The sequence below is a fragment of the Zea mays genome, chromosome 2 (genome assembly GCF_902167145.1).
Source record: "Zea mays cultivar B73 chromosome 2, Zm-B73-REFERENCE-NAM-5.0, whole genome shotgun sequence".
Classification (NCBI taxonomy): domain Eukaryota; kingdom Viridiplantae; phylum Streptophyta; class Magnoliopsida; order Poales; family Poaceae; genus Zea; species Zea mays.
The window spans coordinates 72,283,076-72,355,164 of record NC_050097.1 but is presented as its reverse complement, the minus strand read 5'-3'; the positions used below and the strand labels follow the sequence as shown (position 1 = coordinate 72,355,164).

The 72,089-nt window shown below is 50.2% G+C and overlaps 2 long non-coding RNA genes across 2 annotated transcripts; both read left to right on the top strand.

Moving 5' to 3' along the window:
- Positions 1 to 33,583: 33,583 nt before the first annotated feature.
- Positions 33,584 to 34,594, top strand: LOC109944511 (uncharacterized). Its single transcript, XR_002267575.1, has 2 exons — positions 33,584 to 33,933; positions 34,282 to 34,594. It is a non-coding gene; the product is annotated as an uncharacterized lncRNA (long non-coding RNA).
- Positions 34,595 to 34,596: 2 nt separating this feature from the next.
- On the top strand, positions 34,597 to 34,968 carry LOC103646571 (uncharacterized). The gene is made up of 3 exons (XR_562277.2): positions 34,597 to 34,617; positions 34,710 to 34,755; positions 34,892 to 34,968. It is a non-coding gene; the product is annotated as an uncharacterized lncRNA (long non-coding RNA).
- The last annotated feature ends 37,121 nt before the right edge of the window (positions 34,969 to 72,089 follow it).

Here is a 72,089-nt window from a genome sequence, read left to right as displayed (position 1 = left end):
GCGGTGGAGCCTCGGGTCGATGGCGGCGGGGGTGCGGTGGAGCCTCGCCAGAGAGCGCAGACCGCGGTGAAAAAGGTTGCGCGGCGGCGCAGCTAACTCCGGCGAGCAATTGCGAGGGCTCTGGTGTGGTACTTGGCGAATTAAGGGCATGGGAAGGTTGCTCACCTCGAGTGCGAACTCTGGGACGCTTGGAGAACAGCGGGGGTGCGGTAGAGCCTCGGGTCGACGGCGGCGGGGCTCCGACTGCGCAAGAACTGCTCCGATGAGCATGGTCCGGGCACAGCAGGGAGGGAGAGGGCACACCGAAGGGTGTCCCGAGTAGCTAACGGCAAGGCGAAGCTCACCGTGGCACTGGACGAAGCATGAGCGCAACGGCGGCCACAGAACAGGCGGTGGACGTGGGCGGGCGGCGGTGGAGCTCTCGGTTCGCGCGGGCAGAGCGAGAGAGAGGGTGAGGGAGCTGGGCAGAGGGCGCAAATGGGAGAGGGGAGGTGGGTGAGCAGGGCGCGGGGCTCAAAAGGGGCGCGGGGGCTCGGACGTGGCCGGGGAACGCGCGGTCGTGGGCGCGTCCACGACGGGGATATCATGGGCGAGAGGTTAGAGACGGCTGACAGGTGGGGACGGCGGGACAAAGAGAGGGGAGCGGGTGCGCGTGGGAGAACTAGCGCCGACAGGTCTGGCCCATGCGACAGAGAGAGAGAGAGGGAGAGAGGTGCGATCGGGTTGGCACCGACAGGCGGGACCCGCCTGTCAGGTAGAGGGGGCGCGCGCGGGGTTGGGCTAAATGGGCCGGCCTAGGCTGAAATGGCTTTTTATATTTTCCTGGAATTTCTATTGCCTTTTCTATTTATTTTCTCTAGGGTTTTCAATTCAAATTCAATTCAAGTTTCAAATTCAAACCAAATCAAATATGTGCAACAATTCAAAGAATATTTAGGCTCAATATGATGCAACATTCCATGGCTCATATGTTTTGGGCAAAATAAAATAAATAATCCCTCACTAATGCAACTAACTCTAATTAAAAGAGAAAGAGAGAGAGAAAACTAGAGAGAGAGAAACTAGAGTGAGATAGAGAAGAGTAACACATGAATTTGGGTGATCATTAGAAAGAAATTTTATACCCCCAAATTCAGGGTGTTACAGACCTATCCCCCTTAAAAGAATCTCGCCCTCGAGATTCAGGGCTGGCTAGCAAAGAGTTCAGGTTACTTGGCTCTTAGATCATCTTCTCTTTCCAGGTTGCTTCTTCTTCTGAGTGATGGCCCCATTGACTTTGCACATCCTGATGGTGTTCCTCCGAGTGACCCAATCTACTGTCTCTAGAATCTGCGTTGGCTTCTCAATATAAGTCAGATCTTCTTGAACGTCAAGGTCTTCCGTTGGCAACTGCTCTTTTGGCACTCTCAAGCATTTCTTCAACTGAGACACATGAAACACATCATGCACTGCGGACAGGTTCTCTGGTAAGCTGAGTTGATAAGCCACTTCTCCACGTCTTGCTTGAATCTGGTACGGGCCGATATAGCGAGGGGCTAGCTTGCCTTTGACTCCAAACCTTTTGGTTCCTCTAATGGGTGACACTTTCAAGTAGACATAGCCTCCCACTTCGAAATTGAGTTCCCTTCTTCTGGTGTTAGCATAGCTTCGCTGTCTGGACTGCGCTGCCTTCAGATTTTCCCGGACCATCCTAATATTCTCTTCAGCTTCAAGTAAAATCTCTGGACCGAATACCTGTATTTCGCTGGGTTGGTCCCAATGCAATGGAGTTCTGCAATTCCTCCCATAGAGCGCTTCGAATGGTGACATCTTTAGACTGGCTTGATAGCTGTTGTTGTAGGAGAATTATGCATACGGTAGCCTCTTATCCCAACCTAACTGGTCTTGTAGAGCACAAGCTCTCAACATATCCTCAAGAATCTGGTTGGTTCTATCAGTCTGGCCATCTGTCTGCGGGTGGTAGGCTGAGCTGAACTTCAAGTGAGTACCCAAAGCTTCATGTAGCTGCTGCAAAAAATGAGAGGTAAACTGGGTGCCTCTATCTGATATTATTTTCTTTGGAATACCATGCAAGCACACAATCCGAGACATGTATAACTCTTCCAACACTACACTGTTATAGGTGGTCTTGACTGGTATGAAATGGGCCGTCTTTGTCAAACAGTCGACTACTACCCAGATGGAGTCATAACCAGCTTGAGTGCGGGGCAGACCAATTATAAAGTCCATCCCAATCTCATCCCATTTCCACTGCGGAATCTGCAACGACTGCAACAATCCTGCGGGTCTCTGATGTTCTGCCTTGATCCTCTGACAACTGTCGCATCTGGCCACATACTCTGCTATCTCTCTTTTCATCCCGTACCACCAGAATCTCTTCTTCAATTCTTCGTACATTTTCTCGCTACCAGGGTGTATAGAATACGCTGTCTCATGAGCTTCCTTGAGAATCAGTTCCTGAATCGATGTGATGTCGGGAACACACAACCTATCTTTGAACCATACCACTCCTTCTGCATCTTCACAGAAATCTGGACCTTTCCCATCAATGATTAGCTGCCAGATCTCATTGATCTTCTCATCATCCTTCTGACCTTTCCTGATATCTTGCTCCAGAGTGGGCTCTAGCTCAATTGCCACTCCTTGAGTGTTGTTCAGAAATCCGAGACTCAATTTGTCGAATTCCTTCGCAAGCTCGAACGGCATCGAGTGAGCGGCCAACATGTTGACTTGAATCTTCCTGCTAAGAGCATCTGCAACCACATTTGCTTTGCCTGGGTGATAATGAATCTCCAGCTCATAGTCTTTGATCAATTCCAGCCATCTTCGCTGCCTCATGTTTAACTCTGACTGAGTGAATATGATCTTGAGGCTCTTATGGTCCGTGTAGATATCACACTTCTGCCCATAAAGATAATGTCTCCAGGTCTTCAATGCATGAACCACTGCTGCTAGCTCCAAATCATGAGTGGGGTAATTCTGCTCATGAACTTTCAATTGTCGGGACGAGTATGCCACTACTCTCCCTTCCTGCATTAACACACACCCTAGTCTGGTGTACGAAGCATCACAGTATACTGAGAATGGCTTGTGAACATCTGGCAGAACCAACACTGGTGCTGTTGTCAACTTCTGCTTCAACATCTCAAATGATTCTTGGCACGCTGGGGTCCACTTGAAATCAACCTTCTTTGCTAGCAGGACTATCATTGGTCTGGCAATCTTGGAGAAACCCTCAATGAAACGCCGATAATAACCGGCCATTCCAATAAAACTCTTGATTCCTCGGACATCTTTTGGTGCTTTCTAGTCTAGAATCGCTGCTACCTTCTTTGGATCCACAGCTAGTCCATCTCGGTTTATAATATGACCCAAGAATAGAACTTCGCTGATCCAGAACTCGCACTTTGCTAAGCTTGGCATACAACTGGCAATCCAGTAGCCTCTGAAGTACCTTCCTCAAATGTTCCTCATGCTATTGCTCATTCTAGTAATATACGAGAATATCATCAATGAACACCACTACGAATTTGTCGAGGTAGTCCATGAACACACTGTTCATCAGGTACATAAAGTAAGCTGGCACATTCGTCAATCCGAATGACATAACCATGAACTCATATAGTCCATACTTGGTGATGAATGCTGTCTTCGGTATATCTGAGGGTCGGATTCTGAGTTGATGGTAACCTGACCTCAGATCTATCTTGGAGAACAGACTGGCTCCTCTGAACTGATCAAATAAGTCTTCAATTCGAGGCAGGGGGTACTTGTTCTTGACAGTGACTTCATTCAAAGCTCTATAATCAATGCACATCCTCTTTGTTCCATCCTTCTTCTCCACAAATAATACTGGGGCTACCCAAGGTGAAGTACTTGGTCTGATGTAGCCTTTCTCCAACAACTCATCAATCTGCTTCTTGAGTTCCACCAACTCTGGTCCGAACACTCGATAAGCTCTCTTGGAAATAGGGGCGGTGCCTGGGATAAGCTCTATGGCAAATTCAACTTTTCTTTCAGGTGGCATGCCTTGTAACTCCTCAGGGAATACATCGGGGAATTCTGACATAATCCTAATTGCCTCAATCGGATTGGACTCCTTGTCATCTACTGATAAATGGTGACAGGCTCCTTCTTCTAGTTCAGGTAAGTACAGCTTGGTTACTACTTCCTTTCCTGATGGGGACACCAACTTAACTGTTCTCTTATCGCAACTGACAGTGGCTTGATTTCTGTGTAGCCAATTCATCCCTACGATGACATCTAACCCTTGAGTTCCCATGACTACTAGGCTAGCGGGGAAGTCTATCCCCCTTATTTCAATCCTTAGATTCGGACAAATCCTATCAGATTGAACTTTACCCCAACTGAATTAACTCTTAAAGGTGGGATCATTGGTTCTATGGGGATGTTATGTGATTCTACCCAAGATGCAGAAATAAAAGAATGTGTGGCACCAATATCAAATAGTACTTTTGCTGGGTAGGATTCGACTGGAAACATACCTACTGCCACGTCCTGAGCATCCTGGATTGCTTTGGCCTCCAGGTGGTTCACCTTTCCACAGTTGTAAGCCTGACCACGAACTCCTGGTGCTTTCTGTGGCGCTCCTTGTCTTGCTGGGGCATTGACTGCTGGTGGTTGCTGGGCTGCTTTCTTGGGACAGTTCTTCGCCCAGTGATTTTGCTCTCCACAGTAGAAGCATGCATGACCTCCTACTTGTGTTGGGGCTGCATGGCTGTTCTGGTTGCTTACTGGGGCTGGAAGTCGAGCTTCCTGGTTGTTCCGACGTTGATACTGATTTCCTCCCGGCTGAGTGTTCCGACGGTACTGCTGCTGCTGCTGAGGAAACTACCTCTAGTACTGGTGCTGGTGCTGACGCTGATGCTGGTGCTGGTGACCTTGCTTGAATTGCTGGGGTGAGTTGCCTGAGTAGCAGGGACGACTGCTACTCCCGACCTGAGGTCCTCCAATCTTGCGCTTCATATCCTCCATCTCCCGATGCTTCCTTTCAGTCATGATTGCTCTATCAATCAAATGTTGGAAGGTGGGGAAAGTGTGATTCATCAGCTGATAATGAAGGGGATCAACCAATCCTCTCAAAAAGCGGTACTGCCTCTTAGCATCTGTGTTGCATCTTCTGGGGCATAACGTGACAGCTGCAAGAACTTATCCCTGTACTCACTGACGGATAGGGGACCTTGCTTTAGGGCGAGAAACTTCTACTTCCTCACTATCATCAGTCCTTCGGGCACATGGTAGCGACGGAAGTTGTCCCTGAACTCCTCCCAAGTAATGGCTTCAGGGTTGGCATGGGTGGCGAGGTAAGACTCCCACCAAGACTGGGGTGCTCCCCTCAGCTACCGGGGACCATACAACACCTTTTCATGATCGTCGCACTGGGCAGTGTGCAACTCATGCTCCACAGTACGCAGCCAATCTTCCGCGTCCATGGGATCAGCAAAGTGGACAAAAATAGGGGGATGGCCCCTCATGAACTCTGCCCGCTTATCTCTAGGCACTTGAGGCATCTGGACCTGCACTGGAGGCTGTGGTCGGGGTGGCTGCTGCTGCACTTGTTGCATCGCTGCTAATGTCTGACCAATTGCCTGAACTGCTTGAGTTTGCATCAAGAACATCTGCTCAATGGACATCGGGGGTGGCGGTGGCAAATGCTGCTGCAGAGCTGCCTCCTCCTAGGGTGCCTCCTGCTCTGGCTGAGCAAGCCTCGCACCTCTGTGTCTGTTCTCAGACATCTGTAGAAACCATACACATATCAGATCTGAATCTACAATCTTTTAGCATAAGAAAAGATATACGGAAATCTTCAAAGCACTAAACAATTGATCATCTTCACTGACATCTTCTCAGATAAATAGGAAAGTGGAAATAAATGGATTACCCAACTAAATATCTGACTTTATTAATAACTACACCAAGTTGCAGGGGATACCCACACCTTGGTGAAAATCATTACAAAGATCCAACTTCATTACATGACCATCATAACAAGCATCCAACATAAGGTAAGCAAACTAACTCTAACTAGACTGATTGGACTAAGACACTGAACTAAGCATTATTACAGACTCTGACTATGTCAATCTAGGGATCCAAATCTATCCGGGTCCTGTAGTCTGGGATACCATAGTCGAAGCGACCACGGGGCGGTGAACGGTAAGGGTTATGAATCCCGACAGGGGCGGGAGAACCACCATCAAGATAGTGGCGTGCCGCGCATTCAGCACGCAATTCTGCAACCTCCGCCCGAACCTTGCCCAACTCGTCAAGGGCGTGGTCCAACTCTGTGTTGAGCACGGCGGCCAGGTTGACCATGCTACTCAGCCTGGGATTGCCCTCACCAACTTGCGAGACAATCACGCCTCCAGTACTGCCGGTCGAACGACGAGGGTAGTACTTCAGGTCAAGGCCATCAGCTACCCCGCTAAACAACATGCAATACTAAGAAAGTGCCCGTCGTGCTGCATCCTGCATGGCTGCCTCGGCAGTGTCCCTCTCAGTGATAGAATAGTGCTCTGAGAAGGCCTCTGCACCCCAGAGATCATCGTCCGGACGGCGCACCAAGCAAGTAGCTTTCCACTGGTCCAGGTATAACCCACGACGATGCTGGTAGACTACACAATGGTACTCGATAGACCAAGTGTGTCGGTCGAAGGCCCGACGCAACAGGGTATCGAGAGCATCGTGGAAGTGACACCCACGAGCAGCGTCACGAGTGATGGGTCTCGCGATCCACCCCTCCGGCTCCGGCTCCTCCGAGCGCTCTGTGTCGTGGCTCGAACTACCACCGGAGTCGTCGTTGTCCCCGTCTCCGTCGGGGTCTCCTCCAACAGCCGGGATGCCCTGTGGTGGTGCAGGGGGCATCTCTTGCTGAGGTGCAGGGGAAGGAGGCCTCTCAGACTCCACCTCCCGCTGAGGCGAGGGGGAAGAGTCCTGCTGCTCCTGCTCCTGCTCCTGGCGTCGGTGCTCCTACTCCTCGTGTAGGCGACGATGCAGTCTCTCCAGGTGACTGGACTGACCTGACACCGTGCGACGCAGGGGACGCTCCGCTAGACGAGAAGGCAAAAAGGGGATCACAGACTTACGTGCAGTGCATCTGATACGGGCCATCTGCAAAATACATCGTAAGCACAAGAGTAAGAGTGGAACTATGAGACCAAAAAGTAAACAGAAAGAAAAGTGAGACAAAACTTTTGAGATAAGTAAATAATATAGAGTTGGTCAAGATGACCAACTTTTGAGAAGACACTAAGGTCAAGGTAAGAGTAAGGGTCTATAGTCCTTAGGTCGACCATTCTAGTCTAGGTTAGCGGTCCTACAGTCAGCAAGGCTTTGATACCAGTTATGTCACACCCGGTTTTGGAAGGTAAACCGAATGTGAACCATGTACGTGCCAGGATCAGAACTCACGTACACAACAATTACATAATTGGACATCATCACCCAATGCTTGAATTAAATAGCGGAAAGGTACTTAGTTACATCAAGATGTATGAGACATCCACAGAGTCTAATACATATCTATAGTGTTCAACATTAAATTAAAGTGCGGAGTAACGAAACGTAGAATGTAAGCCTACACAGGCAGCTGGCTGGGGGTTTGCCACTAAAGTAAACTAGAACTCGTCGTAGTCCTGGAACTCCTCAAAGTCCTCCATGTTACCAGCTTCACCTCCTGAGCACTAAGAACAGTGGGGACAACCTGGGGTGGGGTGGTTTGTAAAGCAAGGGTGAGTACACATCAACGTACTCATCAAATGTCCTGTTTGGCTAAAGTGGACTAGCTGTATGTGGAGTTAAGGTTAAGCAATTGCTTTTAGTTGGTCAAGTTTTATTACTATAAGTATAGCCAAATTTTAGTAATAACCCAGTTATTACCCAGAGGCACTCCCTCCAAGAGGAAATACCAGATATCAGAATTATAATCATCATGGCTAATTATCATCATAAAAGTAACCAAAGTTCTTCTAATCAAAGAGGATCCCAAGGCTGCTCATAACCGTGAGCACGACTGATATACCAGTTTCTAACACTCTGTAGAGGTTGCACACTTTACCCACAAGCCGTGATTCCCATTTTGCCTGGGGTTCTAGCCTCCCCATTGATCACTGCCAAGGTGACCTAGCAGGGTCTCACTACGTAGCCTTTACAAAGATGTCCCAGAGGTCATAGCCGCCTGTTAGGTTTCTCCAGTTTGATAAACACAGTACATCTCCCCAGAGGAAGGGTGACTAACAAAACCAAATCAAAGAACCTCGGCAACCAGCCTCGGTAGAGCAAAAACTGTGCCCGGACCCCATTGATGGCCCTACGGCGAAGCCAACTACTCCTCTGGTTCCTCTAATTAATCAGCTAATGGCGGCCCATTCCACCCTCATGGTTGCACTGTCATCCCGGGTTGTCACTCCCCAAACAGGTCCTTACGGAGAGGTACTCAGGAAACAGCCTGAGCCCCCTAAAGTAATCACAAGGACCTCATCGGGATAACATCATCGTATCATAAAAGATCACATCATGTTCATTGATTAAGTTGAAGTAGTAGCATAAGCTAACCATGATTAACCCAAAAAGGTAAACAAGGGTAAGGTAAATACAGACTAGTCAATCCTTAAGTTTCAGTAATGTAAATGCGGGACAGTGAATTATAAAGTAAAGTAGGACATGATAGGTCTGAGGAAACTTGCCTTCACCACGTTGTTGCTCAGAGAGATCTTCGGCAACACACTTAGGAACCACGAGCTGCTCGTTGTCTAAGTAAAGCGAGCATACATTCAATACATTTGGAAAGTAAAAATGAACATCACATCACACATGTACAAACATTGGCACACAACTCAAAAAGGTATAGTATTAAGTACAGGGGAATGAGGTCAAGTTATAAAATGGACTAATCCTAAGTGGGGAATTGATTATTCTCTAAGTGTTGAAACATTACCTAAAAGGATAGAGTAATAATTAAACAAAGAAAAGATTACATTATAAGATGAATTACTCTTATTTAGGAATTTGATTATCCTTTAAACATTATCCATAATTACATATCTAATTCTATTTATCACATTAGGGGTCTAAAGGTTAAACCAAAAATGAATGAAATGCATTACACTAATCTCACAAAATTTAAATATATTTTAAATCCTAGGATTCTCCTTTTATTTATTTCATTAAATAAATAAATCAACATATACTTTAATTCTATATTCTAAGTGTAAAATTTAAAGTATACAGATTATAGTTGGTCATATTTTATTTGGACAGAGAATAATCTTGTGAACATTTTGCAATTTGAACCACTAAATTTGGAGTTCATATGAAAAAGATATGAAATAAACAAGTTTTGAAGTTTGAAATATGAAATTAGGGCTAAATCTGTGAGTAAATAAAAGTCCAGGGGGCTATTCTAAAGAAACCAGGGACCTATGCGCTAAAACTGAGGACGGCGGGTTGATTTCTTAAAACCAGGGGGTCTCTTAAGCAAAACAACCACGCGAAGGGGTACGGGGTAACCTCAGCCGTTGGATCAGACATCAACGGCCCAGATTAGATCACGCGGGCGCGCGCGGGCATGCGGGCACGGCTGACAAGCGGGGCCAGGGCACCAGCGAGACAGGGAGGGCTGATCGGCCGGGCTGACCGGCCGTTCCCAGGGGTAGAGACGCAGGTGAGGGGAGAGAGGAGAGATAGTTGGATCTGGATCGGAGGGCTACGATCAGATCCGCTCGGGTTGAGTCTAAACCGCCCGATCTCGGGTGGACGGCCGAGATCTAACGGCAGGGGGCGGACTTGGGTGCGGTGGCGCCTCTCGGTCCCGCGGCGGGAGTTCGCCGGAGACAAGCAGACCGGCCACGGTGGGGCTCTGGTGGCTTAGGGAAAGGGCTAGACACGTTCAGCACGTCACGGCGAACACAACCGTGGGCACAGAACCGACATGGGGGCGCAAGAGATCGTAGACCGCAGTGAAAAAGGTTCCGCGGTGGCGCAGCTAACTCCGGCGAGCAATTGCGCGTTCTCTAGTGTGGTACTTGGAGAATTAAGGGCATGGGAGGGTTGTTCACCTCGAGTGCAAACTCCGGGACGCTTGGGGAAGGGCGGGGGTGCGGTGGAGCCTCGGGTCACTGGCGGCGGGGCTCCGACTGTGCAAGAACTGCTCCAGTGAGCGTGGACCGGGCACAGCAGGGAGGGAGAGGGCACACCGAAGGGTGTCCCGAGTAGCTGACGGCAAGGCGAAGCTCACTGTGGCACTGGACGGGGCATGGGCGCAACGGCGACCACGGAACAGGCGGTGGACGTCGGCGGGCGGTGGCAGAGCTCTCGATTCGCGTGGGCAGAGCGAGAGAGAGAGGGAGCTGGGCAGAGGGCGCAAATGGGAGAGGGGAGGTGGGCGAGCAGGGCACGGGGCTCAAAAGGGGCGCGGGGGCTCGGACGTGGCCGGGGAACGCGCGGTCGTGGGCGCGTCCACGGCGGGGAGATCGTGGGCAAGAGGTTAGAGACGGCTGACAGGTGGGGACGGCGGGACAGAGAGAGGGGAGCGGGTGCGCGCGGGAGAACTAGCGCCGACAGGTCTGGCCCACGCGACAAAGAGAGAGAGAGAGGGAGAGAGGCGAGATCGGGTTGGCGCCGATAGGCGGGACCCGCCTGTCAGGCAGAGGGGGCGCGCGGGCGTGTTCACGCGCGTGCGAGCTGGGCTAAATGGGCCGGCTTGGGCTGAAATGGCTTTTTATATTTACCTAGAATTTATATTGCCTTTTCTATTTATTTTCTCTAGGGTTTTCAATTCAAATTCAATTCAAGTTTCAAATTTAAACCAAATCAAATAAGTGAAACAATTCAAAGAATATTTTGGCTCAATATGATGCAACATTACATGACTCATATGTTTTGGGCAAAATAAAATAAATAATCCCTCACTAATGCAACTAACTCTAATTAAAAGAGAAAGAGAGAGAGAAAACTAGAGAGAGAGAGAAACTAGAGTGAGATATAGAAGAGTAACACATGAATTTGGGTGATCATTAGAAAGAAATTTTATACCCCCAAATTCATGGTGTTACAGGCCTTCATTTGTTTTGCAGTCTGAATTTGTTACAAATAATAAACTAATACTGTGAGGGGCTACTATTGGGGTCTTCATCTCCGAAGGTCCTCAAAAACATGGCTAACTATTTGCTATCAACATGTTACCATGTGTTACAGGAGCTTGGTTACCGGAAAAGCTTTAGCATAGATCAATGGAAGCGCGATGAAGCAAGCTTTGTTACGATGACGCAGGAAGGCGGCATAAGGAGAAGGTGTTGTTCAAGCTGCAAATAATAATATTGTCCTTGTGACATTTTGTAAACCTTGTATATAATCTTTGAGGGTACAAATGTAATATCGTATGAAGTTGTACGATTGCCTATAAATAGATGAACAGTACCCCCATACTATTCACGTTGGCTTGGAATTGCCTTCACGCCTTTACCTTCAAGCAAGTCAAATGTATCAATGTAATATGCATTACGTATCAGATTGTTAATATATGAGATGTATCTTAATATTGTTTGTACATTCAGTATGAAATGAATAAATGACATAATGTTACATTCGTAACTGTGTTTTATATTTGTGAATGATGAAGACCTGTTCTTCATGACCTTCGTCCGAGATTCGTTATACTTGAAGGAAAATATTGTTTCGAAGGACGGAGGTCTTTAACATTTAACAATTGTGTTGCCTTGTTCTTGGTTCATAGCAATAAAAAACAAGTGACCAACAATAACTATCTAATTAGAACTAATTTATAGTTTTAAATAGTGCTTTTATAAATACTCGCTAATGTGATTAACACCAACTCAAATGTTTTGAATTAATACTCACTTAGTATAAATGTGGTATCGATTAGTGATTCCCATGTGTTGTATCTTTTCTAAAATTAATTGTTTAGATGTATAATTTGTCGAGTTTTAAAATGTGGTTTCTATTTAAATTATAATTTGAATTAAAGATAAATAGATATTTCTCTAGAATATCTTCCACAAATGATTTATATTAATTAAATCAACTTAGAAATATAGTTTTGCATGTTAATCATGTAAATCTTTCGAAAATTAAATCTGTTCAACCTTAGTTCTGTTGTCGGTGTTCCTTTTTCTCCCATGGTCGTAGCGTCGAGCCCTACCTTTTGGTGCATGTTTTATAATGTTTTCCTTCTATGGAGCAATGTTCTTATACATGTATATTTGGTTGCACGTGACTATTCGTGTTGGATGCATGTCACGAATAGAATGTGATTCGTTCCCCAGCTTCAGTGGACAAACAATCAAGCTTTGGTGTTCTAGAAATCAAGCTTTTCAAGTTATACAAGGTTGAAGACCTTGAGTATATGTTTGGTGAAGGCAAGTGTCATCTGACCTATTATGTCCTATTTCATCTGATAACTTACTTTTTCACAGAACAAGATTCAACCTAAGGATTGAGTAGCTTTCTATTTTCCCTGTCCTTGTTTACCATTTGGTTTTGGGTCGTGATGATTAGTTTTAATACTAGTGCTTGAACCTAATCAATGAACATGATGAGAAATATTATGATATGATGCTCTATGATTTGGATATGAATTTATGGAGGATTGGGCGGTATCCCAAGGAAACTCGGGCGGTATCCTGAGTACTTCTCCGTAAGGACAAGTTGATTGAGAGACCACCCATGAAAACAGTGCAACCATGAGGGTGGTATGTGTCGGCATTTCAACCCCGGGGGGTCCCTGGTCCGACAAGTAAATTGTCGCTGCGTGTCCCAGCCCAGATGGGTCGGCGCGAGACGGAACACAAGGGGGAAACAATAAGGGGAATCGCGGCCTCGTGTTGTCCTACGCCCAGGGCGGATGCGCTTGCAGTAGGGGGTTACAAGCGTTCGCGAGGGAGGGAGAGAGAGAGCCTTGTTCGTCAGCCCGTCCTCCCGCGCGGCCACCTTCCCGTACGAGGGCCCTGGACCTTGCTTTTATAGATGTAAGGAGAAGGCCCAGGTGTACAATGGGGGGTGTAGCAATGTGCTAACGTGTCTAGCAGAGGGAAGCCAGAGTCCTATGTACATGCCGACGTGGCTGTCGGAGAGGTTTTGGCGCTCTGTTCATGTGATGTCGTGGCCGTTGGAGGAGCGCTTGAGCCCTGTAGGAGCACAACTATCAGAGCTGTCGGGTCCTTGTTGACATCTCCTTGCTTCCGTAGGGGGCTGAGAACTGCTGTCGTCATGGAGCACGCGGGGTGCCATCATTACTTGTTTTACCGAGACGAGCCAGATGGGACGTCGGTCTTGTTCCCCGTAGCCTGAGCTAGCTAGGGGTAGGGTAATGATGTGCCCCCTGCGACATGGTCGGTCCAAGCCCAAGGTCGGGCAAGGCGGAGGCCCTCCGAGGTCGAGGCTGAGCCCGAGCCCTGGGGTCGGGCGAGGAGGAGACTGTCGTCCGAGGTCGAGGTTGAGTCTGAGCCCTGGAGTCGGGCGAGGCGGAGACCGTCCTCCAAGGTCGAGGTTGAGTCCGAGCCCTGGGGTCGGGCGAGGCGGAGACCGTCGTACGAGGTCAAGGTTGAGTCCGAGCCCCGGGGTCGGGCGAGGCGGAGACCGTCGTCCGAGGTCGAGGTTGAGTCCGAGCCTGGGGTCGGGCGAGGCGGAGCTTCCTATGGCGCCTGAGGCCGGACTTGGCGGCTGTTAGCCTCACCTTGACGGGTGGCACGGCAGTCGGAGCAGCACAGTCGGCGCTGTTTTCCTGTCAGGTCAGCCAGTGGAGGGGCGATGTGACTACGGTCACTTCGGCTCTGTCGACTGAAGAGCGTGCGTCAGGATAAGGTGTCAGGCGATCCTTGCATTGAATGCTCCTGCGATCCGGTCGGCTGGCGAGGCGATCTTGGCCAAGGTTGCTTCTCCGTGAAGCCTGCCCGAGCTGGGCCTCGGGCGAGTCGGAGGTGCGGCCGTTGCTTGAGGAGGCCCTCGGGCGAGGCGTGAATCTGCCTGGGTCTGCTGTTCCTGCCCGAGGCTGGGCTCGGGCGAGGCGAGATCGTGTCCCTTGAGCGGACAGAGCTTTGTCCTGTGTTGCGCCCATCACGCCTTTTAGCTTTGTGCTGATGGTGTTTACCAGCCGAGTTTTAAGAGTCTTGGGGGTACCCCTAAATATGGTCCCCGACAGTAGCCCCCGAGCCTCAAAGGGAGTGTGGGTACTCACTTGGAGGCTTTTGTCGCACTTTTTTGCAAGGGGACCGACCTTTCTCGGTTGTATTTCGTTCCGGTGGGTGCGCGCGAGCGCACCCGCTGGGTGTAGCCCCCGAGGCCTCGGAGAAGTGGTTTGACTCCTTCGAGGTCTTAATGCCTTTTGTGATGCCACAGCCGGTCTGATTGTTCCCTCATGCGAACTGGTCGTAGCCCGGGTGCATAGTCAGGTTCTGAGTTCTCGGGCTAGTATGTTGACGCTGTCAACAGTTTGGCCGGAGCCGGGTTTGCGAGAGCAGCCCCAAGCCTCCGCACAGAGCGAGAGGACGGCCAAGGACTGACTCGGCTTTTTTCATACGCCCCTTCGTTACCTTTCCGCAAGGAGGAGGGGGGAAAGCGCCATGTTGCCCTCGGAGGGCGCCGAACATGGTGTCTCTAGTGAGTTGCTAACGAGTGATCCGAGTGGACGCCCGTGCCCCATTCAATAAGGGTCGGCTAGTGGCCCAGAGGCGCGCTCCAAAAGTACCTGCAGGTGATTTGACGGACCCGGTCCCGTTTGATAGGGTCCGAGGGCTCGATGCCTCCCTCTGATGGGATTCCGTTACAGAATCGCTCCTGCTGGTCTCGGAAATGTCCTTGGGTACCTCGGGAGCATAGCCCGAGCCTCGACCATGTATCGGACGTACCCAGAGTCATCCCTCGCTCTACGTGCTCTGAGGCGGCTGTCGAACCCTTCGAGGGCCAGCCTACGAACCCCTGATCAGTAGTGGGCGCGGAGCCCGAGTGGCCTGAGGCGACTGTCGAACCCTTCCGAGGGGCCAGCCTTCGAACCTCTGACCAGTAGTGGGCGTGGAGCCCGAGTGTTCTGAGGCGGTTGTCGAACCCTTCCGAGGGGCCAGCCTTCGAACCTCTGATCAGTAGGAGGGCTCGGGGCCCGCTTCCTTCGTGGAGAAGGATACCTTTCGGAGTATCCCCTTTCCCGGTCCATGTAGCAAGAGAGAGAAAGGGGAAGAGGAAAAGGATATGAAATTGAACGACGTGGCACACCTTTTTTGACACGGTCATCATGGCGGAGGTGAAGCGTCGCCCGCTTCGCCTGCCAAAGGTGTCGCCTGCCCTGCCGCAGAGTTAATGCGACGGGACGAGTGGTTGGTGGGGCAGCCGTTGTGCGTGCGCGAGCCGTTCGAAGAACGGAACACGGGTGCGTCGTCTTCACGCCGTGGGAGAGGGCTCTCTCGCTGTCCCAGGAGGGGACGTGAGCCTGCAGACGATTTGACTGCTGCTTCCGCCCGCCTGCCGCCGCCATTACTGCCGGCCCACTTTTGGCCATATCGACCGTCGCGCCTTCTCCCGCGGCGGACTGACCCGTGACCGATGTGCTCGGTTGGCATTGTTGGGCCATGCGCAGGGTTGCCTCGAGTTGCGGCACCGATTCCGCAGTCGAGAAGGCGCGGTACTGGCGCAAGTGGCGGTGCAGCTTCTTGCACGTAGTAACCGGCGCACCGGTTACATGACGTGTGGGCCTGGGCCCCATGCTGGACGCGTCGAAGTCGAAAGGGTGCGTCCCCTTGGTGCAGTTGCATGCCGCCTGCATGGCGGTCCGCCCTTTCACCCGCTGGTCTAGGCGAAAGTGGAGGAGTGCTCGTAACCGTTGGGCAGTTACGCGCTCCGTGCGCGGCGGTTTGGCTTCTTCTGTCCTGGGCCAGCTTGCATGACGCGTGGGACCCAGCCCCCATGTCGTAGGGGGAGGACCTTGGAGCGTGTTGGTGAAGACTCAGTCCACGACGGCTGAGGACGCAAGTGGGGAGAGTCGCCTTTAAAAAGGGGGGTGATCCCCTTGGATGGCAGCGATGCCTTCGTACTCCCCTCATGCATCGCGTCCTTCCACCTTCCGAGCCCCCGGATGGGGAGCGCCCGTGTTGCTTTCGTCTTGCTGTCGTTGGAGGAGCGCAACTTCGCGGAAGTTGGTACCTTTCAGCCATCGCTCGGCTTCAAGGATTTTCATCAGGCAGCCCGACTGCATCCCCTTCGCCGATGGTCACCCAAGACGGTGACCACCAGTTTGATGGTGGGGAGAAGCAAGCTGGGCTGCGGCCTCTGCCCCGCCCTCAGCTTCAAGGATCTTCATCATCCTTGCTGGGGAGGAGGGCGAGGCGAGCCGGGCCTGCCTTTGCGTGGGCTGGCGTCCCGCTTCTTCCTCCGGCTTCTGGGGGTGGAAACCATCCTCCAGCTCTGCGGAGGAGGCGCCCTCCAGCCGTGCCGGGGAAGGCAAACTGCTGCTGCCCAGTCCAGGGTGCAACATTCCGTCCTTTGTCCGGGCGACGGTGGCCAGCCGCACCGGGGGTCTCACAACACGTCGTACACCACGAGGGCGGTACTCGTGTTCTGGGACGGTCCCATTCTCGTTTTCGTGGCGAGGACGGGAGTGAGGACCTGTCGGTGTGCTTTGGGGCGGCCGGCGCCCGCTGGTGCGGTGTTGATGGGCAGGTGGACGCCGCCGCCGGTGCTGAGGTGGTGGCAGCTGGAGAAAGCTTCTCCACCGACGAGACCGTCAGCGCCACCCACGGACCGACATCCGGCTCTTTGGCTTTAATGTCTGGTTCTCGTCCCTCGAGTGGGGACGCGAACGAGAGCCTTCCAACGGTAGCGTCCATCCTGGGACCATCGCTGCTGCTGCAGAGGTCGCTGGGGAGTTACCAAGAGTTTGTCGTCCCGCAGGCTCTCCGATGTGGAGGTTGTTCTTACCCGCGGGAGTGGAACTGGAGTTCCTTTTGTAATGGCACCTAGAGTAACGGTGTCTGTTCATTGCGGCTGTTGGGGCCTGAACATCTGTGTATTTGGGCGTAAAGCCGTGTTTCTTCCTCATTTCGAGCACCAGGTCTCGCCTGTCGGCTAGCTGAACCGCTTAACCAAGTGTGAGTTGCCCTGTGTGGAAGGTGACGAGTGAGGTATCCATATCCCGGAGGCATAGGAGTCCCTTGGCTCGGTCGGCCTTGCCGCCCGAGGCTTCTCTTGCCTAGTTAAAGAAACCCTCGGCCGCTCTGCGATGAGCCGGAGCCGGAGGCAGCGGTGTCAGCATGGACAGAGGCGGAGTTGGCTCAAAAAGAAGACTTCGTCGGCCCAGGAGCAGGTGACTTCCTAGGCCGAGGAGGTGTAGCAGCGGCGGCCAGAGCCTGGCCGGGTCGTCCACTGGCGGGAGCAACCCTGGAGTCGGGCTGCCGAGGCCATGAGCCGGGCCGGTGTCCCTGGGGGATGGCTAGCTGAGGCTACGGAGCGGCCGGTCCGACCGTCTGCTTGGGCCGGTTTCCTGGAGGAGGCCCTGGCGGCAATGACCCAGGCGCGGTGCCGACATCTTCCTTCGAGGTGGAGATCCTCCGACCGTGTCGTCGTCCAAGGCCGGGTCGGATTCCGCCAAAGGTGGAGTCGATGCCGAGGGTGCTGCTGCTCCCCCTACTGATGTCTGATCCAGCAGGAACAGTTTATCTGTAGTGTGCCTATGATTTTTGCGGCCGTCGAGGCCCAAACATACCGTCGTCGTGTTGTAAAGCTACGTTTTTCCCCTTGTTTCGAATATCAGGACTTGTTCGTCGGTAACAGAATTGTTTATCCGAGCGAGAGTTACTTATTGCGGAAGGTGATGAGTGAGGTATCTTCCTTGCCGCTTACGTGTACTCTTACTCGTCCGTAGGATTCTGTTATCGATATAGTCGAGAAGGCACGAAAAATCATTTCGGCAGAAAAGTTTTCGAGCGTTAAGACTTGTTCGGTCAGCGGAATCGCTTATCCGAGTGTGAGTTACTTATCGCAGAAGGTGATGAGTGAGGTATCCGTATCCCGGAGGCATTGGAGTCCCTCGGCTCGGTCGACCTTACCGCTTACGTGTACTCTGTCATTTTCAGGATCCCACTACCGAAGTAGTCGAAAAGCACGAAAGATGTTCTGGCAGAAAGACTTTTTCCGAGGAAAATTTTGACGCAGAGGGGGTTCCCCCCTTCTAGCCTCCGAGGGAGGGTCGGGCTTTGCCGAGGCAAGGCTGACCCTTCCTTGATGGTTAGACTTTATTTGTGTATGTAAACGAGGTATATGAATGACTTGAAGACATCTTAAGGGTAGAAGCGACGTAGCTATCGGATGTTCCAAGCGTTGCTATAGACCTCGCCTTGACTGTTGGCCAGCTTGTATGTTCCAGGCTTCAAAATCTTGGCGATGATGAACGGCCCTTCCCAGGGAGGCATGAGCTTGTGGCGCCCTCGGGCGTCTTGTCGTAGCCGAAGCACCAAGTCTCCCACCTGGAGGTCTCAGGACCGAACCCCTCGGGTGTGGTAGCGTCGCAGAGACTGCTGATACCGTGTCGAGTGTAGTAAGGCCATGTCCCGAGCCTCTTCCAGCTGGTCCAGTGAGTCTTCTCGGCTAGACTGGTTGCTTCGGTCGTCGTACGCCCTCGTCCTCGGGGAACCGTATTCTAAGTCTGTGGGCAAGATAGCCTCGGCCCCATAGACTAGAAAGAACGGCGTGAAGCCCGTGGCTCGGCTTGGCGTCGTCCTCAGACTCCAGACCACCGAGGGGAGTTCCTTCATCCACCGCCTACTGAACTTGTTGAGGTCGTTGTAGATCCTTGGCTTGAGTCCCTGCAGAATCATGCCGTTGGCACGTTCTACCTGCCCATTCGTCATGGGGTGGGCTACGGCGGCCCAGTCCACTCGGATGTGGTGGTCCTCGCAGAAGTCCAGGAACTTTCTGCCAGTGAACTGGGTGCCGTTGTCAGTGATGATGGAGTTCGGGACCCCGAAGCGATGGATGATGTTGGTGAAGAACGCCACCGCCTGTTCGGACCTGATGCTTCGGCGATGGATATGCATCGCTGGAGGATGCCTGAGGGGCTGCGGTGGTAGAGCTCCTTTCCGTCACCTAGCAAGACAAACGACTTGGCGCACCGCGCCAGTCGCCGAGCTTCGGCTCTGTCAAGGGGTAGCTCTCCTCGGTGGGGATATTGCAGGTACGGGGTCTGCCAGTTTCGATTAGGCGGGACCCCATTCCGCTCTTCCTCGACACGCAGTGCCTCACCCTCGAGGGCCGAGGGTGCCTCGGGCTGAGCCGAGGGCGCCTCGGGCAGGGCCGAGACCTTCTCGGGCTCGGGTGTGTCGTTGGTCTTGACTGAGGGTTGATGTAGGTCTCGGGAGAAGACGTCTGGAGGAACCGTTGTCCGCCCCGAGGCTATCTTAGCCAGCTTGTTCGCAGTCTCGTTGTATCATCGAGCGATGTGGTTGAGCTCGAGCCCGTAGAACTTGTCCTCCAGGCGCCGAACCTCATAGCAGTAGGCTTCCATCTTCGGGTCGCGGCAATGGGAGTTCTTCATGACTTGGTCGATGACAAGCTGCGAGTCACCACGAGCGTCGAGGCACCGGACCCCTAGCTCGATGGCGATGCGCAACCCGTTAACCAGAGCCTCGTACTCGGCCACGTTGTTGGACGCCGGGAAATGGAGGCGCAGCACGTAGCGGAGGTGCTTCCCGAGGGGCGAGATGAAGAGCAGGCCCATGCCCGCTCCTGTTTTCATCAGCGACCCGTCGAAAAACATGGTCCAGAGTTCCGGTTGGATCAGAGCTGCTGGAAGCTGGGTGTCGACCCATTCAGCCATAAAGTCCACCAAGACTTGGGACTTGATGGCCTTCCGAGGAGCGAACGAGATTGTCTTGCCCATGATCTCCACCGCCCATTTTGCAATCCTACCCGAGGCCTCTCGGCACTGGATGATCTCTCCCAGGGGGAAGGATGACACCACAGTCACCGGATGAGACTTGAAGTAGTGTCGCAACTTTCGCCACGTCAGAATTACAGCATACAGTAGCTTCTGAATTTGCGGGTAGCGGATTTTGGTCTCGGACAGTACCTCACTGATGAAGTAGACCTGCCTCTGGACGGGCAATGCGTGCCCCTCTTCTCATCTCTCGACCATGATCGCGGCGCTGACCACCTGAGTGGTAGCGGCAACGTAGATCAAGAGGGCTTCTCCGGCAGTGGGGGGCACCAAGATGGGCACGCTTGTAAGGAGCGCCTTTAGGTTCCCGAGGGCTTCCTTGGCCTCGAGGGTCCAAGTGAAGCGCTCGGTCTTCCTTAAGAGGCGGTACAGAGGTAGGCCTCTTTCGCCGAGGCGCGAGATGAAACGGCTTAGAGCCGCAAGGCATCCCATGACCCTCTGTACTCCTTTCAAGTCCTTGATGGGCCCCATGTTGGTGATGGCCGCGATTTTCTCCGGGTTGGCCTCGATGCCCCGCTCGGAGACGATGAACCCCAGGAGCATGCCTCGGGGGACTCCGAAGACACACTTCTCGGGATTGAGTTTTACGCCTTTCGCCTTGAGACACTTGAATGTCGTTTCAAGGTCGGAGGCTTTCCTCGTCTTGACTATGATGTCATCGACGTAAGCCTAGACCGTTCGACCAATGTGCTCTCCGAACACGTGGTTCATGCACCTTTGGTATGTCGCACCCGCATTCCTCAAACCGAATGGCATAGTAATGTAGCAGTACACGCCAAAAGGTGTGATGAAAGAAGTCGCGAGATGGTCGGATTCTTTCATCCTGATTTGGTGATATCCTCAGTAGGCATCGAGGAACGACAGGGTTTCGCACCCAGCAGTAGAATCCACGATTTGATTGATGCGAGGCAGAGGGTAGGGAACTTTCAGACATGCTTTGTTTAGACCAGTGTAGTCTATACACATCCACCATTTCCCGCCTTTCTTTTTCACAAGCACAGGGTTGGCTAGCCATTCGGGATGGAATACCTCTTTGATGAACCCTGCAGCCATCAGCTTGTGGATCTCCTCGCCTATGGCTCTGCGCTTTTCTTCGTCGAATCGGCGTAGAGGCTGCTTCACGAGTCGGGCTCCAGCTCGGATATCCAGAGAGTGCTCGGCAACATCCCTCGGTATGCCAGGAATGTCCGAGGGACTCCACGCAAAAACCTCGACGTTTGCGCGGAGAAAGTCGACGAGCACTGCTTTCTATTTGGGGGTCGATCTCGGAGCCAATCCAGACTTGCTTGGAGGTGTCGTTGCTGGGGTCGAGAGGGATGGACTTATCCGCTTCTGCTGGCTCGAAGTTGCCGGCGCGGCGCTTCGCATCAGGCACCTCCTTGGAGAGGTTCTCTAGGTCGGCGATGAGGGCCTCGGATTCGGCGAGGGCCTCGGCGTACTCCACGCACTCCATGTCGCATTCGTACGTGTGTCGGTACGTGGAGCCCACGGTGATGACCCCGTTGGGGCCCGACATCTTGAGCTTGAGGTCGGTGTAGTTGGGGAGGGCCATGAACTTGGCGTAGCATGGTCTCCCCAGCACTGCGTGGTAGGTTCCTCGGAACCCGACCACCTCGAACGTGAGGGTTTCCTTTCAGAAGTTGTAGGGAGTCCCGAAGCAGACGGGCAGATCGAGTTGCCCAAGGGGTTGGACGCGTTTCGTGGGGATGATTTCGTGAAAGGGCGCCATGCCGGCCCGGATCGAGGACAAATCGATCTGCAGGAGCCCGAGGGTCTCGGCGTAGATGATGTTGACGCTGTTGCCTCTGTCCATGAGGACCTTGGTAAGCCTGACGTTGTCGATGACGGGATCGACAACGAGCGGGTACTTTCTCGGGCTCGGCACGCGGTCGGGGTGGTCGCCCTGGTCGAAGGTGATGGGCTTGTCGGACCAGTCTAGGTAGACTAGCGCCGCCACCTTCACCGAGCAGACCTCCCAGCACTCTTGCTTGCGGTGCCGAGCCGAGGCGTTCGCCACTTGCCCACCGTAGATTATGAAGCAGCCGTGGACCTCGGGGAACTCCTCTGCCTTGTGATCCTCCTTCTTGTCGTTGTTGTGGGCTCTGCCACCTTCCGCCGGGGGCCCGGCCTTGCGGAAGTAGCGCCGAAGCATGACGCAGTCCTCAAGGGTGTGCTTGACGGGACCCTGATGATAGGGGCACGACTCCTTGAGCATCTTGTCGAACAGGTTGGCGCCTCCGGGAGGCTTCCGAGGGTTCCTGTGCTCAGCGGCGGCGACAAGGTCTGCGTCGGCGGCGTCGCGTTTCGCTTGCGACTTCTTCTTGCCCTTCTTCCTCGCGCCGCGCTGAGCGGACGCCTTGGGGACGTCTTTCGGTTGGCGCCCCTGAGGCTGCTTGTCCTTCCAGAAGATGGCCTCGACCACCTCCTGACCAGAGGCGAACTTGGTGGCGATGTCCATCAGCTCGCTTGCCCTGGTGGGAGTCTTGCGACCCAGCTTGCTCACCAGGTCGCGGCAAGTGGTGCCAGCAAGGAACACGCCGATGACATCCGAGTCGGTGATGTTGGGCAGCTCGGTGCGCTGCTTCGAAAATCGCCGGATGTAGTCCCGCAGGGATTCTCTCGACTGCTGGCGGCAGCTTCGGAGATCCCAGGAGTTCCTAGGGCGCATGTATGTGCCCTGGAAGTTGTCGGCGAAGGCTTTGACCAGGTCATCCCAGTCGGAGACCTGCGCAGGAGGCAGATGCTCCAGCCAGGCTCGAGAGGCGTCGGAGAGGAACAGGGGAAGGTTGCAGATGATGAGGTTGTCATCGTCCATTCCACCCAGCTGGCAGGCCAGCCGGTAGTCCGCGAGCCACAGTTCTGGCCTTGTCTCCCCCGAGTACTTGGTGATGGTAGTCGGGGTTCGGAACCGGGTCGGGAACGGCGCCCGTCGTATGGCCTGACTAAAAGCTTGCGGATCGGGTGGTTCGGGCGAGGGGCTCCGATCCTCCCCGCTGTCGTAGCGTCCCCCACGCCTGGGGTGGTAGCCTTGGTGCACCTTATCGTCGAGGTGGGCTCGACGGTCGCGGTGGTGGTGCTCGTTGCCGAGGCATCCCAGGGACGCAGACGCTGTGTCCCGCGTGCGCCCGGTGTGGACCGAGGCTTCCTGCATGAGTCGGGAAGTCGCGACGCGATGCTCCGGGGGTACCCCTGCCTTCGGGAGGCAGAGCTTTCGGCCAGTCGGACCGCGGCATCCTCCAGGAGATTCTTGAGCTCTCCCTGGATACGCCGCCCCTCGGTGGTGGATGGTTCCGGCATCGCTCGGAGTAGTATTGCTGCTGCAGCCAGGTTCTGGCCGACCCCACTGGAAGCCGGGGGCAGCCTTGCCCTGGCATCGTCGGCAATGCGGTGCTGGGCGTCCTGGGCCAGATGACGCACTTCTCCGGCCGGTGCTCGGCCTGTCCACTCCTGCCTGATGTTCTGCCGGAGCTGCACAAGTTGTACTGCTTCCTCATCGAGCCTGGCCTGCATCTCACGGATTTGCTCGAGCTGTGCGTCCTGACCCCCCGCAGGGACTGGGACCACAGCTAGCTCCCAAAGGATGTCAACACGAGGCGCAGGCCTAGGGGGATCGCCGTCCTCCGGCATACCAAGGTGGTTGCCTTCATCGAGACCCCCTAGATCGACGTGGAAACATTCGCGACTTGGGCCACAGTCCTCATCGTCAAGGTTATGGCCATCATCGGAGCAATCGGAGAGGCAGTAGTCACATGCGGTCATGAAGTCCTGCATGGCACTGGGGTCACTGAGCCCGGAGAAATCCCAACCAGAGTCGGGCTCGTCATCTTCCTCAGAACCCGGGGGCCCGTAGGTCGAGACGACCGTCAGTCGGTCCTAGGTTGACCACATATGGTACCCCGGAAGGTTTGGATATGCCTTTATGAAAGCGTCCACCGAAGCGAGATCGCTCGGTGGGTCGAAGCTGAATCTAAAAGGCACAGGATGAAAAACGGATGGTACCTCTTGATCGACGGATGGTGACGAAGTCGCGTCAGGGACGGACTGCACCATTATCTTAGGTACGAGGCTAACACCCAGCAAGTCCTTCGCGAGCGTGCTGGCGTCGTCTGTCTGCTTGGGGTTGGCATGTTGCGGGGAAACGACGCTCGTCTTCGTCTTAGACGCGAGGTCAACGCCCGACGTGTCCCCCGCTGGGGCGCCGGCGCCGTCGACTCGCTCGACAGCCGACGTGGTGCCGCCTCCTGCTTAGACATGGTTGCCCCGCCTCCTCCTCCGTCGGCGGGGAAGGTGACGGGACAGACCCGGATGTTGCTCTTCCGCCACATGGGGAAGACGTCGTCGATTCCGCCGCCGGCAGGCAGGCTGACGGCCGCCATTGTCATTGTCGCGCGGCGGAGGAAGGAGTATCATGTCATAGCTGCCATCGAGGGACATGAACTCGAGACTCCCGAAACGGAGCGTCGTCCCGAGTTGGAGAGGTTGCTGGAGACTACCCATCTGGAGCTTGACGGGAAGTTGTTCGTCAACACGCAGCAGGCCCCTACCTGGCGCACCAACTGTCGGCGTTTCGACCCCGAGGGGTCCATAGACCGACGAGTAAATTGTCGCTGCGTGTCCCAGCCCATATGGGTCAGCGTGAGACGGAACACAAGGGGGAAACAATAAGGGGAATCGCGGCCTCGTGTTGTCCTGCGCCTAGGGCGGATGCACTTGCAGTAGGGGGTTACAAGCGTTCGCGAGGGAGGGAGAGAGAGAGAGCCTTGTTCGTCAACCCGTCCTCCCGCGCGGCCACCTTCCCGTACGAGGGCCCTGGACCTTCCTTTTATAGATGTAAGGAGAAGGCCCAGGTGTACAAGCAATGTGCTAACGTGTCTAGCAGAGGGAAGCCAGAGTCCTATGTACATGCCGACGTGGCTGTCGGAGAGGTTTTGGCGCCTTGTTCATGTGATATCGTGGCCGTCCGAGGAGCGCTTGAGCCCTGTAGGAGCACAACTGTCGGAGATGTCGGGTCCTTGCTGACGTCTCCTTGCTTCCGTAGGGGGCTGAGAACTGCCGTCGTCATGGAGCACGCGGGGTGCCATCATTACTTGTTTTACCGGGACGAGCCAGATGGGACGCCGGTCTTGTTCCCCGTAGCCTGAGCTAGCTAGGGGTAGGGTAATGATGTGCCCCCCTGCGACGTGGTCGGTCCGAGCCCAAGGTCGGGCGAGGCGGAGGCTCCTCCGAGGTCGAGGCTGAGCCCGAGCCCTAGGGTCGGGCGAGGCAGAGACCGTCGTCCGAGGTCGAGGTTGAGTCTGAGCCCTGGGGTCGGGCGAGGCGGAGACCGTCGTCCGAGGTCGAGGTTGAGTCCGAGCCCAGGGGTCAGGCGAGGCGGAGACCGTCGTCCGAGGTCGAGGTTGAGTCCGAGCCCCGGGGTCGGGCGAGGCGGAGACCGTCGTCCGAGGTCGAGGTTGAGTCCGAGCCCCGGGGTCGGGCGAGGCGGAGCTTCCTATGGCGCCTGAAGCCGGACTTGGCGGCTATTAGCCTCACCGTGACGGGTGGCACAGCAGTCGAAGCAGCGCAGGCGGTGCTGTTTTCCTGTCAGGTCAGCCAGTGGAGGGGCGAAGTGACTGCGGTCACTTTGGCTCTATCGACTGAAGAGCGCGCGTCAGGATAAGGTGTTAGGCGATCCTTGCATTGAATGCTTTTGTGATCCGGTCGGCTGGCGAGGCGATCTTGGCCAAGGTTGCTTCTCCGCGAAGCCTGCCCGAGCTGGGCCTTGGGCGAGTCGGAGGTGCGCCCGTTGCTTGAGGAGGCCCTCGGGCGAGGCGTGACTCTGCCTGGGTCAGCTGTTCCTGCTCGAGGCTGGGCTCGGGCGAGGCGAGATCGTGTCCCTTGAGCGGACGGAGCTTTGTCCTGTGTTGCGCCGCCCATCAGGCCTTTGTAGCTTTGTGCTGATAGTGTTTACCAGCCGAGTTCTAAGAGTCTTGGGGGTACCCCTAATTATGGTCCCCGACAGTATGGGACACCCATGGCAATGTAAATAGAGAAGTCTTGTGTTGGGTGCTAGTTTTGGTCATCAGGGACAAAGTGACCCAGGAAGGTTGTTGGAGCCAAGAATCCTGACGAAGTTGACCCTGCACTACACATTCGGTATAAAAAGGTCACACACCATAGGACCCCTGGCTCTATAGTTGCAAAAACGAAGGGCAAAGGGAGACACAGGGATTCAAGAAGAGCAGCCGCAAATGGCTATAGTGGCCTGACTCTGGTCAGATTAGATAGGGTGATCTTTGCATAAAACGGCATGTAGATACCAAGGAGGGAGGAGCCAGGGATGGGGCGAGAGAGCAAATGGTGATGTCATAGGAGCGGCACCTGCATCCTCGTCCTTGCTCCCAAGCAACACCAGCATAAGCAAAGAAGATTAATACAGAGCCATGTTGTTCCCCATGCTCGTCGTGGTCAAGCCCTTAGCACACAGTGATGCCAAGCCCGCGGCGACGCACAAGCATGTGCAGCAGCCAAGAAAATCCTTAGCCCAGTCTGGTCAAAGTAAATGAAGAATATATAATAATCCAACAATATAATCAACAACCACATGGAATGGAAGTGTGCCCTCTTCCTTGCCCCGGAGCAGCAGAATGCAGACTCCTTGTTTTCATCATTCTGATGTTCTATTGCTCTTCGTCAACGCCGTCACAGCAGCCGACACTACTGTTGCTCATGTCGTCGTCTCCCGTCAACTACAGATATAGGCCACCGCCCCCAGCATGTACTCTTCAATCCTCATCATCCTGCTCCTCCTCACCGTCGCCATCGACACTGAGCGATAGAAAAGGGGGTGCCATTGAGGGAGGAGGAGGTTCGAGAATGAGGATGCGGATGTGGAAGTTGGGGATATTTTGGATCTCAAAACACAAATAGAGGATGGGGAAACAGGCAATGGAGGGGAGACGTGCACTCACCCTAGGATGTGCATGTGCCTGCGACTTGCGATGGAAGGCTCGATTCCTCGAGCGCCGACGACGGTATGGCGAGAGGTTGTAGCGGACAGTCGCGAGGGAGATAGGAGTAGTTTTTCAGCGATTACTTGGTACCATACCATACGATTTTCTTTTTGTATGGCGACGCGCGTCACGCGAAACACGGGCATGAAGGCAAACGACTGCAGTTTTCCTGTTTTTTTATTATTAAGGAATCTGATGGCGATGCATCACGCACGAAGCTAGTACCGCAAGCCCATACAGGTGCAGGTGCAAGTGGTGCAGAGCAACACGCCAATGCATGGGATCGGAAGCTAATGCGCGATAGGGTGCCACGCGTTGGAAGGCAGATGGCTTGCAACCCCGTGAAGCACGGAGAGGGCTTCAAACTGGGTCAGGTTTCAAGGAACCTAATAGGAGTAGCCAACCGGAACTTTTTATTATTCAAGCATGATATCCTTCTCTTTGTTGTTGAGAGTCTAGCTAGCAGTACCTAGGTAATATTTGTTGTTGGTCACATGCTTTTGACTCCTTCGGGATATCAAAAAGAAGGCAACACAATCAAATCTAGATTTATCTTCACCCTTGAATTAATTCCTCTGAAGGGAGAAATTGATAAAAGGGTGAAGATATAAGAAATAGCAGAAGGTAAATGAGGAACGTTGAAGACAAAGTATAAGGGATACAAAGATGAAGCACATAATTCAACTTGACTAAACATTATTTTCTCCCATTTTTATTACTTAACAAATGATTACAAGTGTACCTTTAGCTCCATGAGAGACAATACGAAGGTAAGGGAAATATAGCTTCGTAGGCAAAGCGATTCCATTCTCTCTGGCCAAAAAGCGTCAAAAACGCATGTCATTGTTCCTCTATTTACAGTCGTGAGGTATAGCTTCGACAAAATTACATTTATGACTTCAAGCCTATACATATGAGCTATAAATTTGAACAAGGGCATCAATGTCTTTTCCTTTTCGTAGTTTTGCCGAGCAAGTTGAAGACTCTGCTTTGTTATCGCTAATTCCTTACTCGTGTACATGTTCTGTTGAACCGAAGCTTTTTGCTTCAACCTTGTAACCACAACATTTGCACGCCATCCCCTAGATGAAGGTATCTTCGGCGCTTCACCCTATTACACTTAAAACATATCCAACAGTAGCCCCTCATAGATTAGTTTGTTTTTATAACGAGCTCGGACAATGAAATAAAGGAAGGCCTCATGTTGAACGTCCAAAAAACACCTTCTCTGAGCTTGTTAATGAAAACAAATTCCGTAAAATATGCTTCGACGGTTCCAGACATAGAGGGTTCCACTTGCAATACTAAATTGTTTCTAAATTTTTTACTCCTGCATCTTTTCACCTCTTCTATGTATATAATGAGCTGATGCCCATGACCATTAGACATGGCATTCATTTGCTTTTGCCAACCTATTGCTACCATTTTCTCTTACTCTGAAGCTTACTTCGTTGAATCTTTCTTCCACAAAGCTTTATAGCTTGCAAGCTTCGTAGCTTTCTAAAATGACTAGAGAAAGGAGTGATGATCTTGCCCTGGTGGCATACTACGATGCTGCGGAGAAGGCTAGGGTTGAAAAGATTACTAAAGAAATCATGGTTGGCTTATATGATTACTCGGACGACAGCAAAGAGTTTGATTTTGAAGAGGATACTGATGATGTCGAAGATCAACCATCGAAGCCAAGTTATCTTTGGCAAGTAAACCATAAAGGAGGGTCATATCAAGGTAATGAAGGACAATTATGTTAGTGATACTTCCATTGTAAGGCTTGGAGGAGGCGACACTGTTGGGGACTTGTTCTCAATTGCTATCTCTACTACTAATTATGTGAGTAACGTAGGCGTCCACACCCCATCTTCTGTCGTTCTGCCGCGCGCACCCCGCGCCCCGCCCGCGACCGCACCCCACCCCACATCCCGCCGCTAGCCCCGCATCCCGCCCTCCCGCCCGACCGCTTCCGTAAGCACCCGACAATCTCGCCGCCTAGGATTTCGTATGGCAAACCCCCACGACAGCGTGGGCGCGCAGGCACGGCCGGCGCGGCTGCCCGCGGCTGGCGCGACGTCCCCGGCCCGGCCACGGTGCGGGTGCGGGAGACCGGGCCATGGTGGCACCGGCCCTGAGCCCCATCCCTGGCAGCGGCGCGGCATCAAGCCCCGGCGACGGTGGCCCCTGCGTGGACGCGGCCACAATCAACGCGGATCCGTGGGCCCTCCTCCCCACCCACCTCGCCATCAGCGGTCAACACCGCGCTGCGACAATCAACACGGATCCGCGGGCCCTCCTCCCCATCGCCTTCCTCCCACCACCGCCGCAACGGAAGGTCGTCCGCGCTGTGCATCCGCAACCTCAAATCCTCCCAGATCCGTGCCCCACGCGCCACCGCCTGCACCCGTCGTGCGCCCGCCTCCACCGCGCCAGCAGTGCTCTCGCCAGAACCGCGCATGTGGATCTCCCCGTCCGACCACAGACCTCCCCGCACGCACTCCTGCGAATGGATCTCGCCCGACGCTCCGGCCACGCACGCCGTGACCTCCGTTGCGCCCTCACCTCCTACGCAACCCTACCAATCCTACTAACTGTCGTTGTTGTTGGCGAGGGATGTCATCGCCACTAGATCCGGAAGAGAGCAACCATGGAGAGGACGACCCGAAGAGGCGATGTTGTATCTGTGGAGACGAGGACGACATTGCCTGCAAGTCTGTTACACCGGCTTCCATCGACGGTGCAAGGTACGGATTCGAGGACAAACGTCCCTTGATCCCAACAGTGGTGGCCTCCTTGGCGTAGCGCTCCCTTGATTCGATGGACCATGCGTTGGCGATGGAACCCGCGGTTGGGGTGGCCTCGAACCCTAGCTTTGTCTCAGGCGTCATGGTCGTCGGCCCCGGCTGGGAGAGGGAGAAGGAGGCCATCGCGGTGCACCCACTATACGAGCTCTTGCTCAAGGCACATGTCGCCTGCCACCGCGTCGCCGCCCCGTGGACCAGCTCCCACGCACCGACGCGTAGATAGCGGTGAGGCGGTAGCAACCCCGACGCGTACACTGTGGTGCTCAAGAGGAAGTTTGACCTGTACTGCACCGCCGTCGCCAAATCCATGGTGTGGTTTCTCTTCCTTCTGCTACTTTTCTCCTCCAAAGATAGACTTTTCTAGGCCTATTTGAGTTGTTGTGGTTTGTGTGCTTCGATGTTTCAGTTTCACCTATAGCTTGATTTCGAGTCATAATGGTAGAAATTGCAAAGTCTAGCACTTCATTTATTTTCCCTTCTATTTTGGGGAGGGGATTTTTACTGTAACTTTTGGATTTTGGAAAATCACAAGTAGAAGAAGAAAACGTCGATTGCTTCATTTGAGGACTTGGAAATTGTTGAATACTAACATCAGATGTTAGTAGACAGCACAAGGAAGCAAGCAGCTCAGCCTCCATTTTATTACAGATTTTGTTAGTAGACAGCACAACGAAGGAAGCACAAGGAAGTTTGACATGTATAGCACAAGGAAGCAAGCAGCTCAGCCTCCATTTTATTTGGAAAAGTCTTATACTTATCAGAAGTAAGTTTTTGATCCTCCATTTTATTACAGATTTTGTGATTCCAAATCTGTTGACCTCAAGCCAGATTGGGTACAACCTTATTGTTGTTTTGTTGACCAACTATAGAAAGAAAGGCTAAAACTTTCCATGTTGTATTGATTTTGTAGGAAATCCAAGAGTAATACCAACGGTTACATGAGATGTATGCTTGTTGGTGAGAATTATGGCTGCTAACTTGTACTTCTCTCATATCGAAGATCTAATGTTTCAGGTACTGCAATATAAGTACTTCCTTACATGTTAAGAACCGCGACATTGTTTGTTCTCTAGTGCTAAAACACAATATTCTATTCTAGCTCTCTATGTGGCACTGCAGTGATGAACTTTGGATCTGTGTTGCTGCAAAACACTATATAGGTAACAAAGTTGTAATCTAAGAAGGAAATTTGTATGAAACTACATATCTATTGATTACCTTATTATTGTTATTTTTTTTGCTTTGGCCATGTGAAGTTAATCACTTAAATGGGAGATCTGATCTAAAAACTTTATAAACAATTAACTCTGAATAGCAATGTGAAATGCCTATGCAAATAATAACCTTTAAAGTGTGTCATTTTGATATTTTTATTCTTATTGTCCATGGTTCACCATAGGATTATGTATCTTCTGCAGCTGTTGCAACCTTCAAACTGTTTTGTCAAGAGCTTAATTTATGAAGGGTAAAACTTACTGCCAACTTCGTTTTGGCCAGTTTAGTTATTAGACGTGCTATGCTAAATATTTCTCTTATATATAAATGTTATTTGTTTTCCTAACAGCTACTCTACTAACATATACTACGTTTTCCCCTGAAAGCAGTAATCCAAAAGTTCAGTGTAAATCTATCAAACTGAGGACAGTTTTTTGGCTTCATTTATATGTTGTTCAACTATATATTGGGACTTTTGGTCATGGAAAGTATGATATGGTTTAAACTGAAACTGCATCTTCATAGTCCCATCTGTGGGGCTTAAGTCATCTGAGGATAGCTACTGTGGAGTATCACATCTGTTGGAGAGAATGGCCTTCAAGAGCATAGTGAATCGGACCCACTTACAGTTAGTCCGTGAGGTAGAAGCCATTGGAGGAAATGTCTCTGCATCAGCTTCCCGTGAACAAATGAGCTATACCTATGATGCATTGAAGAACTATACACCAGAAATGGTTGAAGTTCTCATTGACAATGTGAGGAATCCAGCATTCCTCGATTGGGAGGTCAAAGAGCAGGTACTTTATCACTGAAAATAAATTTAAGTTCTTTTTTTCATCCTTTTATGTATTAATGGTGTTCTTCGTTTCTACAGCTCCAGAACATAAAGTAACATAGTAAAATCACATAGAGTGAATAAAAATGAACCTGCACAATATCTCCACTTGGAATTATTTGTCTCAGTGAAGGAATAACATAGTCAAATCACATAGAGTCTGCACTGCTCATACTACTCACCACATCTAATGTGCTAATTACTTTTATGTTCTCATTTATGCCTTTCAGTAATGATGTTGCCAATCTCAACAAGACGCTATGAGCGATTTCCTTTAGCACGAAACAATGCTGAGCAATTGTAGCCATTTTCTGGATTAGCCTTGATTATTTTATTATGTTTAGGTTTATCATTTGCTTTTCTAAAAACTACATATTTCGGTGACTAACACGACAATGAAACCAAGGATGATAAATGGTGAGCATGCGACACTTCGTCGACACTGCCTAGCTACACCCAGTTTCCCTCCCAGCTTCTCTGATTATCGATTTTTTTGTCTGAGCGCGTGCGGACGCCGGAGTCGGAAGAGTTCCCGTTGAGGAGAAGCTTGTCGCGGCCCAAATAGAGAGGATGCATACGTGTGGACGCCAGACGGCTAGAGCCAGAGGAGGACTACGCACGCAGAAGAGCGAGGAGGACAACGAGTCTTCACACCTCACCGCCAGGACGTCGTAGGTACAATTCTCATCCCAACCCAGTTCAATTAATCTGTTTAGGTCCACTTTGACCACTGCTTATTATTAGTATGTTACAATCAATTTGTATCATCTATCTCAATGTTTCTGTGTGTGACTCGATTTGAGTTCTTATCTGAAGCATGTCCAGTGTTGCTCTTACAACTTAAATTGAAGTCTTTTCTGATCTCTTTTACTATTCTTTGTTCTCAAATTTTAGTTGGTAGTGCCCTAACTCCGGTCTCTAGGAACAATTTGCACCAGCAGTGCTGCTCCTGAAATAGAGACAATAGGGTGATCATCTCCAAAATGGCCAGTTATTGACTATTTCAATCAGACAAAAATCACAAGCTTTAAATTCATCGTAGGGAGGAGTGTTGCTTGTGTTTTTGTAGTCTATTATATTGACCTTGAGATTGATAATTTCAATAGCACTTGCTTCACTAACGGCCTCCAGGATACACCCTTGCTTGCTCCAATAATAGATGTGTTTGTGTCTTTACACATGTTTTCATACTTCTAATGGGCATGCTTATGGACCGTGAGCACTAACATTTTTTTCTCTATTTTCTCTCTCTTAGGAATGACTTTGTGATTTTATAATAGTTCTTTAACATGAGTGGCTTTGTGATTTTATATAGTCCTATAGTTCTACTCTAGCAAGTAGTACTACCTTATTATGTTTATTTTAAAAAAAATTATACTACTATTGTACTAGCACCCTACTATTTCCATTCAGACATGTAAAGATTAGCAATCAGTATGTGAGTTGTAACTGTATGTTCAACAAAATGTTAGTGCTACTTGCTAGGTACGAATTTCGGCCTCGCGCTCGACAGGTTCCTGTGCTGAACAAGGTTTCTATGGATTTCGCCGCCACCTGCCCTCTCGTGACGTTGCCCTGTTTTCGTAGGTGCCGCCAGCCGCCGGTGCCGTGCAGCCGGGCCCTTCCATGGTGTGTCGGGCGAGCTCTTGGAGGTGCAGAAGAAGTGCACGCTCTACAGCCCGAGTTGCCCCCTGGCTCTAGGTACGCACCTCCTTCATGCTCTTTCGCTGACCTCGACCTCCACTCTACCCTCTGCGCCCACCTTCAAGGTCGCCCCCTATCTTCCTTAACTCTCCATCAAAGTTTTGCTCGCATCAAATTAAATTTCTTTTCGTTACCAATTTAGCTTCATTATATAATATTTTGCTCAGTGAATTGATCAAGTTTGGTGCACGAGGGTCATGCTCCTAGGTTTTGTACTAATTGAAGAAGTAGCAAATGTAGTTCGTGGTGGTGGTTTAAGTCATGTCTGATGAAATTGATGCTTATATAGAGGGGTTCTTTGTGCTTTCGAAAGAATTCTACAGGAAAATCGACTGCATTTGTTGTTCTTGGGTACATAATGAAAGATGGGAAGGCATATTTTCCCCCACATGACAGTATCTATACATATTGCAGTTGAAATGGAAATAATTGAAATACAAGGTATGTGCAGGTGCAGTCTATATATTGGAGTTAAGAGAGCGCTAGCTTGCAATCACACTCGATGAAGTCCTATAGGGCTAGATTTCAAAAGTAAGATCTAGTACAAGGTTACTTCAACTGCAATTAGCGATTAGCCAAAACTTTCATCTTCGGTCTCACTAGGCCTCACTAGGCCTTTCATCTTCAAAAGAATTTATAAAGATGTTATTTTTCAGTCTATCTCTACATCCCTCTCTCCATCTTGTTATGTAATTATGAGTTCATTAGATGTCATTGATCTAAATTAATTTCTATCCATTATGAACTTATTTTTAATGAACCTTGCTCCTTCTTCGTTGCTCACAACAGGGTCCATGTACTTGGCACATGATATACATATACGAGATGGACTTAAAAACTAACAAAGGTCTTCTTTTGGTGGCAGATAATTTTGGTTTTCTTGTGATTCTCTTTATGAAATGGGTGGTACCTCTAAAGAAATAGATGATCTGTTGACTTATGGCAGTCGGGCATTACAATCTTTTTGCATGAAATCGACATCTGAGCAGTGATAATTTTGTTTTGATCGCTTCTCTATTGCAAGATTTAGATGGCTACTATCCTTTGCAATTGATCAAGAATGGTGAGCTATTCTAAGGAAGCTTCTGAACAATATATCTGTTGTCCTGGAGTGTCATAGATCAGGTAAGAACCATGACCAACCATCACTTACTATGCTTTATTAATGTACAATACATTAGTAATTCTAAAAATATGAGGCAAACTGACAACAAAAGGGTTGAGATGATTCCATCATACTTATACGAAGATTTTCCTAGCAAGGTAAACACATTATTATCTTTACCACACACCCTTGCCCAAGGATATCTAGAAAACATATACGGGGCACTCGCTTACTGTGCTCCATGACATTTCTTATAAATTGGCACTGCATTTGATTCTCTACTTTCTTATGTAGGAATGGTTTGAACAATGTTGTGATTAGGCAAGGGATAATGGGTACTTGCTCTGTGATAACTCAAAAATAATGAGTCTGATCGTACGTATGAGGAGAGTTCCTCCATAGACAAAGATGAAAAAAGACCTTGTATTTGATAGAATGTGCTGATCCATTCCTCAAACCAAATAGAAATGTGAGGTCGGTTGTGATTAATCTTTTGATCTTAGGTAAGGTCAAGGGTCTACCAAGCTGCTCGCTGTTGCAGGTTTGTGTAGTTGTCACTGTGTAGCTCCAATTGAGAAATATTATCAGTATTAAGCTTCTTTGATGGTTGCCTGGTCTATTGCTTGCATGTAGCACGCATCTCCACGGAGATCCAAGTTATTATGCTTTGAGCTATTGCATCAAGAGTTTAAGATAGTCTTTATATATTTTACTAAAACTTGTGCATGTAGATGGAGTGCGTGAATGAATCATCAAAGGCTATAATGTCTACCTATGTGATATATATATATATATAAATTTTGACTTCTGTGGCAACGCACGGGCATATACCTAGTGAATTAAGAACAAGGCAACACAAAAAATGGGTTAAAGGTTAATACCCTTCGTCCTTCGAAACATTATTTCCCTGAGGATATAACGATCTTCGGACGATGGTCATGAAGGACATACCTTCATGATCATAGTACACTTAGTTGAAAGACGAAGCATATGAAACATGGGAAACACCATGAATAATTGAATGATGTTATAATATACATTTACTGCTATTTAATCATGAATGAATACAAACAATATTGGATTACATTCTATACCTTTGCCTTGACAGAAGGTGAAAGTACAAGCGCGACGTAAGAATGAATACCAGTCAGCGTGAACAGTACAGGGATACTGTTCATCTATTTATAGGCACAAGACGTAGCCTATGTGGGTTTACATTCATGTCCTTTATAACTGATTACAATCATGACATAGATTATCATGGGCCAATCGGTCTTTTCATCTTTAAGTCGGTGCCACCCTTCGTCTCAAGGCGTGTCACTATGCCAAAACTCCCCAGATGGTAGCTTCGGCTTTGCTTCTATGTTGATCTTCCGAAAGGTGTTTCTTCTTACAGGACCTTCGGCGACGAAGCAGACCCCCAACAGTAGCCCCTTCACGGTGCCAGATCGTTTTTCGTAACGAGCTCGACCCATGAAAAATTCTCTTAGGCTTCGGAATGCCGAAGGTCCGAAAAACACCTTCCCTCAGCTCGTTGTCGAGAAACGATTAAATATTCCGAGTGCGAGGTGGTCCCACCATACGACGGGTACACGTGATCTGGTGATTCACCTTCTCGCGCACTGTGGTCCACCGTTCAGTGGGTGCGAGCGACTGTTCAGCGGGTGCGAGCGTCTTGACGATTCACCTTCCCACCTGTAGCACTATATAAACAGACGGGTAGGTGTGAAGTTACCACAACATTTATTACTATTGCACTGTTGTGCTGCTGAAAAATTTGACCATAGCCGAAGCTTATTCATCGTATTCTCAATCAGAGCATCGTCTTGGTTTAGCTTTGTCATAAGAGGAAGCTTCGGCAAAATTGCAAAAAGTCATCAACTTCGTCAAAACCGTATGAAATTCAGTATCAAATGGCCAAAGTGCGTTCAACTACTAGAGTTACACGCGATGGAGAGGAGGCCGAAGCTGTCGAGACTACCCCAATCTCCGAAGTAATGAAGCAATCGGGACTGGTTGTGACAAAGGGTTCTTCTGACGAAGGTGCACCTGCTGCCGAAGTTGAACAGGCTGACATTGAAGAGGGTAATGTTGATGAAGAAGAGGTAGATTATAACACCGTCATGCCATCCAAACCCAGCCACTTGGACTTTGGAAAGTCTACTATCTCTGAGGCTGATATGCCCATGATGATAAAGCTAGGCTACTTCAGGGAAGCCGAGAAGAGGCTAATTCGTTTTGGCGCGGAAGAAACCACTCCGAAGCCAGAAAATGATGAGGTGGTAATTTTCAGAAGTTTCTTCAAAGCAGGATTGAGGTTTCCTTTGCATGAAATGATTGGGGATGTTTTGGAAGATTTCGAAATTTATCTTCATCAGCTGACTCCTAACGCTATCGTTAGGCTCAGCGTCTTTATCTGGGCTCTTCGAAGCCAAGGAGTGGACCCACTTGCCGAAGCATTCTGTCGGGTGCACGAGCTTCATTATCAGATGAAGGCTAGAGAAGATGGGCTACACGAGAATTTCGGCTGTTACAACTTTGCTTACCGCAAAGATATGAAGACTCCTGTGATCAGCTATTGCACCAAATGGCCAACCGGTTGGAAAAATGAGTGGTTCTATGTTAAGGTTGATGAGAAAAAGGAGAAGATAGTTCAGAGCCCACTGGACCTAACCTTCGGGTTAACTAGGCCCCTGTGCGACATGCTGCAAGGGTCACCATGCCGAGAAGCTATGGGCGAATTCCGTGTTGTGTCTGAGCATATTGGTACTAGAGATTTGGTGCAAGAATACTTAGCCAATAGAGTATTTCCGATGTTAAAGGAATGGAATATGCCAAAGCTTAAAGGAGAAAAGAAAAAGAATGAACTTGTTCGACTGCCCTATCACTTCAAGTTCAAGAAACATTTCAAAGAGCCTTGCCAAGAATGGTTGGAAATGATTGAAGCTATGTGCAATGAAATTTTGGGCAACTATACTAAGAAAGAAGATCAATTGATGACGCGGCCTTCAGCACCCGACCAAAACGAAGGCTAAACCGAGTAATGGATGCCCTGAAATTTGAATACCCTGACTATGAACGGTTAAGCAAGGGTGCCGAAGGGCCAAAGAAAAAAAGAGTTTTCAGTGTTATGAAGAGGCAAGCTGCTAGAATGATAGAAGAAGATGAGAAAGCTTTGAAAAAGAAAAAATCCAAACCTGAGTCGAAGGTGGCTGCTCCGAAGAAAAGAAAAGTTGCGGCTGCGAAGCCAAAAACAACTGATTTAGAGGAAGAAATCCCTTCAACGCCTCCTGCTGCTGATGTGGAGAAAATTTTAAATGTAATGACTGAATCTTTACCTCTCAAGCTAAGTCCACTAGGGCCACAACTGATGTAGCTTTTACAGAAGAAGGAGGAGCCTGCGGCAATCAAGAAGCCTGCTGAAAAAGGCAAAAAATTATTACTGTTATTGATGCCATTGAAGAAACGCCACCGCCAGCTTCAGCGTCAAAAACACCAGCTGCCGAAGCTGCTCCCACCGAAGCTACAACTGCCAAAGCTGCAGCGGCTGAAGCCACAAATCTTGAGGGCGCATTTTCTGATATTGATAAGATGATTTTTTATATGGCCACGGAAGAAACTGTTGCAACTGCCGAGGAAACCCTGGCCACAGTGCCTGGAAAAGAGGAGAAGGTGTTTAACAAAAAGAAGAAGATTACCGAAGATATTTCGGAGGAAGGGGACTTCAATTTTCAAAACATGATTGGTCAAGAGTTATCCAAGACTGAAAAAGAGGAGCTAAGAGATTATGCTATATCTTGCGGCTACCAGCCAGGAGCGTTGCTCTTCGGTGGCGTTGACGAAGAGAGCTTAGGATGCCTCCGGGACCAGACTGGAGCAAAGGTTGTCAGCACTCTATCAAAGAGTGTTGGCTTTCCGAAGCTTGAGGCCAACCTCAGCAGATACCGGTGGCAATATATCGCCGGTAGCTTGTTTTATTCTAATTTTAAGGTAAAGTTCTTACCTTAACTTTTTATTGTTTTCGAGATGAAGGTTACTTCTGATGAAGGTTATTTTTTCAGAGTCTACTACTAAGTAAAACCTTGAGGATGCAGCAAGACCTCGAGGACAAGAAAAATGAAATTATAATTGAGGGCTTAGAGGGAAAAATTAAAGATCACGAAGCTGCTCTGGAGAAGAAGGATTTCGTGCTTCAAACAATGGAGGGTTCGCTGGCAGAAGCCCAAGCCAAGATTGCTAGATTAAATAGTGAACTCTCCACGAAATCAAAAAGCTTCGAACAAGAAAAGAAGGATTTTGATGCAAAGCTTGAAGCTGAAGTTGCAAAGAGTTCGAACTTGCAAAAGTCATTGAAGGAACTTCAAGATAAATGTCTGAACTTCGGCAACTGGTGCGTGCAACGACTGAAGCAGGTCTTCGACTCAGTTGAAGCCAGTTCTAAAAAATTTAAACCTTCAGATGAAGACCTGCCAGGCATCTTTGATCATATTGAAGGCGAAGTTGATGCTCTTGATGAAGTCATAGCTAGGCATGGTGACTTCTTCGCTCTGCTAGCTTCTCGTGGCACAGCTATTGCTTTTATGAAGGCTGGTTGCACGCATGGGAATATTGTAAACAGGCCGAACTTTAGCTTGTCACCAGCGGACTTGAATGACATCTCCAGCCTAGCCCGAAGCATTGGGAACAGATTCGTAACTCAAATTTGGGCGAAGGGTGGACGAAACTTAGCTGGTGACGAAGCTCGAAGTCACCTCAAGCCGGTAATAACCTTATGGCTGCTGCTTTTCTTTCTCCTTGAAATTTGTGCTTTCCTTATACTACTTTGTTATGTACAGGATGTCGAAGCCGAAGATCAATGAACCGAAGCTTGTTGGGAAATGACGAAGCTACTGCAAAAAAGTTCTAGAGAAAATTTTGAGTTAACTTTGTAGAAAATATTGTAATCTATGAATTAAACATTATTCTGTAAATTTGTCAATACCTTGTAATATATTTTACCTTCTCATCCATGAATGCTTTGCTTTGATGTGGACGAAACTTGTACTTTTTGAGCCAAAGGCGAAAAACACCTTCCCTTATTTTCGTACACAACGAAGCATAAATCTGCTTCTTTTGTATTCGTCGAAGCCTTGTCATTAAAACCGAAGCAACTGTCTGTGCTCTATGATATGATGATGATGATCCTATGAATGTCTAAATGAATGTATATGAATGCAACGAATGATGTGATGTAATGTGCAAGTGGATGTCCAAACACACACGTACGAAGCCACATCCCGACTCTGCATTCCCTCAGACATGACCAAAATCTCTTTGCCGTTTATTTTTTGGCTTCACTACTTATTTTTCGGTGTAAGTTCTGCATTCCCTTAGGAACGTCTTTTGAACTTCTTCGCCTTCTATTTCGGCGGTATCATTGTTGACTTTTCGGTGTAAGTTCTGCATCCCCTTAGGAATGTCTTTTGAACTTCTTCGCCTTCTATTTCGGCGGTATTTGGCTCTGCATTCCCTTAGGAACGACTTTTGAGCAGAAAACTTACGCTGCGCTCCCTTGGGAACGACTTTTTGTAGCTTCGTCGTGCTCTGCATCCCCTTAGGGACGACTTTCGAGCTTCTCCCTGTTTTTTTTTCTTTTTATGCACTCGATGGTGCATGCTCAGATTTTACATTTTACATATTTTTGGGGGATTTTTCTCTCGTAGAGCTGGATAAGAAAGGAAAAATTACAAACTATGGCCCCATTAAAAACCTTTATCCCCCTTTGAAAAGGAAAAGGGTGCCATAGGAGAAATTAAGAAGATTACATCAAGTTACACATAATATCGTCGAAGCTCATCTGCATTCCAAGATCTAGGAATGTCGTTGTCGTCCATATCCTTCAATCTGTAAGAACCGGGTCTTGACGAAGATACCACCAGAAAGGGTCCTTCCCACTTCAGCTGTAGCTTGCCTACTGTGTCTGGATTGGCCTCTCTCCGAAGTACCAGATGCCCTGGCTTAATGTTTTTCAGCCGAACTTTTCTGTCACGCCATTTTATTGTTTCGGCTTGATATTTATTGATATTCTCCACAGCCTGAAGTCTGGTCCCTTCAATAGTATCTTTTACCACAGAATAATCAGCTTCGTCCTCTGCCGAAGCTACTGTCCTATTGACCCAGCTTTAGCTTCTTTTGGGGTTATAGCTTCATCACCAAACAATAACTTGAACGGTGTAAAACTTGTTGACCTTGATATAGTTGTATTGTGGCTCCACACCACTTTAATCAACTCATCTGGCCACTTTCCTCTGGATTGATTGAAGATTAACTTCATTATTCCCGTCATTATAATACCATTTGCTCTTTTGACCAGCCCATTTGACTCCGGGTGTCTGACTGATGCAAAATGAATCTTCGTGTCAATCTGGTCGTAGAAATCTTTGAAAGTTTCGGCATCAAACTGTGTTCCATTGTCCACAGTTATAGCCTACGGCACGCCGAAGCGACAAACGATATTTTGCCAGAAGAATTTCTGGACTGTAACCGAAGTTATTGTAGCCAAAGGCTTTGCTTCATTCCACTTAGAAAAGTATTCTACAGCCACCATGACATATTTCAAATTACCTTGTGGTGGTGGAAGTGGGCCTAACAAGTCCAGGCCCCATCTTTGCAATGGCCAGATTGGTTGTATTAACTGAGTTAATGACGAAGGTTGTTTTTGGTCTCTTGCACATTTTTGACAATTTTCGCACTTTTGGACCAGATCTGCTGCATTCGAAGCTGCCTTCGGCCAGTAAAATCCCTGTCTAAAAACCTTTCCCAGCAAAGGCCTGGACTCAATATGAGATCCACACAATCTTGCATGTATCTCCTTCATTAGTTCTATACCTTCGGTTCTGGATAAACACTTGAGAAGGGGGGAGCAAACTTCATGTTTGTGTAATTCCCCTTCTATTATGATATACGATCTTGTTCTTGCTTCCATTCTTTTATTATAAACTTCGTCGTCCGAGAGGCAGTTACCCTGGAGGAAAGATATGATTTCAGTCCTCCAATCTTCACTATGTACTGGAGAAATAGCGAGCACTGCTCTCTCCATGAGTTCAACCGAAGGTGCCTTTATTGTTTCAAAAAAATACTTATGAAGGTAGAGGGAGCCCCTGAGATGCTGATTTGGCTAACAGATCTGCATGCTCATTTTTGCCTCTTGGAATGTTCTTGACAGAGAAACCTTCGAAAGAAGCCTCCAACCTTCAAACTGTATCCAGATATTTTTCAAGTTTTGGATCTCTTGCCTTGTTACTTTTATCTATATGGCTAGAAATGACTTGAGAATTAGTTTTTAGAATAGCCCTTGTTATTCCCATTGCCCTTAACTTCCGAAGCCCCAACTGGAGTGCTTCGTATTCGGCAATATTATTTGTACAACTAAAATCTAGCTTGGCTGCATAACATGTTCTAACTTTCGAAGGTGCTACTAGAATAGCAGCTGCTCCTACGCCGAGGTTCCCCAAGAACCATCGCAGAACACTGTCCAAGCTTCAGCATCTTTATTTATCTCTTCTTCCTGAGCCCCTGGCGTCCAGTCAGTGATGAAGTCTGCTAACGCCTGGGACTGAATTGAATATCTATGCAAATAATCAATGGTGAATTCATTAAGCTCTACAGTCCATTTTCCAATCCTTCCAGTAGACTTTCTGTTCCTCATGATGTCCTTTAGAGGTTGGGACGAAGGAACAATTATGTGGTATGCTTGAAAATAATGCCGAAGCTTTCTAGAGGCCATTAACATAGCATATAATACCTTCTCCAATTCTGTGTAATTTTTCTTTGATGGACTTAAAACTTCAGAGACGAAGTATACTGGAGCTTGCTTTTTAGCCTGACCATCTAGCTTCTCCTGTACCACTGCCGCACTCACTGCAGAATGCGAAGCTGCCACATATAAGAGCAATGGATCCCCTGGCGCGGGTGGAGTTAATGTTGTTAAATCAATCAAATATTGTTTCAACTCTTCAAAAGCTTTTTGTTGTGCTGGGCCCCATTGAAAGACTTCGGCTGACTTCAGTATTTCAAAAAATGGCAGATTGCTTTCCGCTGATTTGGATATGAATTTGTTTAATGATGCTAACCTTCCTGCCAGCCGTTGAGCCCCTTTTTTCGTTCTTGGTGGCTCCATCCAAAGGATAGCTTCGATCTTGCTTGGGTTAGCTTCAATTCCTTTCGTTGATACTAGACAGCCAAGGAACTTGCCTTTCTTTACTCCAAAAACACATTTTTCTGGATTTAATTTTAGGCCAGCTTGCCTGAAATTGGCAAATGTTTCTTGCAAATCAGCAATGTGATTTTCTTGCTTCGTGCTTTTCACTATGATATCATCAACATAGGTCAGCACATTTCTGCCTAAGGATGAAAACGGTCGGAAACGGTCGGTAAACACTAAAATCATTACCGTTTTCATATTTTTATCGGAAACAAAATCGAAAACGGTAACTCCGGAAACGGAAACGATATCGGTATTTCGAAAACATCGGAAACGAAAATTTGGTGCGGAAAATACATCGGTAACGGTCGAAATCTAAAATACGATCGGTAAACATATCAAACTTCATAATACAACAAAGTTGACAAAAGATCACAAAGACCACAAGTTCACAATTGATGATATAACAAGTTCACAATATAAAAAGTTCATAAGGATCACAACCTCACATAAAAACACTAAAACCTAGTGTGTGGAAAAGACCAAATCGTTAATGTCAACTGCCTTCCAACACCACATAGAAAATAAATATCTAAGAATTCGTTTAACGATAATTTCCTTATCCCAAAAAAAATCTTAAGGCGTCTAAAAATACAAAAAAAAATAAGTAATCCTTATCTAGAGACGTACAGTCGATGTGAAAAATCACATGCTGGAAAATTCCAAAAATTTCTGAGACAATTCTGAAAAATTCCAAGACACAATTCCGGAAAATTCCGAAACACAAATCCGGTAATTTCCGACAAAAAACGGTAACCGAAGGAAACGGTCTGTAAAACACCACGCCGATTCCGATACCGGTTCCGATAGAAAATTCTGAAAACCGATTCCGTTTTCGAAAAATACCGTTACCGATGAATCCGATCGAAAAATTTCGAAATCGGTTTCCGGAATACCGAAAAATTCCGAAACCGTTTTCATCCCTATTTCTGCCTATATGGGAATGAATGACCTTGGCTATCATTCTACTTAAGCTTTCTCCATCATTCTTGAGCCCCTCAGGCATCCGAAGATAGCAATAGGTGCCACTGGGAGTTATGAAGCTAGTCTTCGGCTCATCCTCCTTCTTCATCCAGATTTGATGATAGCCTGAATAACAATCCAATAGACTCATGAGCTCTGAAGAAGCTGCTGCATCTACAAGAGAGTCTATTCTTGGTAGCGGGAATTCGTCTTTTGGGCATGCCTTGTTAAGATCTGTGAAGTCAATGCACATTCTCCATTTGCCATTGGTCTTCTTCACCATGACAGTATTGGCTAACCACTCTAGGTATTTTACCTCTCCGATGACACCAGCACTGAGAAGCCTTTTCACTTCATTCCGAGCACCTTCAGCTTTATCATCAGACATTTTCCGAAGCCTTTGCTTTCTTTGCCTGAAGGATGGGTCCACATTGAGTGAATGTTCAATGACATCTCTGTTGACACCGCAGAGATCATTGGCTGACCAAGCAAAGATATCTTTGTTGTTGAATAAAAATCTTATCAAAGTTTTCTCTTGCTCTTCAGATAGCTGAGACCCCAACAGTACTTTTTGCTCTACTATGTCTTCACATAGAAGCATAGGCTTCGGCTGATCCGCCGAAGTAGCCTTCTCTCTTTTGTATTTGTACTGTTCACAGACTTTGGCTCCATCTATATTGTGAATTGCTTTTGAGTCTGTCCAATTTCCTTCAGCTTTTCGGGCAGCTTCTTGACTCCCATGAACAGCAATGGGCCCTTGTTCCGAAGGTATCTTCATGCATAGATATGCTGGATGAAGTATTGCTTCAAAGGCATTCAGTGTTCCACGACCAATGATTGCATTGTAAGGATATTCCATGTCAACAATGTCAAAGACAACCTGTTCAGTCCTTGTGTTATGAACAAAGCCGAAGGTAACTGGCATTGTGATTTTGCCGAGTGCTGTAATTTGTCTTCCTCCGAAGCCACATAAAGGATGTGTAGCATCATGAATCTTGTCTTCTGGCTCTTGCATTTGTCTGAAGGCCTTAGCAAATATGATATCCGCTGCGCTGCCTGTATCAACTAGAACATTATGGACCAGAAAACCCTTGATGACATAAGATATGACCATAGCATCATTGTGAGGATAATCTTTGAGTTGAAGGTCCTCCTGGGAGAAGGTAATTGGGATGTGGGACCATTTTGATTTGATGAAGGGTCCCTGCACCCCAACATGTTGTACCCTTCTCTGTGCTTCCTTCTTCTGCTTCTTGTTAGCCGGCTCTGAACCTGAACCGCCTGTTATCGGAAGCACCAACAGCTTCGTAGCCGAAGATACTTTAGCTTGGTTGTTGAACGAAGCCATCAGCTCAATCAGTGGAAGTGAGTTCACCGGAGGTGGGCGCCAATGTTGGGGACTTGTTCTCAATTGCTATGAATTAAGAACAAGGCAACACAAAAAATGAGTTAAAGGTTAATACCCTTCGTCCTTCGAAACATTATTTCCCTGAGGATATAATGATCTTCAGACGAAGGTCATGAAGGACATACCTTCATGATCATAGTATACTTAGTTGAAAGACGAAGCATATGAAACATGGGAAACAACATGAATAATTGAATGATGTTATAATATACATTTACTGCTATTTAATCATGAATGCATATAAACAATATTGGACTACATTCTATACCTTTGCCTTGATAGAAGGTGAAAGTACAAGCGCGATGTAAGAATGAATACCAGTCAGCGTGAACAGTACAGGGATACTGTTCATCTATTTATAGGCACAGGACGCAACCTGTGTGGGTTTACATTCATGTCCTTTATAACTAATTACAATCATGACACAGATTATCATGAGCCAATCGTTCTTTTCATCTTTAGGTCGATGCCACCCTTCGTCTCAAGCCGTGTCACTATGCCGAAACTCCCCAGATGGTAGCTTCGGCTTTGCTTATGTGTTGATCTTCCGAAGGTGTTTCTTCTTACAGGACCTTCATCGACGAAGCAGACCCCCAACAAACACTACCATCCTTCCTGAGAAAGGTGAAGTGGTAGTGTTTTGAAGCTTCTTAAGGGCCGGACTCTGGGTTCTACTTCATAAGATGTTAGTGGAGGTTCTAAAAAAATTGATATATACCTTCATCAGTTGTCCCTAAATGCCTTAGTGAGGCTAGGGATCTTTATATGGGTAGTGAAGAGCCAAGGCGTGGAGCAAAATGCTGACTGTTTTTGCTAAATCTACAAGCTTCATTATCAGACAGAAACAACTTGGAAGGAGCAACATCACAACAACTTCGACTGTTACAACTTTGCATACTGGAAAGACGCTCGGTATCGTGCCCTGGCATACCGAAGCAAGTAGTCGATGCTTGGACAAGGGAGTGGTTCTATGTAAAGAATGATTTAGAAAAGAGGGAATACAACAGAGATATCGTCTAGAGGCCTATAAAACCACACTTCAGCATAAAGAGACCAGCATGTGTCATTGATGACGAGGCTCAAGCTGCTTTGATGGATTTTAACATCGTGTGCAGTTGGTACAAGGGATCTTGTGCAGCAGCATCTGGCATTTAGCATGTGACCACTTTCTACTAATTGGGAATGGAAGAAAAAAAGGAAGGTAGACCATCTAGGCAAGAGGTAGATAAGGGTGGATTGGTATGTTTGAAGTACACATACAGGTTCAGGAAACAAATTGGTGACACAGATGATGATTCGGTAGAGGCCATTGAGCTGAAGTGTAATGAAGTTTTAGGTAACTTTGTTAAAAAGGAAGATGAAGCCTTGACAACTGCCTTCAGAGACTGAGGCAAGAGCACCTTGAACTGGTATTCGATGATATACGTTGTCTATCCAGACTACCTTCGACTGACACAAAGTGAAAGGGAAACATGGTCAAACATTTTCCTATAAATATTTTGTTGGTTGAATTTCCCAACACAATTATTAGACTAACTAGTTTGCTCTAGATTATATGTTCTACAGGTGCTAAGGGTTCAGCACAAACCAATAAAAGATTAAATTTAGGGTTCAAAAGAAAGGAGCAAAAGAAACCGAAGAGAACCTTGGTCTGGCACACCGGATTGTCCGATGTGCCACCGGATAGTGTCCGGCGCAGAGTCAGAGCAGCGCCAAAAGGCGCACCGGACAGTGAACAATGACTGTTCGGTGTGACACCGGACTGTCTGGTGGCCCAGGCTGTCAGAGCTCCAACGGTCGAAACCGTCAGAACCCTAACGGTTGGGTGACGTGGCTGGCGCACCGGACAGTGTCTGGTGCACCCATCGACAGTAGCCCTCCCCAACGGCTGTTTTGGTGGTTGGGGCTATAAATACCCCAACCACCTCTATTCAAGGCATCCAAGTTTCCAGCATATTGCATTTAATACAAGAGCTCTAGACTTCGCTCCAAGACACAAACAAGAGATCAAATCCTCTCCAAAGTCCAAAACCACTCCAAACACTTAGTGACTTGTGAGAGAGAGATTTTCGTGTTCATTTGAGTTCTTGTCGCTTGGATCACTTTCTTCTTCCTCATTCTTGTTCTCAAGACACTTGTAATCAAAGCAAGAGACACCAAGTTGTGGTGGTCCTTGTGAGGGGTCTAAGTGACCCGTTTGATTATGGAGAAAGCTCACTCGGTCTAAGTGACCGTTTGAGAGAGGGAAATGGTTGAAAGAGACCCGGTCTTTGTGTCCACCTCAACGGGGACTAGGTTTGCAAGAACCGAACCTCGGTAAAACAAATCACCGTGTCATCTGCTTCATTTGCCTTGATTTGTTTTTCACCCTCTCTTTCGGACTCAGTTTTATTTCTAACGCTAACCCTGGCTTGTAGTTATGCTTACAGTTTGTAAATTTCAGTTTCCGCCTATTCACCCCTCTCTAGGCGACTTTCAATTGGTATTAGAGCCAGTACTTCATTAGAGTCTAACAACTCGAAGTGATGTCGGGAGGATCCGCCAAGAGGGAGATGGAAACGGCCACAAGCCACGGGAAGGCTCCATCAAAGGAGTCCGGCACCAAAGGAAGGGAGGAGTCACCTCCCCGCGTCAAGTCGCATCGGAGTGGCGACAAGAAGAAGAAGATGAAGAAAGTGGTCTACTACGAGACCAACTCTTCGTCGCCCTCCACCTCCGGCTCCGACGCTCCGTCCGTCACTTCTAAGCACCATGAGCGCAAGAAGTTTAGTAAGATCCCCTTACGCTATCCTCGCATTTCCAAACGCACTCCTTTACTTTCTGTCCCATTAGGCAAACCACCGGTTTTTTATGGTGAAGATTATTGCATGTGGAGTGATAAAATGAGGCATCATCTAACCTCACTCCACGCTAGCATTTGGGACATTGTTGAGTTTGGAGCGCAGGTACCATCCGTGGGGGATGAAGGCTACGACTCGGACGAGGTCGCCTAAATCCGACACTTTGACTCCCAAGATACCACTATACTCCTCGCCTCTCTATGTCGAGAGGAGTATAACAAGGTGCAAGGGCTAAAAAGTGCCAAGGAGATTTGGGATGTGCTAAAGACCGCACATGAAGGGGATGAGGTGACCAAGATCACCAAGCGGGAGACGATCGAGAGGGAGCTCGGTCGATTCATCCTCAACCAAGGAGAGGAGCCACAAGCCATGTACAACCGACTCAAAACCTTGGTCATCCAAGTGCGCAACCTCGGGAGCACCAAATGGGATGACCATGAAATGGTCAAGGTTATTCTAAGATCACTTGTTTTTCGTAATCTTACACAAGTTCAATTAATTCGTGGTGATCCTAGATACAAGCTAATGTCTCCCGAGGAGGTTATAGGAAAGTTTGTGAGCTTTGAGTTGATGATCAAAGGCTCCAAACAAATCGTCGAGCAAGGCGGCACCTCCACACCCGAGGTGCAACCTGTCGCATTCAAAGCGATGGAGGAGAAAAAAGAAGAGTCTACATCAAGTAGGCTCCCCATCGATGCCTCTAAGCTCGACAACGAGGAAATGGCGCTCATCATCAAGAGCTTTCGCCAAATCCTCAAGCAAAGGAAGGGGAGAGACTACAAACCCCGTTCCAAGAAAGTGTGCTACAAATGTGGTAAGTTCGGTCACTTTATAGCAAAATGTCCTATTTCTAGTGAAAGTGACAGAGGCGACGACAAGAAGGGAAGGAGGAAAGAAAAGAAGAAGTACTATAAGAAGAAGGGCGACGATGCCCACGTGTGTCGGGAATGGGACTCTGACATGAGCTCCACCGACTCCTCCTCCGACGAGGACGCCATCACCAAAGGCCTCCTCTTCCCCAACGTCGGCCACAAGTGCCTCATGGCAAAAGACGGCAAAAAGAACAAGGTAAAATCTAGAGCTTCCACTAAATATACAACATCTAGTGATGAGGGTAGCTCTAGTGAAGATGAGGATGATTTGCTTGCTCTTTTTGCCAACCTTAACATGCAACAAAAGGAAAAATTAAATGAATTGATAGGTGAGAAGGATGAACTCTTGGATAGCCAAGAAGAATTCCTTATTAAGGAAAACAAAAAGCATGTTAAAGTTAAAAATGCTTATGCTCAGGAAGTAGAGAAAATTGAGAATTTATCTAATGAGCTTAGCATTTGCCATGACACTATCTCTAACCTTAGAACTGAGAATGCCAAATTACTTGCTAAGGTTGAAAAGAGAAATGTTTGTGATGATTCATTTGCCAATCTTAAAAATGATAATGCTAGTTTAATTGCTAAGATTGACAAATTGAATGAATCAATTTCTAGCCTTAAGATTGAGAATGATATGCTAATTTCTAAGGCTCAAGATTTAGATGTTTGCAATGTTTCTATTTCCAATCTTAGAAATGAGAATGCCATGTTACATGCTAAGATTGATGAATTAAATGCTTGCAAACCCTCTACATCCACTGTTGATCATGTTTCCATTTGCATGAGATGTAGAGACATTAATGTTGATGCTATACATGATCACATTGCTATGATTAAACAACAAAATGATCATATAGCTAAACTAGATGCTAAAATTGCTGAGCATGAACTAGAAAATGAAAAATTTAAATTTGCTCGTAGCATAATTTATAATGGGAGATGCCCTGGCATTAAGGATGGCATTGGCTTCCAACATGGAGACAATGTCAAGCTTAATGCCCCCAAGAAACTATCTAATTTTGTTAAGGGTAAGGCTCCCATGGCTCAGGATAACGAGGGCTATATTTTATATCCTGCTAGTTATCCCGAGCATAAGATTAGGAGAATTCATGCTAGGAAACCTCATAATGTTTCACATCACGCTTTTATGTATAAAAATGAGGCTTCTAGCTCTAGGCAATCAACCCATGTTAAATTGATTAAAAAGAAAACTCCTACTGCATCAAATGAACCTAATGTCTCATTTAAGACTTTTGATGCATCTTATGTGCTTACTAACAAATCTGGCAAACTAGTTGCCAAATATGTTGGGGGCAAACACAAGGGCTCCAAGACTTGTGTTTGGGTACCCAAGGTGCTTGTTTCTAATGTAAAAGGACCCAAGACCGTTTGGGTACCTAAGAACAAGGCCTAAACTTGTTTTGTAGGTTTATGCATCCGGGGGATCAAGTTAGATCATTGATAGCGGATGCACAAACCACATGACCGGGGAGAAAAGGATGTTCTGCTCCTATGAGAGAAACGAAGATCCCCAAAGAGCTATCACATTCGGGGATGGAAATCAAGGGTTGGTCAAAGGACTTGGTAAAATTGCTATATCACCTGACCATTCTATTTCCAATGTTTTTATTGTAGATTCTTTAGATTACAATTTGCTTTCAGTTTCTCAATTATGCAAAATGGGTTACAACTGTCTTTTTACGGATATGGGTGTTACTGTCTTTAGAAGAAGTGATGATTCAGTAGCATTTAAGGGAGTATTAGAGGGTCAGATATACTTACTTGATTTTAATAGAGCTGAATTCGATACTTGCTTAATTGCTAAGACTAATATGGGTTGGCTCTGGCATCGCCGACTAGCCCATGTTGGGATGAAGAATCTTCACAAGCTTTTAAAGGGAGAACACATTTTGGGACTAACCAATGTTCATTTTGAGAAAGACAGGGTTTGTAGCGCATGTCAAGCAGGGAAGCAAGTTGGTTCTCATCATCCACACAAGAACATCATGACAACCGACAGGCCGCTTGAGCTACTCCACATGGATCTATTCGACCCGATTGCCTACATAAGCATCGACGGGAGTAAGTATTGTCTTGTAATTGTGGATTATTATTCTTGCTTCACTAGGGTATTCTTTTTGCAGGAAAAATCTCAAACCCAAGAAACCTCAAGCAAAGGTAGGGGAGAGACTACAAACCCCGTTCCAAGAAGGTGTGCTACAAATGTGGTAAGTCCGGTCACTTTATAGCAAAATGTCCTATTTCTAGTGATAGTGACAGGGGCGACGACAAGAAGCGAAGGAGGAAAGAAAAGAAGAAGTACTACAAGAAGAAGGGCGGCGATGCCCACGTGTGTCGGGAATGGGACTCCGACATGTGCTCCACCGACTCCTCCTCCGACGAGGACGCCGCCAACATCGCCATCACCAAAGGCCTCCTCTTCCCCAACGTCGGACACAAGTGCCTCATGGCAAAAGATGGCAAAAAGAACAAGGTAAAATCTAGAGCCTCCACTAAATATACAACATCTAGTGATGAGGGTAGCTCTAGTGAAGATGAGGATGATTTGCTTGCTCTTTTTGCCAACCTTAACATGCAACAAAAGGAAAAATTAAATGAATTGATAGGTGCTATTCATGAGAAGGATGAACTCTTGGATAGCCAAGAGGAATTCCTTATTAAGGAAAACAAAAGGCATGTTAAAGTTAAAAATGCTTATGCTCAAGAAGTAGAGAAAAATGAGAATTTATCTAAGGAGCTTAGCATTTGCCATGACACTATCTCTAACCTTAGAACTGAGAATGCCAAATTATTTGCTAAGGTTGAAAAGAGAAATGTTTGTGATGATTCATTTGCCAATCTTAAAAATGATAATGCTAGTTTAATTGCTAAGATTGACAAATTGAATGAATCAATTTCTAGCCTTAAGATTGAGAATGATAAGATAATTTCTAAGGCTCAAGATTTAGATGTTTGCAATGTTTCTATTTCCAATCTTAGAAATGAGAATGCCATGTTACATGCTAAGATTGATGAATTAAATGCTTGCAAACCCTCTACATCCACTGTTGATCATGTTTCCATTTGCATGACATGTAGAGACATTAATGTTGATGTTATACATGATCACATTGCTATGATTAAACAACAAAATGATCATATAGCTAAACTAGATGCTAAAATTGCTGAGCATGAACTAGAAAATGAAAAATTTAAATTTGCTCGTAGCATAATTTATAATGGGAGATGCCCTGGCATTAAGGATGGCATTGGCTTCCAACATGGAGACAATGTCAAGCTTAATGCCCCCAAGAAACTATCTAATTTTGTTAAGGGTAAGGCTCCCATGGCTCAGGATAACGAGGGCTATATTTTATATCCTGCTGGTTATCCCGAGCATAAGGTTAGGAGAATTCATGCTAGGAAACCTCATAATGTTTCACATCACGCTTTTATGTATAAAAATGAGGCTTCTAGCTCTAGGCAATCAACCCATGTTAAATTGATTAAAAAGAAAACTCCTACTGCATCAAATGAACCTAATGTTTCATTTAAGACTTTTGATGCATCTTATGTGCTTACTAACAAATCTGGCAAACTAGTTGCCAAATATGTTGGGGGCAAACACAAGGGCTTCAAGACTTGTGTTTGGGTACCCAAGGTGCTTGTTTCTAATGTAAAAGGACCCAAGACCGTTTGGGTACCTAAGAACAAGGCCTAAACTTGTTTTGTAGGTTTATGCATCTGGGGGATCAAGTTGGATCATTGATAGCGGATGCACAAACCACATGACCGGGGAGAAAAGGATGTTCTCCTCCTATGAGAGAAACGAAGATCCCCAAAGAGCTATCACATTCGGGGATGGAAATCAAGGGTTGGTCAAAGGACTTGGTAAAATTGCTATATCACCTGACCATTCTATTTCCAATGTTTTTATTGTAGATTCTTTAGATTACAATTTGCTTTCAGTTTCTCAATTATGCAAAATGGGTTACAACTGTCTTTTTACGGATATGGGTGTTACTGTCTTTAGAAGAAGTGATGATTCAGTAGCATTTAAGGGAGTATTAGAGGGTCAGCTATACTTACTTGATTTTAATAGAGCTGAACTCGATACTTGCTTAATTGCTAAGACTAATATGGGTTGGCTCTGGCATCGCCGACTAGCCCATGTTGGGATGAAGAATCTTCACAAGCTTCTAAAGGGAGAACACATTTTGGGACTAACCAATGTTCATTTTTAGAAAGACAGGGTTTGTAGCGCATGTCAAGCAGGGAAGCAAGTTGGTACTCATCATTCACACAAGAACATCATGACAACCGATAGGCCGTGTGATACCCGGTTTGCAAAGAAGAGAAGTTGGGGTTGTTCTTTTTGTTTTTTTCCTCATCCGGTTGTTGTTTTGGGGATTTGGGATTTTGTGGAAAACATTCACAACTAGGGCAGTAGAATTTATTTGGTTTGACGCTTGCGTTGCGGTCGGGAGCTGTCGCGTGGGTTAGTTGGGCCGCAATTGGAGTTTCGGCCCATTAACCCTCCCAAACCCTAGCCGCCTCCCTCCTAACCCCCTCCCCCCATGTGCAGCCGCCCCCCCCCCCCCACTTCTCTTCCCCCTTGGCCGCCGCCCCCCATGCCCATCTCCTCCTCTCTCTCAATTCTTGCAGCCACCAAACCCTAGCCCCCCCCCCCCCCCCCCCCTCTCAATCCCCTCCTCCCAAGGTGCCAATCCTTGCCGCTCGGATCATAGTCGTCGTGGTGCGAGTCTTCAATCATTTTGGTGGAGGGAAGAAGGGAGGAAGGAAAGGGGGAGAATCCAAGGTGATTTTTGTGTTTATCCCTTGTTCATTTGCGCTGCAATTTAATTGATTAGAGGTTGCGTTTGCGATTGGGGTAGAGGGGGCTGTCCAGAATTTTAGGTGGTGGGTGAACAGCAGTAGTCTAGCAGTTTCTGTGTTTTTTCGTAAGAAATTAAGGGAATGCAGTTTGGGGATCATGTAGAACTTTACCTTACCTTTCCAACGAGTATTTATGCGCTCAATTTGGAGTTATAAATTGAAAGTTACCGCCGTTTGAATCCGGGTATGTGGCTGTCCAAAAAAACAGATTTTTCAGGGGATGAACAGCAGCAGTATTAGCAGTTTCTGGGAATTTTTCGTGGGTAATTAGTGTTAATCAGTATGAGAATCGTGTAGGGCTTTATGTTATCTTTCCAACAAGTACTTATGCGCTCGCTTCGGAGTTATAATTCAGGAGATATCGTTGTTTGAATCCGGTTATGTTGCTGTCCAAAAAAACAGATTTTTCAGGTGGGTGAACATCAGTGGTATTAGCAGTTTCTAGGAATTTTTCGTGGGTAACTAGTGTTAATCAGTATGAGAATCATGTAGGGCTTTATGTTATCTTTCCAACAAGTACTTATGCGCTCGATTCGGAGTTATAATTCAGGAGATATCGTTGTTTGAATCCGGTTATGTTGCTGTCCAAAAAAAACAGATTTTTCAGGTGGGTGAACAGCAGTGGTATTAGCAGTTTCTGGGAATTTTTCGTGGGTAATTAGTGTTAACCAGTATGGTAATAATGTAGGGATTTGTCTTATCTTTCCAATGAGTACTTATGCGCTTGATTTGGAATTATATTTTAAAAGATATCGCTGTTTGAATCTAGGTATGTCGCTGTCCAAAAGACAAAGAAAAACAGATTACAGGGTTCATCTTGTGGACTGTTTTGGGCTAATTAGATATTGGAATTTAATTATAAATTGTATACAAAACTTGTGGGGAATTTTATGTAGATGCCTCTGGAGTTTTTTTTTTGTTACCACTGCTGTCATACTTTTAAAGTTACAAAATTATTAAGCAGCGCCGCTGCAGTTTGGTGGGTGTAGGGAGAGATGTAACCCGCGGCGGGGTTTGAGTTTGTGCGTAGGTGCGGCATCGCTTATGAGCTTGATTATGTGAAATTGGTGTACTAAGTTGGGTGTCAAAAACAGGTGGTGGACTTCCGGATCGTACTTAGGGATTTGCCCGAACTTCCGGTAAAGGCAAGTAAATACAGTGGTGGTTGCTACCGTTTGGTTTGCATCCTATTCCCTGTCATTGAGTATGCATAAGTTTTAATTATGTTAATCATTGAATTCTATGATGAAGTTTATTTGTTTGGAAGTATTGATTCTCAATTGTCTAATATTGTGGATGATCATAATTTGGTAATGATATATGTGGTTGATTCCCATCTGGATGAAGTTGAAGTGTCTTTTTGAATCATGTTATATGAAGTGTTGTAGGCATGACATGCACATCACATCATCCATCTTGCTATTTTGAAGTTATGTCGTGATCTTATGGTCCGACCGTACCGGTACATTTTTAGCATCGTACGTTGCCCGAGGAGGGGTACGATGCGGCTTCATATCCTTAGAGGTATGAAGGCAGAAGTCATCCTTGCATTTGCAGACATTTGCACTCATGAGGAATATATGAAGTGTGACATTACTATGTTACTATTGTGGTTTCTACCTGCGAGGTGTGGTAACTAGGTGCGTTGTACGTTGTATACGTGCTGCACCTTCGTAATAAGAAGGTTGTGGAATTAAGTGGTGGTAAAACAATGTTCTTATGTGGTTAAACTGTTTGATATTATTTTACTTGCTGAGATGTGTCATCTCACTCTTGCATTACTCAATGCAGGTACTTGATACATGTTGGGAATGAGGGGAGTAGCAGCACGTCCACTTTCACTCTCACAATAACGCTGCCCAGGCGCAGCCATGATTTAATTAGAAACTTATTGTCACATGAAGTTTGTTTATTTTTTTTATATGGTCGTGCGCACTGGTTAATTCAGTTCAGGTCGTATGTTTATCTTTCCTTGCTAGCCGAGTAATAATACTTAGTATGTTTTAGTCATGATATATGTTTATACTCCGTTGCTCCCTCTTTTATGCAATCTTGCAAAGGGGATGCTGCCGAAATTTTATATATGGACGTCGGAAGTGTAGTACAGTAGCATACCGGGTTGTTTGTGGAACCTGGAGTGTTACAGTTGGTATCAGAGGATAGGCTTTAGATTCTACGCAATTTGAAGATAAATTTGACACACTTGCACATATAGGAAGGGTATGGGTTCATATATCTTTCATATTAGTATTTTATTGTATAGATGACTAGAATTTCCTTACTCCAAACCCCTTTATGGTTTGATGAGGTATGTCGTTAACGACGTAATGCTTGATATGAAATGTTACTTCTATTTAATATTGGTTTCTTGATGTGGTTGTTATTGAAATTATTATGCGAGTGAAGCTACTAATGTACTTGTTTTATATACATATCGTCATGATGTTTTTTGGGATGCAATGTTTACTAATCTCTGAGCTATTACCATCATATATTTCTATATGCTTGACTGTGGATGTTTTTTTCCCAAAAGGATTCTTGGGTTCTAGTACTTGTAGGACCGATTGTTTATTGAGCTTGTGTATAGAGGATCTAATCCGACTTGGTGTAGTGTGAAAACACTATACAATGAAGTTTTATGGTGTTGTTGAGTTGGATTGACTGTTGGGTTACAACCCAACTTATCAATGTAATATTTCCATGAGTGCAGTGCTTTACACCTCACCTTTTTTTTGGCTAGTGTGGCTACTTGCCAACTTGATCTTAGAGTACAATAGGTTTGTCTCCATAGAGCAAAGGCAATGTTGTACTGTCTATGAAATCTTGAGACTAGAAGAACTCAAGTGAATTTGCAAGATGACGTGGGTAGATAAGTCCAACCATGTTTACATGATAGGTTTTCTTATTGTGTGCAACCTTATCTTTAATAATAAATAGGGTGATTTCAAGTGGATTTTATGTCTATATTATAGTTGAAGAGGCATGCATGTTTTCCTGCTATGGTTTGTTTCTATAGCCAAAAAGGTTATGCATAATTTCTATTTGTTGGAGGCTAGTCATGCGGAAGATATGGACAACCCGTTTTATATTATTTTTAATCGCCGATGATACATGGTAGTTTTTTTTTATGTGATCAGTTCTCTATGCATGCTTGTGGAATTATTATTTGGACCGCTTTATCTTAAACAAAGTCAATGTTTAACTGGAAGTTGCTTATGTTTGTTAGTCATCTATCTCTATAATGATGTGGTTGTTACATTAGATGGAGATTTTTATTATATGAATGATGGTTTGATAGATCATGTATGTCTATGTCGGGGACCATAATTAGGGGTACCCTCAAGACGCCTAATTCTCATCTGGTAACCCCCATAAGCATAAAGCTGCAAAGGCCTGATGGGTACGATTAAGTCAGGGATCAGTCCACACGAGTGACTCGATCACGCTTCGCCCGAGCCTAGCCTCTGCCAAGGGCAGCCGACCTCGAGAGACTTCCGTCTCGCCCGAGGCCCCCCTTTTAACGGCGGACACACCCCCGGCTCGCCCGAGGCCTTGGCTTCGCTTAGAAGCAACCCTGACTAAATCGTCGAACGACTGACCAGGTTGCAGGAGCATTTAACGCAAAGGTGGCCTGACACCTTTATCCTGACACGCGCCCCCCGGCAGAGCCGAAGTGACCGCTGTCACTCCACCGCTCCATTGACCAGTCTGACAGAAGGACAGCGCCGCCTGCGCCACTCCGACTGCAGTGCCACTCGACAGAGTGAGTCTGACAGGCAGTCTGGCCCTACCAAAGGCGCCATAGGAAACTCCGCTCCACCCGACCCCAGGGCTCGGACTCGGGCTAAGACCCGGAAGACGGCGAACTCTGCTCCGCCCGACCCCAGGGCTCGGACTCGGGCTCGGCCCCAGAAGACGACGAACTCCGCTCCACCCGACCCCAGGGCTCGGACTCCGCCCTGGCCTCGGCCGAACAATCTCCGCCTCGCCCGACCCGAGGGCTCGGGCTCAGCCTCGGCACAGAAGACAGACTCGACCCCGGCTTCGGAGGAACCCCCACGTCGCCCGACCTAGGGCACGAGCCCGCCACGTCAACAGGGAGCGCCATCATCATCCTACCCCGAGCCGACTCGGGTCACGAAGAACAAGACCGGCGTCCCATCTGGCTAGCTCCACCAGATGGGCAATGATGGCGCCCCACAAGCTCTGTGACGACGGCGGCTCTCAGCTCTCTTACGGAAGCAAGGCAACGTCAGCAAGGACTCGACCGCTCCTACAGCTGTCCCTCCGCCAGGCTCCGTTGTTCCTCCGACAGCCACGACATCACGCCAGCAAGGTGCCAAGACCTCTCCGGCTGCCACATCGGCATGTACCTAGGGCGCTAGCTCTCTCTCCGCTAGACACGTAGCACTCTGCTACACCCCCCATTGTACACCTGGATCCTCTCCTTACGACTATAAAAGGAAGGACCAGGGCCCTCTTAGAGAAGGTTGGCCGCGCGGGGACGAGGACGAGACAGGCGCTCTCTTGGGGCCGCTCGCTTCCCTCACCCGCGTGGACGCTTGTAACCCCCCTACTGCAAGCGCACCCGACCTGGGCGCGGGACGAACACGAAGGCCGCGGGATCTCCACCTCTCTCACGCCCGTCTCCGGCCACCTCGCCTCTCCCCCTTCGCGCTCGCCCACGCGCTCGACCCATCTGGGCTGGGGCACGCAGCGCATTCACTCGTCGGCTCGGGGACCCCCCGGTCTCGAAACGCCAACAGTTGGCGCGCCAGGTAGGGGCCTGCTGCGTGTTGACGAACAGCTTCCCGTCAAGCTCCAGATGGGCAGTCTTCAGCAACCTCTCCAGCCCGGGACGGTGCTCCGTTTCGGGAGCCTTGAGTTCATGTCCTTCGACGGCAGCTACGACATGATACTTCTCCCACCGCCGCGCGACAACGACAATGGCGGCCGACAACCCGCCCGCCGGCGGCGGAATCGGCGACATCTTCCCCGCGCGGTGGAAGAATAGCGTTCGAGCTCGTCCCGTCCTCTCCCCCGCCAACGGAGGAGGAGGCGGGGCAACCAAGGCCAAGCGGGAGGCCGCGCTTCGTCGGCTGTCGGGCGAGTCGACGTCCCCAGCGCCCCGACGGAAGGCGCGCCGGGCGTCGACCCCGCGTTCGAGACGAAGGCAAGCGCCGTCACCCCGCGACACACTGATCCCGAGCAAGTGGACGACGCCGGCACACTCGCGAGGAGCCTGCAGGACGTCGCCCTCGTACCTGAGATGACGGTGCAACCAGTCCCCGATGTGACTACGTCGCCCTGCGTCGACCAAAAGGTACCGACTAACTCCCATCTTACGTCATTTCGACTCGGCCTCAACCCGCCAAGCGACTTCGCTTTGGCGAGCGCCCTCATTGAGGCGAATGCAACCCCACTGGGGTTTCGTATGCGGTCGCCTTGGGACCGGTTGACGGACGTCTCGACCTACGGGCCCTCCGGGTCCGAGGAAGATGACGATCCCAGCATCTGTTGGGATTTCTCTGGACTTGGCAACCCCAGTGCCATGCGGGACTTCATGACCGCATGTGACTACTGCCTCTCCGACTGTTCCGACGGAAGCCGCAGCCTCGACGACGAGGGCTGCGGCCCAAGCCGCGAATGTTTCCACGTTAAGCTGGGGGATCCCTCCGAAGGCAACCATCTTGGCATGCCGGAGGACGGTGACTTTCCTAGGCCCGCGCCTCGCACCGACATCCCGCGGGAGCTAGCTGTGGTCCCCGTTCCGGCGGGGGGTCACGACCCACAGCTCGAGCAAGTCCGCGGGGCGCAGGCCAGGCTCGACGAGGGAACAGGAGCGCTTGAGACGATCCGCCGGGACGTCGGGCAGGTATGGGCGGGCCAACCCCCGGCCGGAGAAATACGTCACCTGCCCCAGGGTCTCCAGCACCGCGTCGTCAACGATGTCAGGGTCAGGCCGCCGCCCGCATCCAGCGGGGTTGGTCAGAACCTGGCAGCCGCAGCAATGCTCCTCCGCGCGATGCCGGAGCCATCAACCACCGAGGGTCGGCGAATCCAGGGAGAGCTCAAGAATCTCCAGGAAGGCGCAGCGGCCCGACGGGCTGAGAGCACTGCCTCCCGAAGGCAAGGATACCCCTCGGAACCTCATGCCGCGACTTCCCGGTTCATGCGGGAAGCCTCGGTCTACACCGGGCGCACGCGCAACACCGCGCCTGCGGCCCCGGGCCACTTCGGTAACGAACACCATCGACGCGACCGTCGGGCCCACCTCGACGAAAGGGTGCGCCGAGGCTACCACCCCAGGCGTGGGGGACGCTACGACAGCGGGGAGGATCGGAGTCCCTCGCCCGAACCACCCGGTCCGCAGGCCTTCAGTCGGGCCATCCGACGGGCGCCGTTCCCGACCCGGTTCCGACCCCCGACTACTATCACGAAGTACTCGGGGGAAACGAGACCGGAACTGTGGCTCGCGGACTACCGCCTGGCCTGCCAACTGGGTGGAACGGACGACGACAACCTCATCATCCGTAACCTCCCCCTGTTCCTCTCCGACACTGCTCGCGCCTGGTTGGAACACCTGCCTCCGGGGCAGATCTCCAACTGGGACGACTTGGTCCAAGCCTTCGCCGGCAATTTCCAGGGCACATACGTACGCCCCGGGGATTCCTGGGACCTTCGAAGCTGCCGGCAACAGCCGGGAGAGTCGCTCCGGGACTACATCCGGCGATTCTCGAAGCAGCGCACTGAGCTGCCCAACATCACCGACTCGGATGTCATCGGCGCGTTCCTCGCTGGCACCACTTGCCGCGACCTGGTGAGCAAGCTGGGTCGCAAGACCCCCACCAGGGCGAGCGAGCTGATGGACATCGCCACCAAGTTCGCCTCTGGCCAGGAGGCGGTTGAGGCTATCTTCCGAAAGGACAAGCAGCCCCAGGGCCGCCCATCGGAAGAGGCTCCCGAGGCGTCTACTCCGCGCGGCGCCAAGAAGAAAGGCAGGAAGAAGTCGCAATCGAAACGCGACGCCGCTGACGCGGACCTTGTCGCCGCCGCCGAGTACAAAAACCCTCGGAAGCCCCCCGGAGGTGCTAACCTCTTCGACAAGATGCTCAAGGAGCCGTGCCCCTACCATCAGGGGCCCGTCAAGCACACCCTCGAGGAGTGCATCATGCTTCGGCGTCACTTCCACAGGACCGGGCCACCCGCCGAGGGTGGCAGGGCCCGCGACGACGACAAGAACGAAGATCACCAAGCAGGAGAGTTCCCTGAGGTCCGCGACTGCTTCATGATCTACGGAGGGCATGCGGCGAATGCCTCGGCTCGGCATCGCAAGCAAGAGCGCCGGGAGGTCTGCTCGGTGAGGGTGGCGGCGCCAGTCTACCTAGACTGGTCCGACAAGCCCATCACCTTCGACCAGGCCGACCACCCCGACCACGTGCCGAGCCCGGGGAAATACCCGCTCGTCGTCGACCCTGTCATTGGCAACGTCAGGCTCACCAAGGTCCTGATGGATGGGGGCAGCTGCCTCAACATCATCTACGCCGAGACCCTCAAGCTCCTGCGCGTCGATCTGTCCTCCGTCCGGGCAGGCGCTGCGCCCTTCCACGGGATCGTACCTGGGAAGCGCGTCCAGCCCCTCGGGCGACTCGACCTCCCCGTCTGCTTCGGAACGCCCTCCAACTTCTGAAGGGAGACCCTGACGTTCGAGGTGGTCGGGTTCCGAGGAACCTACCACGCTGTACTGGGGAGGCCATGCTACGTGAAGTTCATGGCCGTCCCCAACTACACCTACTTGAAGCTCAAGATGCCGGGCCCCAACGGGGTCATCACCGTCGGCCCCACGTACAAACACGCGTTCGAATGCGACGTGGAGTGCGTGGAGTACGCCGAGGCCCTTGCCGAGTCCGAGGCCCTCATCGCCGACCTGGAGAACCTCTCCAGGGAGGTGCCAGACGTGAAGCGTCACGCCGGCAACTTCGAGCCAGCGGAGACGGTTAAGGTCGTCCCTCTCGACCCCAACGGTGACACCTCCAAGCAGATCCGGATTGGGTCCGGGCTCGACCCCAAATAGGAAGCAGTGCTCGTCGACTTTCTCCGCGCAAACGCCGACGTCTTTGCGCGGAGTCCCTCAGACATGCCCGGCATACCGAGGGATGTCGCCGAGCACTCGCTGGATATTCGGGCCGGAGCCCGACCCGTCAGGCAGCCTCTGCGCCGATTCGACGAGGAGAAGCGCAGAGTGATAGGCGAGGAGATCCACAAGCTAATGGCGGCAGGGTTCATCAAAGAGGTATTCCATCCCGAATGGCTTGCCAACCCTGTGCTTGTGAGGAAGAAAGGGGGGAAATGGCGGATGTGTGTAGACTATACTGGTCTCAACAAAGCATGTCCGAAGGTTCCCTACCCTCTGCCTCGCATCGATCAAATCGTGGATTCCACTGCTGGGTGTGAAACCCTGTCCTTCCTCGATGCCTACTCAGGGTATCACCAGATCCGGATGAAAGAGTCCGACCAGCTCGCGACTTCTTTCATCACACCGTTCGGCATGTACTGTTATGTCACCATGTCGTTCGGTTTGAGGAATGCGGGCGCGACGTACCAACGGTGCATGAACCATGTGTTCGGCGAACACATCGGTCGCACAGTCGAGGCCTACGTCGATGACATCGTAGTCAAGACAAGGAAGGCTTCCGACCTCCTCTCCGACCTTGAGGTGACATTCCGGTGTCTGAAGGCAAAAGGAGTCAAGCTCAATCCTGAGAAGTATGTCTTCGGGGTGCCCCGGGGCATGCTCCTGGAGTTCATCGTCTCCAAGCGAGGCATCGAAGCCAACCCGGAGAAGATCGCAGCCATCACCAGCATGGGACCCATCAAGGACTTAAAAGGCGTACAGAGGGTCATGGGATGCCTCGCGGCCCTGAGCCGCTTCATCTCACGCCTCGGCGAAAGAGGTCTGCCTCTGTACCGCCTCTTAAGGAAGACCGAGTGTTTCGCTTGGACCCCTGAGGCCGAGGAAGCCCTCGAGAACCTGAAGGCGCTCCTTACAAAGGTGCCTGTCCTGATGCCCCCAACTGATGGAGAAGCCCTCTTGGTCTACGTCGCCGCCACCACTCAGGTGGTTAGCGTCGCGATTGTGGTCGAGAGGCAAGAGAAAGGGCATGCGCTGCCCGTTCAGAGGCCAGTCTACTTCGTAAGCGAAGTACTGTCCGAGACCAAGATCCGCTACCCACAAGTTCAGAAGCTGTTGTATGCAGTGATCCTGACGAGGCGGAAGTTACGACACTACTTCGAGTCTCATCCGGTAACTGTGGTGTCATCCTTCCCCCTGGGGGAGATCATCCAGTGCCGAGAGGCCTCGGGCAGGATCGCAAAGTGGGCAGTGGAAATCATGGGCGAAACGATCTCGTTCGCCCCTTGGAAGGCCATCAAGTCCCAGGTGTTGGCGGACTTTGTGGCCGAATGGGTCGACACCCAGCTGCCAACGGCTCCGATCCAACCGGAGCTCTGGACCATGTTTTTCGACGGGTCGCTAATGAAGACGGGAGTCGGCGCGGGCCTGCTCTTCATCTCGCCCCTCGGAAAGCACCTGCGCTACGTGCTACGACTCCATTTTTCGGCGTCCAACAATGTGGCCGAGTACGAAGCTCTGGTCAACGGGTTGCGGATCGCCATCGAGCTAGGGGTCAAACGCCTCGACGCCCGCGGTGATTCGCAGCTCGTCATCGACCAAGTCATGAAGAACTCCCACTGCCGCGACCCGAAGATGGAGGCCTACTGCGATGAGGTTCGACGCCTGGAAGACAAGTTCTTCGGGCTTGAGCTCAACCACATCGCTTGGCGCTACAACGAGACTGCAGACGAGCTGGCTAAAATAGCCTCGGGGCGAACGACGGTCCCCCCGGACGTCTTCTCCCGGGATCTGCATCAACCCTCCGTCAAGATCGACGACGCGCCCGAGCCCGAGGCACCCTCGGCTCAGCCCGAGGCGCCCTCGGCTCGGCCCGAGGCACCCTCGGCTCAGCCCGAGGAACCCTCGGCCCCCGAGGCCGAGGTACTGGACGTCGAGGAGGAGCAGAGCGGGGCCACGCCTGATCGAAATTGGCAGGCCCCGTACCTGCGATATCTCCGCCAGGGAGAGCTACCCCTCGACCAAGCCGAGGCTCGGCGGGTAGCGCGACGCGCCAAGTCATTCGTCTTGCTGGGCGACGAGGAGGAGCTCTACCACCGGAGCCCCTCGGGCATCCTCCAGCGATGCATCTCCATCGCCGAAGGTCAGGAACTCCTGCAAGAAATACACTCGGGGGCTTGCGGCCATCATGCAGCGCCTCGAGCCCTTGTCGGGAATGCCTTCCGGCAAGGTTTCTACTGGCCAACGGCGGTGGCTGACGTCACTAGAATTGTCTGCACCTGCGAAGGGTGCCAATTCTATGCGAAGCAGACCCACCTGCCCGCTCAGGCTCTGCAGACGATACCCATCACCTGGCCCTTCGCTGTATGGGGTCTGGACCTCGTCGGTCCCATGCAGAAGGCGCCCGGGGGCTACACGCACCTGCTGGTCGCCATCGACAAATTCTCCAAGTGGATCGAGGTCCGACCCCTGAACAGCATCAGGTCCGAGCAGGCGGTGGCGTTCTTCACCAACATCATCCATCGCTTCGGGGTCCCAAACTCCATCATCACCGACAACGGTACCCAGTTCACCGGCAAAAAATTCTTGGATTTTTGCGAGGATCACCACATCTGGGTGGACTGGGCCGCCGTGGCTCATCCCATGTCGAATGGGCAAGTAGAGCGTGCCAACGGCATGATTCTACAAGGGCTCAAGCCTCGGATCTACAACGGCCTCAACAAGTTCGGCAAGCGATGGATGAAGGAACTCCCCTCGGTGGTCTGGAGCCTAAGGACGACGCCGAGTCGTGCCACGGGTTTCTCGCCGTTTTTTCTGGTCTACGGGGCCGAAGCTATCTTGCCCACTGACCTGGAATACGGCTCCCCGAGGACGAGGGCCTACACCGATCAAAGCAACCAAGCTAGCCGAGAAGAATCGCTGGACCAGCTGGAGGAGGCTCGGGACAGGGCATTACTACACTCGGCGCGGTACCAGCAGTCCCTGCGACGCTACCACGTCCGAGGGGTCCGGCCCCGAGACTTCCAGGTTGGCGACCTGGTGCTTCGACTGCGGCAAGACGCCCGGGGAAGGCACAAACTCTCGCCCCCCTGGGAGGGGCCATTCGTCATCGCCAAAGTTCTGAAGCCCGGAACATACAAGCTGGCCAACAATCAAGGCGAGATCTACGGCAACGCTTGGAACATCAAACAACTACGTCGCTTCTACCCTTAAGATGTTTTCAAGTTGTTCATATACCTCGCATCCACGCAAAGTTTAGTCATCAAGGAAGGGTCAGCCTTGCCTCGGCAAAGCCCGACCCTCCCTCGGGGGCTAAAAGGGGGGAGACCCCCTCTGCGTCGAAATTTTCCTCGAAAAAGGATCTCTTTTTAGCAGAATTTCTTTCGTGCTTTTTGACTACTTCGAAAAGCGGATCCTGGAAACGACGGAGTACACGTAAGCAGCCAAGGCCGACCGAGCCGAGGGACTCCTACGCCTCCGGGATACGGATACCTCACTCGTCACCTTCTGCGATAAGTAACTCGCATTCGGATAAAGTGATTCCGCAGACCGAACAAGTCTTCACGTTCGGAAGCTCTTCTGCCGAGACGGTCCTTCAAGCCTTCTCGACTGAATCGGTGACGGGGCCTCATGGGCGGGCGAAAGAACGCGTAAGCGGCAAGGCCGACCGAGCCGAGGGACTCCCACGCCTCTGGGATACGGATACCTCACTCATCACCTTCCGCGAGAAGCAACTCTCGCCCACACAAACATCCCTGTTACCGACGGAAAGTCCAGATGCTCGGAATAAGAGGAAAAGGAGACGAGGCTTTACAACGAAGCGAGGGTGTGTTTTCTGGCCTCGGCGGCCGCAGAAGGCACACGCTACAAGACAATCTGATCCTGCAGGCTCGGGTCTTCACGCTGAAGGGGGCTGTAGCACCCTCGGCATCGACGACGCCTTCAGCAAGGTCCGACCCAGCCTCGGGCGGCGACGCGGTCCAGGGACTCCTCCGGGAATCCGGCCCGAGCAGGCGGCTCGGCCAGTTACCCCTGGGGCCTCGGCCAAGCATTTTCCAAGGGCGCCAGCCCGACCCGAGGCCTCGGGTCATCGACTCCGACGACGAGCCCCGCTAATGGGCAACCCGGCCTGGCTCCGGCCAACCAGGTTCCCATTTTCGATCCAACTCCGCCTCTGTTCGTACTGATATCGCTACCCCTGGCCTCGGCTCATCGAAGAGCGGCCAAGGGGTCCCTTTAACTAAGCTAGAGGAGCCTCGGGCAACAAGGCCGATCGAGCCGAGGGATTCCTACGCCTCCGGGATATGGATACCTCACTCGTCACCTTGACACGGGGCGACTCACGCTCGGTGAAGCGGTTCAGATAATCAACAGGCGAGACTTAGTGCTCGAAAATGAGGAAAAATCACGGCTCCGTGCCAAAATTACATACACGTTCAGGCCTCGACAGCCACAATGAACAAAAACACTGGCATTCAAGGTGCCATCACAAACGGAACTCCAGTTCCATCCCCGCGGGTACGAGCGGCCTCGGGCCTGCGGGGCGACAAACATCGGGAGGCTCGCCAGTGACCTCTGCGGCAGCAGCCATGGTCCCAGGCGAGCGCGGCCACCGGGGGGCTCTTGTTCGCGATCCCGCTCAAGGGACGCAAACCAGCCATCAAAGCCAAAGAGCGGGCCGCTCCCGAGCGCTCCTGCAGATCCTCGCTGCCGTCCTCGCCGCGAATGCGAGGGGAAGGACGGAATGTTGCATCCTAGCTGGGTAGCAACAGTTCGCCTTCCCCGGCATGACTGGAGGACGTCTCCGTCGCAGCACGGGAGGGCGATTGCCACCACCAGAAGCTGGAAGAGGAGGTGGTCCGCCGACCCGCGCAGGAGGTAGAGCCCCGGCTCGTCTCGCTCCCCGCCCCAGCGAGGATGCCGAACACCCCCGATGCTGGGGGCGAGATCACAGCCTGGTTTGCCTCTCCCCATCCAGGAGCTGGAGGTCACCGTCTTGGGTGACCACCGGCGGAGGGGAGCAACAAGGCTGTGTGATGAAAATCCTTGAAGCCGAACGATGGCTGAAAGGTACCAACTCCCACGGAGTTGCGTTCCTCCGACGAGGAGGCAGAAAGACGGTGGGTACCCCCCATCCGGGGGCTTGGAAGATGGAAAGGCGCGACGCATAAGGGAGGGAGAAGACATGGTTGCCTTCCGAAAGGGGTCGCCCTCCTTTTAAAGGCGACTCTCCCTACGTGCGCCCCCAAACGCCACGGGCCGAGTCTTCTCCAACACGCTCCAAGGCCCTCCCCTGCGGCACGAGGGCTGGGTCCTACATGTCATGCAAACCGACTCAGAAGCAGAAGAAGCCAAACCGCCGCGCGCGGCGCACACGACTGCCCAGCGGTTGCAAGCGATTCCCCACTTTCGCCCAGACCAACGGGCGGGAAGGGCGGGCAGCCATGCAGGCGGCATGCAACCGCGCCAGGTGGACGCGCTTCTCCGACTTCTGACGCGCCGGCTTGGAGGCCCAGGCCCACGCGTCGCGCAACCAGCGCACCAGTTGCTGCATGCAAGCAACCACTCCGCCACTTGTGCCCCCATCGCACCTCTTCGGTTGCGGAGCCTATGCTGCGACTCGAGGCAACCCAGCGCACGACCCAGCAGCGCCAGCCTGGCGCGATGGTCAAAGCGGCCGAAAGTGGGCCGGCAGTAATGGCGGTGGCAGGCGGGCGGGCGCAGCAGTCACGTCGTCAGCCAGGCTCACGTCCCATCCTGGGACAGCAAGAGGGCCTCCTCCCACGGCGTGAAGACGGAGCACCCGTGATCCGTTCCTCGAACGGCTCGCGCACGCGTAACGGCCGCCCCGCCAACCACTCGCCCCGTCGCATTAACTCCGCGGCGGGACAGGCGACGACTCTGGCAGGAGAAGCGGACGACGCTTCGCCTTCGCCGTAATAACCGCGTCAAAAAAGGTACGCCACGTCGTTCGATTTCGTATCCTTTTCCTTTTTCCTCTTTCTCTATCTCTTGCAACAGGGACCGGGGAAGGGGGATACCCCGAAAGGGATCCTTCTCTGTGAAGGAACCGGGCTCCGAGCCCCCCCCTACTGATCAGAGGTTCGAAGGCTGGCCCTCCGAGGGGTTCAACAGTCGCCTCAGATCGCGTGGGCCCGACACCCACTACTGGTCAGGGGTTCGAAGGCCAGCCCCCCGAAGGGTCCCATGGCCGCCTCAGGCTACTCGGGCTCCGCGCCCATTACTGATCAGGGGTTCGAAGGCTGGCCCCCGAAGGGTTCACAGTCGCCTCAGACGCCGAGCGAGGGATGACCAGGGGTACGTTCGATACATAACCGAGGCTCGGGCTGCGCTCCCGAGGTACCCTAGGACATTTCCGAGACCAGCGGGAACGATCTTGTAACGGAATCCCATCGGAGGGAGGCATCGAGCCCTCGGACCCCGTCGCCAGGGGACCGGGTCCGGCAAATCACCCGCAGGTACTTTTGGGCGTGCCTCTGGGCCCCTAGCCGACCCCCAACGAATGGGGCACGGACGTCCACTCGGATTACCCGCTTGCAGCTCACCGGAGACACCATGTTCGGTGCCCATCGAGGGTAACATGGCGCTCTCCCCCCCTCCTCCTTGCGGAAAGGCGACGTAGGGGCGTATGTAAAAAAGCCGAGTCTGTCCCTGATCGTCCTCTCGCCCTGTGCGGAGGCTCGGGGGCTGCTCTCGCAAACCCGGCTCCGGCCAAACCGTTGACAGCGTCAACATACCAGCCCGAGAGCTTGGGCCCCGACCGTGCACCCGGGCTACGGCCAGTTCGCATGAGGGAACGACCAGACCAGCCGAAGCATTACGCAAGGCATTAAGACCTCGAAGGAGTGTAACCACTCCTCCGAGGCCTCGGGGGCTACACCCGGTGGGTGCGCTCGCGCGCACCCACCAGAACAAAGTGCAACCGAGAAAGGCTGGTCCCCTTGCAAAAAAGTGCGACGAAAGCCTCCAAGCGAGTGCTAACACTCCCTTCGAGGCTCGGGGGCTACTGTCGGGGACCATAATTAGGGGTACCCTCAAGACGCCTAATTCTCAGCTGGTAACCCCCATCAGCATAAAGCTGCAAAGGCCTGATGGGTACGATTAAGTCAGGGATCAGTCCACACGAGTGACTCGATCACGCTTCGCCCGAGCCTAGCCTCGGCCAAGGGCAGCCGACCTCGAGAGACTTCCGTCTCGCCCGAGGCCCCCCTTTTAACGGCGGACACACCCCCGGCTCGCCCGAGGCCTTGGCTTCGCTTAGAAGCAACCCTGACTAAATCGCCGCGCCGACTAACCAGGTTGCAGGAGCATTTAACACAAAGGTGGCCTGACACCTTTATCCTGACACGCGCCCCCCGGCAGAGCCGAAGTGACCGCCGTCACTCCACCGCTCCATTGACCAGTCTGACAGAAGGACAGCGCCGCCTGCGCCACTCCGACTGCAGTGCCACTCGACAAAGTGAGTCTGACAGGCAGTCTGGCCCTACCAAAGGCGCCATAGGAAACTCCGCTCCGCCCGACCCCAGGGCTCGGACTCGGGCTAAGACCCGGAAGACGGCGAACTCCGCTCCGCCCGACCCTAGGGCTCGGACTCGGGCTAAGACCCAGAAGACGGCGAACTCCGCTCCGCCCGACCCCAGGGCTCGGACTCGGGCTAAGACCCGGAAGACGGCGAACTCCGCTCCGCCCGACCCCAGGGCTCGGACTCGGGCTAAGACCCGGAAGACGGCGAACTTCGCTCCGCCCGACCCTAGGGCTCGGACTCGGGCTCGGCCCCAGAAGACGACGAACTCCGCTCCACCCGACCCCAGGGCTCGGACTCCGCCCTGGCCTCGACCGAACAATCTCCGCCTCGCCCGACCCGAGGGCTCGGGCTCAGCCTCGGCACAGAAGACAGACTCGACCCCGGCTTCGGAGGAACCCCCACGTCGCCCGACCTAGGGCACGAGCCCGCCACGTCAACAGGGAGCGCCATCATCATCCTACCCCGAGCCGACTCGGGTCACGAAGAACAAGACCGGCGTCCCATCTGGCTAGCTCCACCATATGGGCAATGATGGCGCCCCACAAGCTCTGTGACGACGGCGGCTCTCAGCTCTCTTACGGAAGCAAGGCAACGTCAGCAAGGACTCGACCGCTCCTACAGCTGTCCCTCCGCCAGGCTCCGTTGTTCCTCCGACAGCCACGACATCACGCCAGCAAGGTGCCAAGACCTCTCCGGCTGCCACATCGGCATGTACCTAGGGCGCTAGCTCTCTCTCCGCTAGACACGTAGCACTCTGCTACACCCCCCATTGTACACCTGGATCCTCTCCTTACGACTATAAAAGGAAGGACCAGGGCCCTCTTAGAGAAGGTTGGCTGCGCGGGGACGAGGACGAGACAGGCGCTCTCTTGGGGCCGCTCGCTTCCCTCACCCGCGTGGACGCTTGTAACCCCCCTACTGCAAGTGCACCCGACCTGGGCGCGGGACGAACACGAAGGCCGCGGGATCTCCACCTCTCTCACGCCCGTCTCCGGCCACCTCGCCTCTCCCCCCTTCGCGCTCGCCCACGCGCTCGACCCATCTGGGCTGGGGCACGCAGCGCATTCACTCGTCGGCTCGGGGACCCCCGGTCTCGAAACGCCGACAGTCTACTACCTTGAATTCATCCTATGACATCACTAGGTACAAATTGTTCAAGTGCAATAATAGGAGGTATTGTTGTATGTGAGGTTAATCAAAGTAGTTGGGTTAGGCGGATTATCTTATTGAAGTCCAATTACTCCTGTTGAGCATAGTATCGTGTTATTATTTTAGTATTGAAAGTAATATTTATGAAGCTTTTGCATGAGTCTGTGTCAAGAAGTACATTAGTTTTTTCTTGTTGTTATCCCTCCATTGCTTTATGAGTATTGCAAATTTTATCTCTTTTGAGAGGGGGAAAAGATGTTATATGACATGAGCACCATTTGCTTCACGTCAACAGAATAGTTTTGGAGATTTCTAGTAGTTGGATTCTAGTGTAATAACAACCATGTTTTATAGAGCTGGAGACGGGTATGTCAGGTGTTTCATACATTGTCGGTACATGGATGTTTGACCTTAGTGGCATTAACAAACGAGGTTGTTGAATTCATTGATTGTTGTGCTTAGTGTTCTAACCTATTTGGTAGAGTGTTATTTAAAGACTTTGTGGAGTTGCATCCCAGTTTGGTAGTGGAAAATCCTAGTGTTGATGGCACCTGCCAATGACTTGGGTTTCATTTTATATTGTTTTTTTATTGTTGATAATGTGTTGTTTGGTTTCGGGAGGCATTTTAAATTAGTTGGAGGCTGAATCAGGCTTCACTTATCTAGAATGTTTTGTAGTATGTTTCTGCATCTTTCCATAGGATGCTTAATCACCATGTTTGGTCTAAACATTTGAGAGATATGGTTTTCTTAAAACATCTTTGTTGGTGTCTCTAGCAGAGTGAGTCTTTAATTTTGTACGGAAGAGTAGACATTGAAGACGGTATAATTTGGTCTTTGTGGATTATGAAAGTTTTAGTAATTTCATGATTTTTCAAAGAGTATGGGTTTCTAATTCTCATTGCATATAATTGGAGTTAGGTTGCTCTGAAGTTGTTGCACTGTTGTGTCTAAACTTTAGGCGTCGTTATAATCACCAATGAATCGACCGCGTTTTGATAGTTGCAGAGCACAAATTTGCGAATTCTCTTTAAGCAAAACTTGTATGTATTTTCAGTACCTTTTTAATGGGTATTTACTTGTAACTGTCTGTTAAATAGATTTGAAGAGGTGGTTTCCCGGATATAAGTCGAATCTCTAATGTGCAGTATCTCAGGCTGAGTTTAGCTGTAGGTCATGCAGAGTTGTGGGCTATCAGGATAAATTTGGGTGCAACTTTATTGCAAAAGTCATGGACAATTTTCAAAACTTTTCCAACGCGTGTTCGTTGTAGTTTAAGTTGAGTATAGCAGGAGTTATAGGTTTTTGAATTTTAGTTGTCCATTGTTTCAATCTTATCAGTTTTGAAACAAAAGAGTTGCATTGTTTTATCGGTTTGGAAACCAATTCCGAGACACTCATTATAATAAAAGTTCTAGGGAATGTTATAATCTTTTCAGTGAGTT